At 44.5% G+C, this 72089-nt stretch overlaps 1 protein-coding gene across 2 annotated transcripts; it reads left to right on the top strand.

The window, feature by feature from the left end:
- Positions 1-26249: 26249 nt before the first annotated feature.
- Positions 26250-59280, top strand: LOC148518914 (glutathione S-transferase omega-1-like). 2 transcript variants are annotated; one of them, XM_088477010.1, is made up of 7 exons: positions 26250-26333; positions 26562-26626; positions 37276-37384; positions 38114-38336; positions 53304-53408; positions 55400-55506; positions 59058-59280. In XM_088477010.1, exons 2-7 carry the CDS (start codon positions 26596-26598, stop codon positions 59212-59214), a joined length of 732 nt encoding a protein of 243 aa, XP_088333136.1. In that variant the 5' UTR covers positions 26250-26333; positions 26562-26595; the 3' UTR covers positions 59215-59280. The 2 variants fall into 2 exon arrangements, with proteins under 2 accessions (XP_088333136.1, XP_088333137.1); XM_088477011.1 differs by lacking the exon at positions 26250-26333 and adding an exon at positions 34624-34927.
- Positions 59281-72089: the final 12809 nt, after the last annotated feature.

Here is a 72089-nt window from a genome sequence, read left to right as displayed (position 1 = left end):
CGTCCAGATAAAATGCCTGTCAGACCGACAGACATTTTATCTGGCAGCCTGCCAGCCGCAGATGTCACCGGCATACACTGTGAGATTTCTCTCACAGTGTATCAGCCCGACATCTGCGCTCCACTCCTGGGGAAGGAGACATTTCCCTGTTCCTTCCGTAGGAAGGAACACAGGAAATGTCTGTCGGCCACGTCTGGGCATACACTGCCCGATGCGGCCGACAGTTTACCGGAAAATATTGCATCGGATGGGCATGCTGGACAATCCTGCATGCCCGACCGAGCAATATTTAACCCTCGGTCGCCCCCCCGCCCCCACACGCTACAATTATCGAGGCGACCTAAGGGGTCTATAATAAATATGAAATCTAATTAAAGATTGTCAGCATCTGTTGAAACTTTGAATTCATAAAGGGCCAAGTTTTACTCTTTGCCAGTCTGTACATAGATAAAAATGACAAATTAATGGGTCTATAGCTATATTAAAAAGAAGGGTGGGAGAGGGAAGAACCTTGTCGTGTGACACAATACAACCGAAAACCCACTGACAGTGAGAAATGCAGTCAGAGACTTAAGCTGGGTGCACACTGGAGAAATATTGTTCCAATGTGGCCAAATTAGAACAACATATTGTGCAGTATGTATGCATGATGTGCGCGCTTCCGCGGTTGCATGCGACATCATGTGCTGCGCATCAAACCTGACTATATCGCATGTGCCGCCATGCAGTGTAATGAATGAGTGATTATTCCGTCATTCATTACATTCTTCTGATGTGTACCCAGGATCCGATATGTTGGCCCGTCGGGCACATATATTGCCTGGGTATTCATCTCTGAGTGTGTACCCAGCTTTATACAATGCACTAAAGAAATGGACAACGTTGGATCCAAAATGCTGCTGGTGTAATACTCTGAGCAAATGAGCCCAGGAAACCCCATCAAATACCTTATCAGCGTCTTAACTCACCAGCAGAAGTGCGCCCATCGCTTGTTTGTAGAGATTTGGTCAGAACAACAACTAATTGACGCATATTGTGTATGGAGGACCTGCCTTTAACAAAGCCAGTCTAGGAGGGGTGTAATCATTTAGGAAGTAGAACCTGTAATCTCTGTACAACATTCTGAGAGAGCATTTTAAGAACTTAGGAATTGTTGTTCCAAATATAATTTAAAATCTGGAGAATTTAACAAATACGCTGGGAATCTCCAATTGCATTAAGAAAACTTAAGGGTAGAAAGGGACAGGGTAAACCAAGTAGGAGCATGTTCTGAAATAACAATATTTTCCACACAGGATTCTTAGATCCTGGGGAACAAGCTGGCCGATAGCAGACATAAATGTATTATAGTGGAAGTGTGGTGAGTGGGAATATACTCCCTTGCAGCTCCAGGGATCAGGTTACTGTAAAGAGTTCATAAGTATTGTTAATGCCGACAGACTGTCGGCATGTGGCATAGCTGGCTTAAGGGGGGGCACAGGGGGTGAGTACTCCTGGGCTCCCCTCTCTCAAGGACCCCCCAGCCAGAGCTGCTCTGCCCCAGCTCTGGTGCTGCTGTCTCCAGCCTCCACAGTCAGCAGCATCGGCGGAGGATGGAGATGAGAAGAATCAGTCCCTGTGCTGCCAGATAGGCAAGGACAGATCCAAATGGAAAAGTGGACGTGCGCACAGCCGCACATGTGATGTCATACAGGGGCTGGAAGAGGGGTACCGCTCCTCTTACCGGCACTCTAGAAGGCAGACCCTACATTGATCTGCCCTGCTCCCTGCATGGACTCTGGGATGTCACATCTAGTGAGGAGGGGTGAGAGGGTGCCCTGCATTCACCTGGTTGCCCGCAGACAGTGCTTGGGATTCTACACTGTGCTATGGTGTCCACAGTCCGCTCCACCCTAATGTTGAGACCCGCCAGCCCCAGCACAGCAGTTAGGGGAGTGAGGAGCAGGAATGGGAGCAGCGACAGTGGGAGGAGAGAGAGAGCCTGCTCGGAAGGTGCATGCATTGTTCAGTAAACAGCCTAACCCAGAGGCAGTAAAAGGTAAGGAGTCAACTTTATGATACAAGAAAAAAAATTAAGTTAACCACCGCAGAAATATGTGTCTGTGATGTATTGGAGGGAATGGAGGAGCATTAGCTTGTGGACAAGAACAAAGCCACCATCATGGATGTTGCAGCTTCTGCAGCCATTTTATAGTTATGAATTAAAGTGTTCCTTATGTGGCAGCAGTACAGCTGTAAGTCCAGTGCTGCCACTATAAGAGGTACCAAGAGGAAGCACTGGGGAAGGGAGTTGCAGATGGTCCTAATCAGGTCAGTGTGTGATGTATTCATCCACCCATTGCACTACAGATACAGAGGACAGCGGGGCCACTGGCACTACAGGCATTTCCCTTACATGCATGGGCATCCTGGTGCATTACCCTCTACAGAAGATCCATAAGGCAGACCTGGTGTAATACATAGAGTTATGGTATGGCGCACAGACATCTAACCACTAAGGTGCAACAGCCACTGTTAGAATATACACAGAACACACTGTTTTCCCGGACAGTCAGATTATATTGATGTGTGCCCATCTCCTAGCGCTGACCAGTGCATAACTTACAGCCAGTCTCCCTGCACACCATGCATAACCAGGTCTGTGCTACAGTTCTTCTCACACGTTACTTACCAGACGTGCTGCAGACACCTGATATAGTGCCAGTAACTGCAGCTGCGGTGACGGCAATACCCGGACGCACAGTGTAACGTATAGCACACAGACCTGAATCCCACTCAGTAGATGCGCACAGCCTGTGTCCGAATGTGGCCTAGAGAGGTGCAAGGCCCAAAAGAGTTGGGATTGAAAGTGGGAGTAGGCAGGTTTAATTCTCAAACCACTCTTCCCTCTAAAAGAAATGTCTAGCCCCCAGAGTCTGCCCCCGTTGTAGGAGTACAGGTAGGACATAAGCTGCTGAGTCATGGAGGTGCTGGGAGACAGACACAGCGAGCACAGCCAGGGGGGGAAGCGCTGACAAGAGGGAGAGGGCCCCCCTGTCTTTAGTACCCCGGGCCCCCCAAAGGTTTAATCCGGCCCTGCCGACAGTTTAGCCCCCCACCAGAGGATCCAGCTCTATCTAAAGCGGACTTCAACGTAGCACTAAAGTCCTCACCTAAGATTATAGCACCTCCCGCTCAATCTTGCAGGCAAGCATGTATATCAGAAATATATTCCCCAAATGCAATTTGATAAAAAGAAATCTCCCAGCATCATCACTTGTATACCCAATATGTCAGAACGGAGGGATTTATGAAAAATAATGACAACCCCCCCTCTGCTTTGAGGTAAAATAAACTATTTTATATTCACCTATTCCAACTGTCCCCAGGGTGCGCCGAGAGGGGGAGGAGCGGGTACTAATTACCTGGGCCTGGGCTTGTTGGAGGTGCCCTGGTCTGACGCTGTCCCCCCTCTCTCTTACAGTCTCACGTTGAGCAGCATCAGTCTCCTCTACTCTGCTTGTTGGGGGGAGCGATCACACCGATCGCGCCCCCCCCCCCTGGATTTGCAACGAGACTGAAAGGCTCACAGTGCCCTGGTGCTGCAAATAAAAAAGGAAACAACCTAAGGGGGAGTTTCCACGCATCCCACGGTTAGGCCACCCCCCTTCCCCTGGGCCGACTCTCTACGGCCCCGACTGACCCTCAGCACATGAGGGTCTCTTCCTTCCACTGAGTTTCCTGAAGTATTCCCACATCAGGCTTAAGCCACTTTAGATGTTGCAAAAGTTTTCTCAGTTTAATTGATGGATTCAAGCCTTCCACATTCCACATTAGGCACTTAATATTTAATGTGACCTTTAGCAATGTACAGATTCATTGCATACAACAATTGTAGTTTGAGATCACCCTTCATTCATGGTTATTATTTCTTATTGAAAAATCTCTCATTACAGCTTATATTATTTTCCTCTTATGCTTGTTTTATAAATGTTCAAGAGAGACACAGATTGCAACAATGTTGCCGCATTCAGATTGTATGGTGCGAATTGCAGGTTTGTTTCTTAAAACTCGCACACTTCGCCGCGAAAGCGCGCTCCATAGAATTCTCCAATCCAATTAAAAATACCTTTTTGCACTACTCGCAGCGGAGGGGTGCGAATTGACTGCCAAATGAGATTTGCGAGAAATGCATGAAAATGTGGGGAGACCACCCTGGACCCCTCAAAATTGATAATTTCGTTAGCAAGGCTGTATAGAATGCTGTTTGTGCCCATTGGGAAGTTACTGTAGGTTTTGAAATGGTGTCATATGGCTGGTTTCTGTGTTTTCTTTTTAAATGCAAGAAAATTATAAAAAACAAACTTTTTTCCTTTAATCTCAAACTAATTAACCGACAAATCAAAAAACAGTAGGAAAAAGGGTGATTTGGGGGTACTTTGAGGGCACATTGAAAATTGTTTAAAAAATTTATATAAACTATTATTTTTCAACGTAAAAAATTTTGTTATTAACCTTGGGGTGTCTAAACTAACGAAAAAGTTGATGTTGGGGTAATTTAAAGACTTTTTTTTTCTATCCAGAAAAATGACATGTAATTTTTGGAGTAATTAAGGTAATTGAAAATTTCCAAATACCTAACTAGCTATTAGAGGAGGTGTCCAAGGGGTTCAGCACAGTGTCCCGACATTTTAACCTTAAAATAAAGATTTTCCTTTTCATCTCTCAGGGAGGTGCGAGTGGAAAGTTGCGAATTCAGTCTGACTGATCAGTGCGAGTTGCTAATTGGATTGCAAAATGAATTCGCTATGCAAATTTGAAGTGAAAATCGCAACTCACACCTCGCACCTCGTAATTCACACCTAATAGGATTGACCCCTATAACTCAGAAGTTTATGTATTTTTCTCCATCCTTGTAACTAGGACATTTACCACATAACCATTTCACAATATTATATTTCTTATTGGAATTACAACATATCAGGTTATATTAGGATAGAGGCACACAGAGCAGGGCATGCCTGTGCTGTGTGCCTCTATCCTAATATAACCTTATTGCTTGTAATTCCAATAAGAAATATAATATTGTGAAATGGTTATGTGGTAAATATCCTAGTTACAAGGATGGAGAAAAATACATAAACTTCTGAGTCATACAATCTGAATGCGGCAACATTGGTGCAATCTGTGTCTCTCTTGAGCATTTATATAACAAACATAAGAGGAAAATAATATAAGCTGTAATGAGAGATAAGTCACCTATAGTTTTATTATTTCGAACACCACTCTTAAGCTTAACTTAACTAATAAATAAGACACAGACAACTGTATAGAAGTGGAAAAAAGAGGTTGCAGCCAAATTTATTTAGGTAGGATTAGAATTTAATTAATTAGTCCTGGTGGCAAAAAAGCAGCGGTACCTCGGTCTACAGCTCATAATAATTGTTCGCTTTACTAAAATGGGGTGGAGTTTTCCACCCCGTGCGCAAGTCATCCTGGGTAGTACCACCTCCCCTTAATTAGCATAGTGCCGGCCCCTCCCTAGGATGAAGACCTGGTTCTCCCCTAAAGTAGTAACCGACTAGCTACTCTTGAAGGGGGAATGCTAGCCAAGCTCTGCTGCGCTAAATTGAGCCGCCGAGGAGCACTGCTTTCCGCCTGCTGTGCCTCACCTGCTGGAAAAGAACATAGTATATTCCAATGAATAAATATTGGTACAAACCAATTTCTCACAACTAATAAGTATTTTTACAAACCAATTTCTCACAACCAATAAATATTGGTACAAACCAATTTCTGAATATGCCGGGTGAATGGGTGGGGTCACAAACTGGAAAGAGGAAGTTGACTCCTCCTCTTGAGGGCTGGCCTAACATACTGCTGCTAAACCCCGCCTCGACAGGGCAGCTAATAGGCTAACCGATAATGATTGGTAACTGACCTCTACCAATTATAAACTATCAACAAAAACCAGCTCTAACTAGTACTGTACCCAGGGCCGGTGCTAGGCTGTGCTGTGCCCAGCGCCGTCCTGTGTTGCCGCCCCTTCCCTCCTCCACTCCCTCCCCCTGAGCTTAAATATGTCCTATAGCGCTGGGAGGGAGGTGGGCGTTTTTCTGCGCCCTCCGGAAACAGTAGCACTCCGGGCGACTGTACCAAATAAAAAACAGTGTGCTTATATCTTCTCAAGCTTATTCAAGCATTCGAATATTTTTTTTGAATAAGAAATAACCATGAATGAAGGGTGTTCTCAAAATACAATTGTTGTATGTAACGAATCTGTACATTGCTAAATGTCACATTAATTAGATGATATATGGAGAATCTGGGATAATATATATATTTAATTTCTTTGTCACTTTTTGAGACTCAGAGTTAGATACCAATACTTGAATACATATGACGATGAATTAATCATACAGACACACAGCAGGGATAACCATTATTAGGTTTAATACTAATTTTAATACTCGTTTTCAGTACACAATTTCTTATCACTACTTTCTCAAATATTTCTTCTTTTAAACCTTTATTTAGCTGAATCAAGTCCCAGCACTAAGGGACATCTTTTTAAAGAATATCCAATAAACATTAAAACTTTTAAGGATTTATGATAACTATTAAAAATAATCTCTGTGCACCGCCTAAAAGACAAACTTTTCTTCTCTTGCTTCTATGATAATTGTTACTTTTTGTCATTTGGTAGCACCCTCAAGATCAATAATAATTTATTTATGATAAAAATACGAGGCTTTCACTTCCTAATAGAATAAAGAATGTGTGCAGATGTGCTTATCCTTTTGTATTTGCAAGGCAACAATAAGGTTAACTCGTACAGTCTGCAATTCGCCCAGGAGGCCGGGCCTAAACAGTGAAGGAAAAAATTCACAGTGACGTCACCAAAGAAACATCAAAAACAGGACCCACAACATAAATCCAATAAACTTGTGATAATTAGCATGATAGTCGCTATCAATTTGTCCACAGAACTAGCAGAAGATACAAATGGGCCTGGTAGAGAGTCCAGGAAGGTTTTCGCAGTAGCTAGAGATTCAAAGAGATATTGTTTCTCTTCATGTTTCACACTGAGCTTTCAGGGTAAAGGAGGACACAACGTAGTCCCGCATTGAAGAGCAGCTTGCATATCGGGGAAAACTTTCTCCGTTTATGATCACCTGTTAGGAGAAGTCCTGAAAGAGCAGCCACTTGTCACCTTGACAGTAGAGGCCTGCAGTATGCATCCAGCACACAAACTTTATCCATGTCATTTAGAAAAATGTTATTATCACCGGACAAAGTTGGCGTTGATCTGCCTGTCGCTCTGGGCCAAATCTGTGCACACGTTCAATCAGTAGTGACCCCGCCAAGTGGAAAACACAAGGATCTCATTCAGATCCACTTGCTAGATGTGTTCACTCGCTCCCTGTGTATGCAAATCCAGCACACGCCCAGCAAGAGATGCGTTTGCAATGCAAGGCATTAGCATGCCCACTATGTCTTGGCGTGCGATCACTTAGTGTATGCAGACGCCCACCAGCCATTCATAAGATGTCCACTTGCGCACGTCATCTCCTGGAAGTGCTTTAAACCATTGGTAGATGCGATCGCAGCGCTTGAGGTTGACTATACCCTGCCGCAAGCACTGCGAGTACTTCAGAGTGAAATCCCACCAAGTGACATGCACTATGATGCTGCCTTTTAATTATGCATGCCTCTGAAACAGCATTGAAGTACTCAAGCACGCCTACGTTCGCACCTCCACTCCCCCGTTTCTAGTGACCTGCCCTGTTGCCACCCACAAACGGCCTCTCCTGTCACTCACTCTGCTTGGCTGTCTATGCACAGCGAGTGAATGCATCCCGGTCTCTCGCACTGGTTTGGGCACGCACATTGCGGTTCCATAATCAATAATGGGGCCCAGGGCTGGCTTTATGAAGCACCAGGTGCATGAAAAGTATTTTCATAGATTATGGCTCCTGCTATGTGATCTACAGCTGTATACTATATCTGTTGAGCATGGCTATTTTTTAAATACAATATCATATTTCTTTTTGCATATTATGGTGATGTGCTGGTCTCCTTTTTGGCCCTGATTAGGACTGAAGTGTACCGCTGACTCGGATCCCCACTGCAAGGCCGAACATCAGCGTCCTGACGCCAGATCCTCGCTAGAGTGCCAAACTCTCATGAGGGGCGAGAGTTCACCTCTGCATAAGGCGCCAAGTCCTGAGACTCGGTGATATTTCTCCTGCATGCTCCGGACTGCGCACTGCTCTGCTACTGGCTGGCTGAGTGGCACAAGTGGCTGTATAGGGGGCACACTGCATGCTGATGTATGCTGCGCAATGCTCTGCTGATCACTGGCTGGCTGAGTGGGACAAGTGGTTGTGCTGGCAAAGTGGCTGTATAGGGGGCACACTGCACGTTGATGCTGCGCTATCCTCTGCTGATCAAGTGCTGTGTCCAGAGACTCACTAGTGGCTGTACTGGCAAAAGTGACTGTGTAAGGGGGCACACTGACTGCACGCTGATGTATGCTGCATTGCTCCGCTATACTGATTAAAGTGTCGAGACTCACAAGTGGCTATGTATAAAAAAAAATAAAACAAAGTTTTTAAAAAAATGAATAAATAAAACTTATTTTTTGGTGCTGTACCTCACTGTGTATACAAGCACCGTGACTCCGTGGGCCTTAGCCCTCTGTATAAAATAAATTAAAAGCACCGTGACTCTGTGGGTCTTAGCCCTCTGTGTATAGAAGCACCGTGACTTTGTGGACCTTAGCCCTCTGTGTATACAAGCACCGTGACTTTGTGGGCCTTAGCCCTCTATGTATACAAGCACCGTGACTCCGTGGTCTTAGCACTCTGTATAAAATAAATTAAAAGCACTGTGACTCCGTGGGCCTTAGCCCTCTGGGTATGCATGCACCGTGACTTTGTGGGCCTTAGCCCTCTGTGTATACAATCACCGTGACTCTGTGGGGCTTAGCCCTCTAGGTATACAAACACTGTGACTTTCTGGGCCTTAGTCCTCTGTGTATACAAGCACTGTGACTCTGTGGGCCTTAGCCCTCTGTGTATACAAGCACCGTGACTCTGTGGGCCTTAGCCATCTGTGTATACAAGCACTGTGACTCAGTGGGCCTTAGCCCTCTGTGTATACAAGTACTGTGACTTTGTGGGCCTTAGCACTCTTTGTATAAATTACAAGCACCATGACTCCATGGGCCTTAGCCCTCTGTGTATAAAATACAAGCACCGTGACTCAGTGGGCCTTAGCCCTCTGTGTATACAAGCACCGTGACTCTGTGGGCCTTAGCCCTCTGTGTATACAAGCACCGTGACTTTGTAGGCCTTAGCCCTCTGTATAAAATAAATTAAAAGCAACGTGACTTTGCGGGCCTTAGCCCTCTGTGTATACAAGCATTGTGACTTCTTGGGCATAAGCCCACTGTGTATAAAAGCACCGTGACTAATTGGGCAGTAGCCCTCTGTGTGTTTTCATAAATATGGATCCTGACAACCAACCGAGTGTAGAGAAGAAGCAGCAAGAAAATGCTATCAGTGCAGCTGCTAGAACCAGTCATGATGACGATTCTAGTAATTCACTATCATCTACAGCTGATGCTCAAGGGCGTAGAGGCTTTAAAAAATTAGATAAAAGAGCGGTATCTCCTGTTGTGCAAGCAGCCAATGCAGCCTAAACACCATAAAAAAATGGGTTACACCAAAAGCCCTGCAAAATAGTAGATAATCAAAGGTTGAATTTATGTTTATCTGGCGCTAAGACATATAGAATATACTATAAATATACTATACTATATACTATACTAATATAAAGTGGTACTCCCCTGTTTTCTCCAGTAGTTGTTAATCACCGGTTGACAGATCTTATACCAGGGTAACATAAAAAGAGAAAAAAACATGACAGATAATTGCGTAATCTAGTTTTACAGATTTTGTGCAATATACAACAAATGTGGAATAAGGGCCTGATTCAGAGCCGGAAGCTCTTTCAGAGCGCTCGCTCTGAGTCAGTGCTCTCCCTCTCTTTTTTTAGAGCAGCCTTCTGGCCGCTCACATAGCTGTGGGTGACCACCCACAGCTATAGCGAGCGGCCAAAAAGATGGTTGCGATGGTCAAGACCATCGCGACCATCGGGCTTGCGACGAGACCCTTGTGGTAGGGTCTCGTCTGCCACAAGCCCTGGAGTGCTTTTGGCTCTATCAGCTGAATCAGGCCCTCTATGATCTGCTCCTGTTCTGCCTTGAGTACTGTTCTGTTCTCTTCCCACTTTTACCACAGTCTGGTAAAGAGAACTGGGACTCACCATCTCTGACCGACAGTGGGGCAAAATCTTTTGTTTGTCGGGAGGCTTGCCACCTAGCTACAGCTGGTGGGTAGATAGGAAAGCCTCACGACTGATGCCGGAGAAAGTAAAGTGAAAAGAATTTTCACTTACCTTCTCCACAGCCGAGGGAGCGGGCTGGCGTGGCTCCTGTGATGTGTGCATGTGCGCGCTCGATGCACGCGTCATGTGTACAGTGGACATGAGCGCTGATAGGTGCTTCTGAGCCAGCAGGGATGTGCAAGCACACTGGTCACGTGTGCTCGCGATGACCTGCGCTGAACAACCAGCCCCCTGCATATTTTACGGATGACAATCCTGAGAACGATAGCTGGGAGGTGTGTAACCCAGAACTGTGCTATCATACCAATAGGGACTGGAGACTAATGCTGCCCATTCACTTAACGATGCGGGGGACGACGGCACGATTACTATGCCGTCGTCTCACGTTCAGACGTTCAGTTCACTCCATGCGGACTGGCCGTCCGCATGGAATCTGCAGAAAACAGCCCTCCCAAAATGGCCGCCGCCTAGGAGGAGACATATGCTAGAGGTCCTACTGGACCTCAAGCATCTGTTAGTCATCCAGGCAGGGCGGTAGTGTCATGACGTCTCTCCCATCATGCAGAGCGGGCCGGCCCGGGAGGACGCTGCACGGAGGAGCATGCCGGAGCGGGGATCAAGGTAAGCGGAGTTTTATTTTCTTTGTGTGTGTGTGTGTTTCTGGCCGGGCGGGGGGCACTGCTGGGGGTACTACCACTAAGGGCACTGCTGGGGGGGAGGATGGACTACTACTAAGGGCACTGGGCGTGAAACTGCAGTGGCAGACAGGATGGCAGTTTGAAAAACTAGGCCCCAAACTGTACATAATGCAAAGAAAAAAAAGAGGTGCAAGATGGAATTGTCCTTGGGCCCTCCCACCCACCCTTATGTTGTATAAACAGGACATGCACACTTTAACAAACCAATCATTTCAGCGCCAGGGTCTGCCACATGACTGTGGCTAAAATGATTGGTTCGTTTGGGCCCCCACAAAACAAGCTGGCAATTAATGTGTCCCTGCACAAACTGGCTCTATGGAGGCAAGATGTCATCCTCATCCTCCTCATCCACCGATTCCTCACCCTCTTCAGTGTGTACATCCTCATCCTCACAAAGTATTAACTCGTCCCCACTTGAATCCACCACCACAGGTCCCTCTGTACCTTCTGGAGGCTGGTCTCCCTGGAAGAGCTGATAATTCATTTTGATGAACATCATCTTCTCCACATTCTGTGGAAGCAACCTCCTACGCCTTTCGCTGACAAGGTTCCCGGCTGCACTAAACACTCTTTCGGAGTACACACTGGAGGGGGGGCAACTCAGGTAAAATAGAGCCAGTTTGTACAGGGGCCTCCAAATTGCCTCTTTTTCCTGCCACTACAGGTATGGACTGTCTGCCATGCCTACTTGGATGCTGTCACCGATGTAATCCTCCACCATTCTGTCAATGGTGACAGTATCATATGCAGTGACAGTAGACATGTCAGAAATTGTTGCCAGGTCCTTCAGTCCGGACCAGATGTCCAAACTTGGTCCTGCCTGCCCTGCATCACTGCCAGCGGGTTGCTTAGGATACCTAAGTTTTTTCCTGGCAGCCCCAGTTGCAGGAGAAAATGAAGAAGGAGCCGTTGACGTGTCACGTTCCGCTTCAGCTGACAGTGTGTTCACCAGCAGGTCTTTGCACCTCTGCAGGCTTGTGTCGGCCGGAAAGAGAGACACCACATAGGCTTTAAACCTAGGATCGAGCACGGTGGCCAAAACGTAGTGGTCTGATTTCAACAGATTGACCACCCTGGAATCCTGGCAAAGCGAATGAAGGGCTTCATCCACAAGTCCCACATGCCGAGCGGAATCGCTCCGTCTTAGCTCCTCCTTCACTTTCTCCAGCTGCTTCTGCAAAAGCCTGATGAGGGGAATGACCTGACTCAAGCTGGCAGTGTCTGAACTGACTTCACGTGTGGCAAGTTCGAAGGGCTGGAGAACCTTGCACAACAAGGAAATCATTCTCCACTGCGCTTGAGTCAGGTGCATACCCCCTCCTTTGCCTATGTCATAGGTGGATGTATAGGCTTGTATGGCCTTTTGCTGCTCCTCCATCCTCTGAAGCATATAGAGGGTTGAGTTCCACCGCGTCACAACCTCTTGCTTCAGGTGATGGCGGGGCAGGTTCAAGAGTGTTTGCTGGCGCTCCAGTCTTCGGCACGCAGTCGCTGAATGGCAAAAGTGGCCAGAAATTTTTCGGGCCACCCAAAGCGTCTCCTGCACGCCCCTGTCGCTTTTCAGAAAATTCTGCACCACCAAGTTTATTGTGTGAGCAAAACATGGGACGTGCTGGAATTTGCCCAGATGTAATGCCCGCACAATATTGGTGGCGTTGTCAGATATCACAAATCCCCAGGAGAGTCTAAGTGGGGTAAGCCACTGGGCGATGATTTCCCTCAGTTTCTCTAAGAGGTTGTCGGCGGTGTGCCTCTTACTGAAACCGGTGATACACAGCGTAGCCTGCCTTGTAACGAGCTGGCATTTCTGAGATGCTGCTACTGGTGACGCTGCTGCTGTTGCTGCGTAAGGTGATACATCTACCCAGTGGGCTGTCACAGTCATATAGTCCTTAGTCTGCCCTGTTCCACTTGTCCACATGTCCGTGGTTAAGTGGACATTGTGTACAACGGCATTTTTCAGGACACTGAGGACACTTTTTCTGACGTTTCTGTACAGTCTCGGTATCGCCTGCCTAGTGAAGTGGAATCTAGACGGGATTTGGAACCGGGGACACACTACCTCCATCAATTGTCTAAATCCCACTGCACTAATGGCGGATACCGGACGCACGTCTAACACCAACATAGCGGTCAAGGCCTCAGTTATACGTTTTGCTTCAGGATGACTGCTGTCGTACTTCATCCTCCTCGCTAAGGACTGTTGGAGGGTCAATTGTTTAGTAAAAGTAGTGGTGTTCCTACTTCCTCTCTGGGATGATGAACGACTCCCAGCAGCAGCAACAGCAGCAGCGGCAGCAGTAGGCGTAGCAATGCAGGATCCTCCAGAGGAATCCCAGATAGGAGAGTCAGTCATGCCAGTGACATGGCCTGCAGGACTACTTCCGATCCTGACTAAGGAGGAAATTGACGAGGAGGGAGTTGACGGTGTGGTTTGCAGGCGCTTGGATACAACAGGACAACGGGATTTAGGTGTCCCTGGACTGCTTACGGTCTTAGCCAAAGTTTCTGAACTTGACAGTAACTTTTTATGAACGCGCTGCAGGTGCCGTATAAGGGTGGATGTTCCTAGGTGGTTGACGTCCCTACCCCTACTTATTTCACCTTTACATATGGTACATATGGCAAGACAGTTGTTGTCCGGATTTGGATAGAAATATTGCCAGACCAAAGAGGTGGAATGTTTGGTCTTCTGCCCAGGCATGACCGTGATGGGCTTTTTCATCCCACGGACAACAACTGTCTCCCCCGGAGCCTGATTTAAACAAACCACATCACCATCAGAATCCTCCTCGCCAACTTCCTCCTCAGCGCCAGCTACACCAGTATCCTCATCCTGTTGTACTTCAACAGTGACATCTTCAATTTGCATATCAGCAAGTGGACTGTGGGTGCTCCTTTCAGCACTTGCAGGGGGCGTGCAAATGGTGGAAAGAGCCACCTCTTCCCGTCCAGTGCTGGGAAGGTCAGGCATCGCAACCACCACCACACTTGGACTCTCCTTGGGGATTTGTGATATCTTCTTAGAAAGCACAGTTCTTCGCTGTGCTTTTGCCAGCTTAACTCTTTTGATTTTTTTAGTGGGAGGAGGGCTTCCATCGTCATGTGAAGCTGAACCACTAGTCATGAACATACTAGGGATCGACCTTAGCCGTTCCTTGCCACTCCGTGTCGTAAATGGCATATTGGCAAGTTTACGTTTCTCTTCAGCTGATTTAAATGTCTTTTTCAAGGTCATTTTCCTGAACTTTGCCATTTGGGATTGTATGTGCCCTCTACTATGACATTGGGCATCGGCCTTGGCAGACGACGTTGATGGCATGTTATCGTCTATGTCATGACTAGTGGCAGCAGCTTCAGCACTAGGAGGAAGTGGTTCTTGATCTTTCTCTATTTTATTTTTATCGGAGAAAGTTTGGTCCTCCATTTATGTTATATCGATTTGATATATACGTGCGGCTAAACACAGAAAATAATTTTTTTTTTGGTTTGGACTGGAGTGTACTTTGTGGGTTACAGCACCCTTTAACGGTCAAGCCAGCCGGCCCTTTACTTATGACACAGGCGCACGCTTGGCACTACTTTGTTGATGCACGTGCGGCTACTGCGCACACAATTCACAAACACAGAAAATAATTTTTTTTTTGGTTTGGACTGGAGTGTACTTTCGGGGGTTACAGCACCCTTAACGGTCAAGCCAGCCGGCCCTTTACTTATGACACAGGTGCACGCTTGGCACTACTTTGTTGATGCACGTGCGGCTACTGCGCACACAATTCACAAACACAGAAAATAATTTTTTTTTGGTTTGGACTGGAGTGTACTTTCGGGGGTTACAGCACCCTTTAATGGTCAAGCCAGCCGGCCCTTTACTTATGATACAGGCGCACGCTTGGCACTACTTTGTTGATGCACGTGCGGCTACTGCGCACACAATTCACAAACACAGAAAATAATTTTTTTTTGGTTTGGACTGGAGTGTACTTTCGGGGTTACAGCACCCTTTAACGGTCAAGCCAGCCGGCCCTTTACTTATGACACAGGCGCACGCTTGGCACTACTTTGTTGATGCACGTGCGACTACTGCGCACACAATTCACAAACACAGAAAATAATTTTTTTTTTGGTTTGGACTGGAGTGTACTTTCGGGGGTTACAGCACCCTTAACGGTCAAGCCAGCCGGCCCTTTACTTATGACACAGGTGCACGCTTGGCACTACTTTGTTGATGCACGTGCGGCTACTGCGCACACAATTCACAAACACAGAAAATAATTTTTTTTTGGTTTGGACTGGAGTGTACTTTCGGGGGTTACAGCACCCTTTAACGGTCAAGCCAGCCGGCCCTTTACTTATGACACAGGCGCACGCTTGGCACTACTTTGTTGATGCACGTGCGGCTACTGCGCACACAATTCACAAACACAGAAAATAAATTTTTTTTTGGTTTGGACTGGAGTGTACTTTCGGAGGTTACAGCACCCTTAACGGTCAAGCCAGCCGGCCCTTTACTTATGACACAGGTGCACGCTTGGCACTACTTTGTTGATGCACGTGCGGCTACTGCGCACACAATTCACAAACACAGAAAATAATTTTTTTTTGGTTTGGACTGGAGTGTACTTTCGGGGGTTACAGCACCCTTTAACGGTCAAGCCAGCCGGCCCTTTACTTATGACACAGGCGCACGCTTGGCACTACTTTGTTGATGCACGTGCGGCTACTGCGCACACAATTCACAAACACAGAAAATAATTTTTTTTTTGGTTTGGACTGGAGTGTACTTTGGGGGTTACAGCACCCTTTAACGGTCAAGCCAGCCGGCCCTTTACTTATGACACAGGCGCACGCTTGGCACTACTTTGTTGATGCACGTGCGGCTACTGCGCACACAATTCACAAACACAGAAAATAATTTTTTTTTTGGTTTGGACTGGAGTGTACTTTCGGGGGTTACAGCACCCTTAACGGTCAAGCCAGCCGGCCCTTTACTTATGACACAGGTGCACGCTTGGCACTACTTTGTTGATGCACGTGCGGCTACTGCGCACACAATTCACAAACACAGAAAATAATTTTTTTTTGGTTTGGACTGGAGTGTACTTTCGGGGGTTACAGCACCCTTTAACGGTCAAGCCAGCCGGCCCTTTACTTATGACACAGGCGCACACTTGGCACTACTTTGTTGATGCACGTGCGGCTACTGCGCACACAATTCACAAACACAGAAAATAATTTTTTTTTGGGTTTGGACTGGAGTGTACTTTCGGGGGTTACAGCACCCTTAACGGTCAAGCCAGCCGGCCCTTTACTTATGACACAGGCGCACGCTTGGCACTACTTTGTTGATGCACGTGCGGCTACTGCGCACACAATTCACAAACACAGAAAATATTTTTTTTTTGGTTTGGACTGGAGTGTACTTTCGGGGGTTACAGCACCCTTTAACGGTCAAGCCAGCCGGCCCTTTACTTATGACACAGGCGCACGCTTGGCACTACTTTGTTGATGCACGTGCGGCTACTGCGCACACAATTCACAAACACAGAAAATAATATTTTTTTTGGTTTGGACTGGAGTGTACTTTCGGGGGTTACAGCACCCTTAACGGTCAAGCCAGCCGGCCCTTTACTTATGACACAGGTGCACGCTTGGCACTACTTTGTTGATGCACGTGCGGCTACTGCGCACACAATTCACAAACACAGAAAATAATTTTTTTTTGGTTTGGACTGGAGTGTACTTTCGGGGGTTACAGCACCCTTTAACGGTCAAGCCAGCCGGCCCTTTACTTATGACACAGGCGCACGCTTGGCACTACTTTGTTGATGCACGTGCGGCTACTGCGCACACAATTCACAAACACAGAAAATAATTTTTTTTTTGGTTTGGACTGGAGTGTACTTTGGGGGTTACAGCACCCTTTAACGGTCAAGCCAGCCGGCCCTTTACTTATGACACAGGTGCACGCTTGGCACTACTTTGTTGATGCACGTGCGGCTACTGCGCACACAATTCACAAACACAGAAAATAATTTTTTTTTTTGTTTGGACTGGAGTGTACTTTCGGGGGTTACAGCACCCTTTAACGGTCAAGCCAGCCGGCCCTTTACTTATGACACAGGCGCACGCTTGGCACTACTTTGTTGATGCACGTGCGGCTACTGCGCACACAATTCACAAACACAGAAAATAATTTTTTTTTGGTTTGGACTGGAGTGTACTTTCGGGGGTTACAGCACCCTTTAACGGTCAAGCCAGCCGGCCCTTTACTTATGACACAGGCGCACGCTTGGCACTACTTTGTTGATGCACGTGCGGCTACTGCGCACACAATTCACAAACACAGAAAATATATTATTTTTTTAGCACTTGGGGGGAGCACCCCTGATGGACAGAGCACCCCCTGGACAACACTACAGCACTCCTTTAGGACTGGGACACTGCACAGGACTTTGGAGTGGACACAGCCCCTATGGAGAACTGACTGCACAACACAGTCCAGCCAGCCCCTATGGACTTTGAAGTAGTGGACACAGCCCCTATTAACAACAGCAGCACAGCACAACACAGCCAGCCCCTATGGACTTTGAAGTAGTGGACAACAGCAGCACTACACTACACTACACTACACTACACTACACAGCCCTAACTCCCACCCTCCCTCTTCACTGTCCACAGCCGAGTGAGAAAATGGCGCCGACGCGGGTACCTTATATAGGATCCAAAACCCGCGAGACTCGGAAGGCGGGATGATGACGTTTTGCCTCGATTTCAGATCCGAGTCAGGCGGGAAAAGTCGAGCCTGACTCGGATCGGACTCGGATCGGGGGGGCTCGGGGGGGTTCGGATTTCAGAAATCCGAACCCGCTCACCCCTACTAAGGGCACTGCTGGGAATACTACTAGGAGCACTGCACACTGGTGGGATCACTACCGGGGGACACTGCATAGAGGGGGATTACTACTAGGGGCACTGCTGCGGGGACTACTACTGGGGGCACTTCTGGGTGGGACTACTACTGGGGGCACTGCTGGGGGGGCTATAACTGGGGGTGTTACTGTGGGGGGACTACTACTGGAGGCATTTCTGGGGGGGACTACTACTGAAGGCATTGCTGGGGGAGGGCTACTACTGGGGGCACTGCACTGGTGGGACCACTACTGGGGGCATTGCACTGGTGGGACCACAACTGAGGGCACTGCATAGGTGGGGATTACTGCTGGGGGCACTGCATAGGTGAGGATTACTGGTGGGGGCATTGCTGGGGGAGGACTACTACTGGAGGCTCTGGGACTGGGGGAACTATATAAGTGGGTCTACTACTGGGGTCATTATGTAAGAGAAGAATACACATGGAGCACTTTGTTTAAAGATGTTTATGGATTTATGGTTTCATGGTTGATTCCTGAAAGCATCTGAGTGGAGACAAAAATCTTTTTATTGAAACATTGCATCTATGGGAGAAAGGTGAAAACTTCCTTATCTTTTGAATCTACCTTATGTTTCCTGGTTCTAAGATATTTAAACAGTTCCTTCCATTTATCAGTTGTTCTTCAACTCCTGGTTTACTGAGCAGTGGCGTAACTATAAATTTTGCTCCCCCCTGCCAAAAAAATTTCATAACAAATATTCATAGAACCTGCTGACTGGCTAGAGCTGGTCTAACTGATTTTGCTCTCACGCCAATGGAAGTCCCTAACCTTTTCAGCCCAGAATTCATTGATGAAGTAAAAATTAATTACAAAGCCCACAAATCCTTTGCAGACCTAAAAGGCCACCAGTCTTCCAAACGGTCCTTTCATCAGGAGGGTTGTTTTGCAGGATCCAGTGGTTTGACCCGAGACCAGCGACGTGCCCCACGAGCACAAAGAGGTGGCTACTACAGGATTCAAGGTGCCAGAGTTGCAGCACCCGCTATCCTCAACCCCTCTAGAAGAGACAGAGGGCTTGGTAAGTTGTTCACAAATACCCTCCCACCTTGGCCTCTCTCATGCAATAGTTTGGTGGAGGGAGATTACCACAGACAAGTGGCTGCTAAATATCAACCAAAAAGGCCTGTCCCAACCTCCTTTGAGATTCCCTCACCAAACATTTCCCTGCACTACAAATGCTAGTCCTCAGCTGGACGACATTTTGACCCTAGCATTATCTCTGGGCAAAATAGAATTGGCAGACACTTCCAAGAAAGGTTGGACCAGTCTCCTCTTCCCCATAAGGAAGAAAGATGGTTCTTACAGACCCGTATTGAACGTCAAATCCCTAAATTGGTACATAAGGCATCATACATTCAGAATGGAAGGTCTGGCAGAGGTTCCTTTCCTCCTTACACAAAATGACTATTGCATAAAGATAGACATCAATGAGGCCTTCCATGCAATTCAGGTTCATCCAAACCACAGAAGGTGTCTGAGATTTCTTTGGAAAGGCATGCTCACCAATAGACAGGATGGTCTTCGGGTTGTCCAATGCCCCTTACCCTTCACCTGGCTTATGAAATCGGTAGTGACTCATCTCCGGAAAAAACAGATTCACTGCATAATTTATTTGGACGACCTTCTGGTAGTCCATTTAGAATGTGTGAAGCTGCTCTCTCAGCGAGACGTAATCATTTCCCTCCTTCTCAACCTGGGCTTCTCGATAAATTATGCCAAATCAATACTGCCAGTGTATAACCTTTCTGGGTTTCCTAATAGATTCCCCTTCTTTCTCTATAGCAGTCCCATCAGACAAATGGAAAGACATTCAGACCTTTATTTCTTGTATTCTCCACTGCCAGCTCACCATGAGAGATCTTGCCAAAATTATTGGTAAAATGAGAGCATTAGATCCAGGGTTTCTACATGCACCCCTCTCAGAACCTTCTGGGATCTCTTCTCAAGAGAGGCTTCACCTGGTCAGACAAAATCCTACTCACGGCTATAGCACACCAGGAGATAGAGAATTGGCTAGTACTTCCCCTGCCTCTTCCCAGGCCTCTCCTAGAACCCCTACCAAAGGTCATAATCACCTCAGATGCTTCCCTCTCAGGCTGGGGAGCATTCACATGAGACAAAGTAGTAAGAGGCAAGTGGTCCAGTCAGGAATCAGATTACCACATCAACCTTTTAGAATTAAGAGCGGCTCAGTTAACCTTGGATACTCTGGTTTCACCAGCTTCGAGACATCCCGGTTCAGATTCGCCTAGACAACAAAACAGCCATGTCTTATATAAACAAAATGGGCAGCACACGATCACTACTACTTTGCCAAGAGGCAATAGACATCTGGCAATGGTCGTTGCAAAGATCTATTCAGCTGTCCGCTGTGTATGTGCCGGGCAAACTAAACAAGCTTGCAGACTCCTTTCCAGGACTCTCCTCACTCTAGATAGAGTATCTCTGAAGCCGGAGAATTTTCACAACATTGTGACAGCCTTCGGCCAACCGCAGTTGGATCTATTTGTAACCCCATCCAATGCACAAGTTCTGACCTTTGTATCCAGTATCTGTGTCCAAACTGCCTTCTGCACAGATGTAATATAATTTCTATTGAAAAATCTCATGCTCCCATATGCCTTTCCTCCCCAGGCCATGTTGTTGACAGTACTTCACAAGATCAGAACAGACAGGGTACCCCGAATCATTCTAGTGTAACCAGTCTGGCCATCCAGAATTTGGTTCCCCCTAATCAGTCTCCTGCGCAAAGGACCCAAACTTCCCCTAGGACTATCCAAAGACTGCTTCCAGGGGACAAGATCTGCTTCGGTAGCTACCTCAATGCATGTGGATGGTGATATTTTTCAGTTGTTAACAGGCTCACACCTCTTAGCCACTTCTACAGCACTTATTAATGCATCTCTCAGGCCAAGAACGAGATCTAGAAATATACAATCATCAAGAAATTTCTTTCCTGGCAAACCACACGTCCTACTTCTCACCTATCTTCCACTGTAAACTCTGCTATAGACTTCCTAGCTTGCAGATGGGATGCAGATTTGGCTTTGGCCACCATACGCTCATACGGCTCTGCTTTCACACTCCTAATTCCTGGACTTTCCAAGAATAAATTATATCTCCACTTGCTCAAAGGCATTTTCTTATCTAGGCCATCATGTCCACATTACTCTTCGACTTGGGACATTGAACCCTTTCTGGACTTCTTGGCCAGTATGTCTTCAACCTCAGATATTTCCTGTTTGTCAAACTGGCATCCCTCCTACTGTAGCTATGGCTTTCACAGCAAAGAGAGCTGAACTCTCCTTGATAGACATTTCAGACCCCTGGATGACACCAACTCCAGCAGGTTTCCACATTATACTCAGAGGACGCACAGGAGTTTGACCTCGTTAGAGTCAGCTACCTCTCTTTGCTTAGTGGAGTGTTTGTCTTCTTATCTCGCTATCACGGCTTCACACACAGGAAACATTTCCCAACTCTTTATTACTTGTGGTAAACCCTTTTGTACTGCCATCATTCCACAATATGAGGATGGATAGTATCTGTTATGTGTGATTCTGGTATAGACACTTCACTGTTTAAGGGTCAGTGCGGCAGTCACTTCAGCAGCTGCAAAAGGGTTGCATTTGCAATCTATAATGCAGGCTGCTCATTCCACTTGTACCTTTGTTAGGCACTATTGGAGACCTTCTAAATCTCCAGAGGATAGATTTTCTCAGAGCAACCACCAGGTATGTGGTAGTCTGCCCACCAGCAGTTGCTATGTGGCAAGCCTTCCGATGAACAAACAGTAGTTTGCAGGAAACTATGACCTGCAAATTTTCTTTGTTCTAGGGAATAGGATTGCCACCAAGCAACATATATCATCCTTCCCACACTATACCTTGCTAGGTCTGTGGGTTTCTCCTTTTATCTCTAGTACTGCTAATGGCTCTTCTCCCCTTTGGTTTCAGGCGCTCCAAAGGGTCCGAAAAAATTAATACTTAAAAAACAGGGCTGTGAAATGAAAAAATGGACCCACAGTTTTATAAAAATATATTTAATAAAACATATATCAACACTCTAAAGATGAATGTTCAATGAATAAAAGACATCACAATGAATTAGAATTACGGTATGTCAATACAATACAAATATGTGGCACTAATTTAAAATACTTATACTGTAACCACAGTACCAATATATGTATCTAAATCCCCACAGCTCTAATATAAACCGCAGACAAATATATCAATCAAATCCTCGCAGCTGCGTCTAGGAATGTCTCTATGTGGAAACGGTTCCTGGATTCACACACAAACCTGGGGCCAAATGTAATAGGGTGAGAGTTTAGAAAAGTGAGAGTTTCTGACACTTTTTAAACTTTGCCAATGTAACAGAGTCCAAAAACAAAGTAACAGAGTGAACTTGCATGTTTTTTTAGACTTAAAAAACTCTCGCAATTTAAAATCTCATTCAGATGTTTTCCCATTTTGAAGATAAAACTCAACCAATGTGAGAGGTTACTGCTAAACTCTCACATTTTCTAAACTCTCACCCTATTACATTTGGCCCTATGTATTTGTTAAAGAATATGTACTGTATATATTATATCAGAAAGTATTCATGACAAATCTCTACTGTGATAATATCTGTTATATCTATTATTGAAATATCTGATCAGCAGAATGTAAGTTTAGTCACTTTTCACTTGTATAGCTCTCACCATAGGGAACAGTCGGTGGATGGTAAATAAAAAGGCATCTGCCACAAGATGGTCACAATATAGCGACTTAGCGGGTCCCCCGTTCTCTATACCTCAATCCAGACAGCTGGCGGGTGGTGAATAAAGCGGTTTCTGCCGCAAGATGGTCACAAAGTAGCGACTTGACGCATCCCCTGTTCCGTATACCTTGATCCAAACAAAACTCCTATGCAGTTACTGCGATGAGTTTAGATGGCAGGTCTCTAATAGAGTGGTGTCTGCCGCTGGTTGTACCTGGTGTAGTGGTTTGACGATTCCCCGCTCTGTGCCACTCAATCCTGGCAGTTACACGATGCCTCGTTAGCGTATCCACTCGTGGCGGTATTTAATCTGCAACCTGTCCTGAGTAAACTCCGTAGATTGGAGCAAACTGCGTCCTCCATCTTCAGCCACTGAAGCTGCAAATTTTCTTTGTTCTAGGGAATAGGATTGCCACCTAGCAACAGCATCCACCCTTCCCACCTTATACCTTGCTAGGTCTGTTGGTTTCTCCTTGTAACTCTAATAGTTCTAATGGCTCTTCTCCCCTTTGGTTTAAGGTGCTCCAAAGGGTCCAAAGAAACAGCAAGTGCAACCACCTCAACAGCTAAACTGACTCCACTCTGTTGTTCTTCGATTGCCGAAAGTCTGCTTGAAATCTACCTTGTGTTTCCTGGTTCCAAGATGTTTCTGAGGTTTAAACAGTTCCTTCCATTTATCAGTTCTTCTTCATCTCCTGGTTGTCTGAGTTTACCAAGACTACTATTAAATACTGTTTACTCTGCATCCCTTAGTCTCCAGTCCTAATTGGTATGCTAGCACAGTTCTGGGTTACACATCTCCCACCTGTTGTTCTCCTCAGGATTGCCATCCGTAAGCTTCCATAAATTCTGCAGGGGGTGGGCTGTCCTGCTGGCTCAGAATGCCTATTGGCACTCAAGTCCAAGCGTGCACTCGTGTGCGCGGTTATACACATAACGTGTGTGCGCGCATGCACACGTCACAGGAGCCGCGCCAGCCCGCTCCCCTGGCTGTGGAGAAGGTAAGTGAAAATTCTTTTCACTTTTCCTTCTCCAGCGGCAGTTGTGAGGCTTACCTACCAACCCACCCGCTGTTGCTAAGTGGCAATCCTATTCCCTAGAACAAAGAAAGTTTGCAGGTCATAGATTCCTGCAAACTACTGTTTTATATACCCAAGTCTCTCCACACAGCATCTCAGTTGATGCTATAGGTGCCCAAATGTTCTTTGTAAAATGTTCCCTAGGCCTCCCTAACTCGTGCTGGCATTGCGGGGGTACACTGGTGTCGTCCCTCCCCCCAAATATGGTGGGATTGCCCTAAAATTCATGAGTTTGGATTACACTTATCCAGATGACAAACAAGGCTGTAGTTGGGGAGGGGACGCCAATCCTGGCGTGCCTAACCGTTTATATACCTACCCATTTCTATATATAAGAAATCTCTGCTCAAACATTGCATCAAGGCAGCAAAAACTGTAATCCCAGTTCATTAGATGGACCCCCACCCTCCTCCGATATCTGTATGGTTTCAAAGAACAGATATGCACATGGACATATTGATTTTCAGCCGGCATAGATGCCAGGAGTTCAACACTACATGGATTGCCTGGTTGGAATACAAAGAATCTGCTGAGTATTGGACTTGTCTGTAGAGGTGGGGTGGGCTAGTGAATAAATATTGCAGTATTCTTATACCCAATTGCTGACCCCTGAACTGTATTATACCACCTACTGTACATACACCTATTTTAATCCGACCACCTATTCCCCAAAACCCCCTTCCTTTTCTGTCCTTTCCTCTTTCCTTCCTCCCCCACTTTGTCTGTGTGTCTTTGTTCTTCCTTTTCTACTTTTTACATTGTGGGTGGTAATCAATTAGTTTTGCACCCGCGGAAAAGTTTTGCATGCCAGACTTTTCGCCTACATCTCGTATTTTAGCAGCGTAAACTTATTGTGCGCGTCCCCGCTATTCGCCCTATTCAATTCCAAAAGATGCAAAAACGGAGACAAGCAAAGTCAAAACAGGCGGTAAGTGGTGTCAGAATCGGGGAAATCAGCCTGAACCCCCCCAAAAGTGCAGAAACATTAGGGATCAATGTAGTAGTGCCCGATTAGCCCTAATAAAACTGTTTGGGGTATTTAAGTTGGTACAATAGACTCTAATTAGCGTCTTTGCACAAGTGGTGAAGAATGGCATAAAGCAGGTTTTTTGGGGGTAAAATAAGCAGTCCTGTCAAATTTGGGGTACCTGAAAATGGGTGCAAGCATCTTTTAATGTTTGAAAACTGAAGTTTTAAAAAAAGTGAAATTGCACCCCCAAAAAAGCACCTGCAATCCCAAAAACACTTGATCCCTTCTTAGTGCACCCCCAGAACCTTATTTCGCTAGTTTGCGAACTCATCCCCCACTTTGTGCTTTTTCACCCCCAATTCAAAGTACTTTTTTGGGGTGTTCTTAAGTTTTTTCCAGGATTTGTTTTACACAGTTGTCCTTTGGGGGGGCTGTCCCAAGGGTTCTGAGTGGTTCCCCCACCTTTACACCCCAAAACAAAAATTTTGCACTCCTTTTCTCCTGCTAATCAGAGCAAATCTTTTTCGCCTATTACATTGCATTGACTTTCCGCTTACGTGAAAAGCGGATGGAATTGAATACGGAGATACGTTTCCGACAGGCAAAAAGTCGCAATTGGCGATACTTTTTCGCGGATCTCGGCTTTTCGCTTCTAAATGAAAACGGGCCTATGTTGAAAAATGCACTAACATTATGATTTCATTTATTGATTCTTTTATTAATGTCACTGGTACATTTGTGACTGCAAGAGGGGGGGGGTACTAGGCCACTCCATCTGGGATGGATGGAGTGGCCTGGGTATGCCGTCCGTACCCTCTCTTCCTTACCTGTCAGTGGCCGTCAGTGTCACTACTCAGCCCAGCACACGCTGCTGTGTGCTGGGCTGCAGTGGGACCAGGGGTCTGCTGCCGCTGATCAGCAACACCAGTCTCCTCTGGCTGTGGGGAAAGGGGAGGGGAGCGATCACACTAACCGCACCCCCCTGGACTTGTCCCTGGCTGAGGGGCACAAGGCGCCCCCCTGTGGTGCGTGCAGCGCCGCTTCACAGAGCAGCAAAAAATATTTTTAAAAAACGTTTTTACTCACTATGGCCCTGTGTATAATATATATACAGTATATGAATGTAGTGATCTGCGCCACTCACAGGACTTACAGGCAATGTAGTTGAAGGCCGTGTGCTCTATATGTCACAGTTTCAGTTAAACTTTCGTCAGCACTAACAATATGCATTTACATATATGATCTGTTGTGTAAAATTCTGCAATACTTGTCTTTACATTCCCCTTATTATCAAATTTTATGAGAGGGCTTATATAGTCCTTTATCATGGATTGAACTAGGTCTAGCAGAATATTAAATTATCCTCAGTAAGGGCGGGGAATGGGCGAGGGGGGAGGGGGAGGGAGAGAAGACGGAAGGGGCATGGGCAGTGTATCCTGCAGTCTCTCACACTGTCACTAACTTATTTGCACACTGAAAGAACATAGCTTAGGTTTGTTAGCTTAGATGTTAAATATATCATTCTATGCATAAACCACAGTTTTTTAAGGGACAGAGAGATTTGTAGGGAAATTTCAGACTTTGACCAGGAAAAACCTGGCTGAGACCAGGAAATCAGAAATGTGAAAGTATAAACACTGGTTACAAAACCAGCTCTTGTATGTCAGGCTGTGTACAAGTAACATGTGCAATTAATCTCTGTGCTTCTATTGTATCACAGGATCATTGGCTGGCTGCAGTGACACAATCTGGAAATGTCCCGCTCACAGAGGAGTTTTGGGAAGGGTAAGTGTGTCACACTGTGTGTGTTATATGGGTGCAGTGCTGAGCTTGTGTGTATGTGGACGGACAGTTGGCATCTGGAGAACAGAGATCCTGGGACTGTGTTTGGAGTCCATAAAGTCACCGTCCTTATGCGCAGGTCTTTCTGGTGACATGTATGTTGTTATATGGGTCATGGAGACTATAACTTTCAGGCAGCAGGCCATCTCTTGACAGTATGTTCACTGTAATAATAGGCCAGTAACAACGTATGCAGCTAGACAGATCCAAAAGCTTGCAGAGCTATATGTATTATCTGGCAGTGCACAGCTTTATATTCATTTGCGTTTTGCAGTAATGCAATTTTAGATATTTAAAAATAAATCTATATAATAAGCAAGAAAGCGTGTCTGTCTGTCTCTTTTCCTTTATGCACGGCCAGAGTTTTGGACCTAGCTCCACCAAATTCGTCAGGGTGGTACAGTTTGACCATGATTAGGTTTTTAATTACTCCTAAAAATCTCAGCGCCTAATGACCAACTGCTGATAAATCCTCTATGCACACCTGCAGCAGAATACTATGAGGTGTTGCCAACCTCACAATTTAGACATGAAAGGAAAGGGACTCTGCGCTGGAGTGCAAGTTCAATCAATTATATTTATTCAAACCATATGTTATCACAATAAAACAGCATAAATATCACAGCTTGTATATATATATACTTATATATATATGTGTCTATCTCTTTTTGACTCTTACATGCAGTGTCTAGAGTAGGACAGATTAAACACTACCTCAATATTTAGTCAAGTTAGAGCATAATCAATAATACATAACATGAAAACATAACAGCTTAAAAATAGATATTAGCAGTGTTCTTGTACATAAACAATATAAAACCTGTGTATAGGGTATTATCGGCTTGAACAAGTATAGTGTTCCTTTTGCCTAGGTGGTTAATCCTAAAAATACCACTTATTGATAATTCAATTAGATTGTGGATTTCCAGGCTTTCCTCCTAGCACATATGGAAAATAGAAAAGTCAATATATTACCCCCAGGTAAGGGCTATAGCATACACTCGTATCCAGAGTATCCAGATAAATATATTGTCCCAAACCTCTGGCGGCAAGCAAGGGTGTCCCCCTAAAGCAGGTCAGGGTAACATAGCATCAGGTCCAGCCTGACTCACCATCCGCTGATTGTGGCTGAAATGCGGGAGAAGCTGTAGTCGCGCCGCCGCATTCAATCCAGTCTTTAGAGCCGGAGCGCTGGATGCTGTCGCTTTGTCAGGTGTAGTCCGCTGTGTGCCATATTAGGTGGGTAATCAAGAATAGCAATATGAAGATAGTAAAGCCCCAAGAGCCACAGGAACAACTACGCGTTTCAGTCACTGTTTAGCCCTGCCGGGCTAAATACCACAGTCTCTCATTTAATTGGTGCTCACAGATTGGGGATTATATATATAATATATTATAAGAACATATATTGTATATCCAACTAAGAATAGTTTATGATTATACATTTTAAAAAGATTTTTTCTCTCTCTTAACTTTGTTTGTATCTCATTTCATACCAGAATTCAAAGCAGCTTGCAAATATTAACCAATTAAATACTGGTATAGAATACCCTAATGTAACAAGCAGCCAAAATAATCATTTAGACAATTTTAATCTCTAAAATATTTATACATGCAGATAAATTATAATCATCCAAATAACCAAATAGTCAAATAACCAATAATCATAATATATTTAAAATAAATAAATCAAAGAAAAGAATATAAGAAAAAAATAAGTAAATATATTTATTATTTTTTTAAAAAAGAAGAAAACGTGTATTTTTTCTTATTATTATTATTATTCATAATTATTATTTTTTTCTTATATTCTTTTCTTTTTATTTATTTATGTATTATGAATTGCAGAGAAGAGAGGATGAATTAAACAACAAAGTTGCCTCATAAGAAAAATTATTAATTCTTAATAAAAAAAAATAATAATGAGGAATGAAATGGGAGGCCCTCTTAGAAGGAACTCCTATTACCAAAAAAGGAATACATCTAGGATTAGAATAAGACCAGATGAACATCTAGAATCCTTTGATAATGGAGAATCCAATTTTCGCATTAATTTTAATCTAAATAAGAGGAATAAATATCATAGTGATATCAGGCAAAATAAGTCCCCCAGATCCCCCTATATTGGTTTAACATCAAGAAGACACAATTCCCCCACAACTAATATGGGTGCTATGCCCAAAACCTCTTCTATACAACAACATCAGGATTTTTGGGTAAGAGGAAAAGATTGGAGGATTCCAGCACATTAGAACAAATACAATGTGCTGCGAGATGTAACACCAAAAAGACAAAGAGAACAAGGGGAAAGAGAGGGATGGGAGGAGCGGGAGCAAAGAAGACCGAGGCTGAAATAACAAGTAATGCTATATTCAATTCATCTAAAAAAATACTTACCAATGCAGAATTAAAATTATTAGCTAAAAGTTTAAACTTTGCCCCTAGTAGTAATCCCAATTGATTTCAATTTATTACTAAATTGAATAGATATGTCCATTCTTTATGCAGACAAAGTTACGTTTTTAATAAGAGAAAGGATATAACAAGAGATCTAGGCCCTGATTCAGAGCCGGACGCTCTAACCAGAGCGCTCGCTCTGAATCAGGGCCCACCTCCATAAATATGGAGCGTCCTCCTGGACGCTCGTATAGCTGTGGGTCACCACCCACAGTATATACGAGCGTGCAGGATGATGGTCGCGATGGTCTTGACCATCGCGACCATCGCCACTGCGAGCCGAAGCCTGCAGTTGAGTTTCTCAACCGCAAGACCAGGAGTGATTTTGGCTCTATCAGAGCCAAAATCACTCTCACTGACATCACTAGTGATGTCAGTGGCGCCGGCTTCTGACGGTAGGCGTTCCCTTGGGAACGCCTCCGTCTGGCAGGCACGCCCCGGCACGCCCACCAAAGGGGGCGTGCTGTCAATCAACATCGACAGCACGCCCCCTTTGATCAGACACTACGAGCGAAGGAAAGTCCTTCGCTCGTCGCGTCTCGCGCATGCGCACGACGGAGCTCCCGCCATCGTGCGCATGCGCAGTGCAGACCATCGACCCACTTGTGAGCGGACAGCCGCTCGCGAGTGGGTCTGAATCAGGGCCCTAGACAGTCCTATAATATTGGATACAGGCAACCTTGATGGGATTTTAATGTTAGATTCCCTACTAAAAGAAAATGAAGATCCCGATGTAGACGTGAAGATCTTTGATATCTGGATCTTACATGAACAGGTAAACAGAAACAAATTTAAGAAGAAGTCAATCTTTTTTCCTCTCTCTCAAAAAAGCCCTTCTATACAGTTATTTTACAAAAATACACTTAGAGATTTTCAGAATCTCTGCAAAAATCAACAAGGTATGGACTTAGGGAGAATCAATTTAACAAGGGAGGAGAGAAGGGCCCTCAGATGCCTCCAGGATGACGACTCCATAATTATCAAACCCACTGATAAAGGAGGTGGAGTCATCATCCTGTACAAGGTAGATTATATTGATATATATGATATATATTGGTGAAGCCCTTAGACAATTACAGGATCCTCTCTTCTATTGTACTCTGGCCAGAGATCCAACTGTGGATTTTCAGAAAAAGTTGGGAGTTATGCTAGATTTGGCCTCCACAGATGGGGTGATCACTAGAGATGAATTTTATTTTTTATCTGCACCTCACCCTATAACACCAGTTTTTTATTATTTGCCCAAGATTCACAAAACACTATTCACGCCACAAGGCAGACCTATCATTTCGGACATTGGTTCACTTACATCTAATCTATCATTTTATGTTGATCATTTTTTACAAAGTCACGTTGTCCATCAGAGATCACATATACAAGATATCAGCCATCTATTACAAAAACTAGAGGAAGTTACCTGGCGTCTGGGTTGTGTTTTTTTTTACCCTGGATATCCAGGCCCTCTACACCAATATTCCCCATGAAATGGGCATATTGGCAATCCAAAAGATATTGTTGCTTGATGGAATCTCTCTGACGGACAACCAGACTTTTTGGTGGAGGGTATTAGATTTATATTGACACATAATTATTTTTTGTTTGACTCCACTTTTTATTTACAGACACATGGCATGGCCATGGGCACCAGGTTTGCCCCAAGCTACGTAAATCTCTACATGGGGTCCTTTGAGGAGGAGCACATTTGGAGTGGGTGTGCCGGGGCGAGCCTGGTGTACTATGCCGTTATATAGATTACTTATTTTTTATTTGGGATGGGGATCACGAGTCTGTGATCCAGTTCACTAATTATTTAAGTCAGAATGATATGAATTTGCATTTCACCTTGCACTTTAGTCACATATATATTGATTTTTTTGGATGTTACCCTAAAAGTAGAGGACAATAAAAGTATATCAACCTTGTACACCAAACCAGTAGATTGTTGCGCATACCTACACTATAATAGTGGACATCACTGCCCCTGGATAAATAATATACCAAAGAGGCAGATGGGGCAGATTAGACGCAACTGCACAAAGAACCAGGATTTTGAAACCCATGCTAGAAATCTGTGAAAAATTTTTTTAGAAAGAAGATACCTTGAGAAACTAATTGATGAAGCACGGATCATATAGATAAGGCCTATAAATTACATGGAAAGATCAATACTAATAGGTGTGAAGGTTGTATTAATATGACTAATTTTGATACTATTGAGGTTGCTAGAGAAGGTAACGAAAACAATATGAGACAAGATATACAGAATACAGATACAAGATAAAGATAAAGGGACTTCCTCCCTTATCTTTGTTTCCCAATTTAATAATAATTCTAATAAAATTAGGTCTATAGTAAATAGAAATGATAAAATCTTACAACATGACCCAATACTAGCTAAAGTAATAGAAGAGAAACCTAGAATATTCTTTAAAAAGAATAGGAACCTTAAGAGTATTTTAGCCCCCAGTATGTTTACAAATAGCCAAAAAAAATTATAAGCTACTGTAGATACCTGGCTTTCCAACAAACCTTGTGGTAATTTTCGGTGTAATCACTCTAGGTGCTTAACTTGTGATTATATGGGAGTATCTTTAGTATTAAACAATTTAGAAATTATGAAACTCGGTTTGTGGTATATGCTCTACGCTGTAGTTGTTCTAAATTATATATAGGGTATATTATATATAGGATATACCATTAGGACCCTTAAAGAAAGATTTAGGGAGCATTGTATGAATATATTGAATTGTCTCAAGACACATAGTGTCTCTAGACACTATAGAGAAGAACATAATTGTGACCCTGAGGGCCTTCAAGTCATGGGTGTTGAAACGATCGCCAAAACCTTGAGAGGGGGTGATAGGTTTCGTCATTTGTGCAAGGCAGAGTCAGAATGGATATTTAGACTTCAGACCCTACAGCCAGATGGTCTGAACGTGGCCTTAGAGTTGTTTATTGATGGGCGCGGGACATGTTTCCCCGACCATACGTACTGTCAGGTCGATGGAGGGGACACCTGTCCCACGCTTGCACCCATTTTTTAAGAAGTTGGTTTTGAATTTGCCCTGAATATCTGTGTATGAATATTGGGACTAATTGTTTAGAACAAGTGGCTAAGTGGTGTGGTAAATGTGATATGCCAAGATATCCCCAATATTCACAATTAGAACTAATTTTCTTTTCCCACCTCCCTCAATACCTTCCTCAGTTTTCCTTTTTCCTTTCCCAATTTTTTTTGGTTTGCTTTGAAAAGTGGGATTAATTGTCCCAATATATTAATTATATCAATTAATTATATTATATTACATCATAGTACCATTAATATATATATATATTTATTTTTCAAAGAAGAAAAATTGATATTTTATTATTCATATTATTTAATTTTTTCTTATATTCTTTTCTTTCTTTTTATTTATTTATTTATTTAAATATATAATGATTATTGGTTGTTTGACTATTTGGTTATTTGGATGATTATATCTTATCTGCATGTATACATATTTTAGAGATTAATATTGCCATAATGATTATTTGGCTGCTAGCTACATTAGAGTATTCTATACCAGTATTTAATTGATTAATATTTGCAAGCTGCTTTGAATTCTGGTATGAAATGAGATACAAATGAAGTTAAGAGAGAGAAAAAAATATTTTTAATATGATTATCCTTGGCATAAACTATTCTTGGATATACAATATATGTTCATATTATATTTTATATATATATATATATATATACATTTTATTTCAAATGACTACATGGTGTATAGAGGTAAACGTATTACTGCAAATATGCCCAATATGGCAAGCTTGGAACGAGAATTCCAGAGAAGTGATCCAGGTGGATATTAATCCCCAATCTGTAAGCACCAATTAAATGAGAGACTGTGGTATTTCACCCGGCAGGGTAAAAAAGGAAAATCCAACTTGAAAAAGGTCACAGCAGTGACTGAAAGGCGTAGTTGTTCCTGTGGATCTTGGTGCTTTACTATCTTCATATTGCTATCTTTGATTACCCACCTGATACGGCACACAGCCATCAGCGGCTCAATACCACTACACCTGACAAAGCGATGGCATCCAGTGCTCCGGATCTAAAGATTGGATTGAATGCGGCGCCATGACTACAGCTTCTCCCGCTTGTCAGCCCCAATCAGGGGATGGTGAGTCAGGCTGGACCTGATGCTATGTTACCCTGACCTGCTTTAGGGGGACGCCCCTGCATGCCATCAGAGATTTGGGACAATATATTTATCTGGATACGAGTATATGCTATTGTCCTTACCTGGAGGTAATATACTGACTTTTCTATTTTCCATATGTGCTAGGAGGAAAGCCTGGAAATCCACAATTTAATTGAATTATCAATAAGTGGTATTTTTAGGATTAACCACCTAGGCAAAAGGAACACTATACTTGTTCAAGCCGATAATACCCTATACACAGGTTTTATATTGTTTATGTACAAGAATGCTGCTAATATCTATTTTTAAGCTGTTATGTTTTCATGTTATGTATCGATCATGCTCTAACTTGACTACATATAGAGGTAGTGTTAATCTGTCCTACTCTAGACATTGCATGTAAGAGTTAAATAGAGATAGACACATATATATACATGTTGTGATATTTATGCTGTTTTATTGTGATAACGTGGTTTGAATAAATATAATTGATTGAACTTGCACTCCAGCACAGAATCCCTTTCCTTTCCAGGATTAGGTTTTTGCCTAGGTTTGAACTTCGTCAGGGCCACATACTGTCACACAATCTGGCTCAAGTGGAAATTGTCAGTCTGACAAAAACCTGTGAAAGCTAAAAAAGTAGCTTTTTAACCTCACAGTCTGAGCAAGTGTCAAACTTTATGACTCATGCAAGCTCATATTAAATCCAGAGCTAGACCTTTTTTAAAGTGACCGTATATATTAGTCAGCCCTCTGTGTTTGCATTCAAAGGGTGTAATTAGAACTTTGTTGGCCACATAGTAAGATCTTGTTGCTTATCTACATAGGAACACTGCTACTAAAGCTAAAAAGGATAATCCTTCTATTCCCTCACTAAAGGGTAATTGTTTGCAAACAATATATACATTGTATAAGTGTGTTTATGCTACAATTGAGAGAATACATTGTTGCAATATAACGAACTCAGTGCAATGTTTATCTGAATTTATTCAATATTCAGAGACTTTTTACATATAAGTTTTTTCTCTGTTATATTATACAAAGTATTATATTATACATGTTTTCTGCACTATATGTGATTTTATGCAATTGATATTATGGAGACCTTAAATAAATGTTTTAATTAAACCATTGTTTTAACTGATTCATCAACTAAATCCAGGACAAGCACTTCACATTTTCCTTTTTTTGTATATGTTTTTTGTGGGGAGCAGTCCCCATTGTTAGCAGCTACCTGACTTAGTGGTCTGTGAAGTCTATACAGAACGCACCATCATTTCTTTTGTTCTTGTTTAGGTTCCTGAGAGTCCCACTCTCAGCAATGGAAGCAGGGGTGAGAGGTTGCTTGCTTGGGAAGGTAGATGCTACTCTGTGTAGCAAAAGCCTTGTTTCACATTGAGCAGTGTATGCAGCGTTGGCATGCGGATGATGTCAGTTCCTGGCCACAGCCGGGGGAATAGAGCGAAGAGCTGGTTACAGTGGGGAAATTGTGGAACTGCTGCTGCTGCTGCCATTCCATGCATTGCTTCCGGGGTACCATGGAGGGCTCTCAGCATATTCTGATATCTTGGACCTAAAAGCTAGCGAACACCCATTCTAGGTAAGACTCTAGTTACTGGTGCTTTTTACTGTGTTTGTTTTGCATACTTTAATTGGGAATGGGTATGAAGTCCCGGTGGCTGAATAGCCACTGGTTCATATCCCGACGCTGGCAGCCCAATGGGAGAAGATCCCAACAGGGCAGGTAAGTACTCTATCGCTACTCCTCCCTCCCCCCCATCCCTAACCCTAACCTCCACCGCCTAGTGCCTAACCCTAACCCCCCCCCAAAGCCTAACCCTGGGGCAACTAAGTTGTGGGGCCCCCACTAAGCCAAAAGGAGCCTTGGCAGGCTCACAACCATGCTATGTGGGCGGGGGCAAATGCAGGATTTTCTGGGGGGTTCTAATATGGGATGCTTTCGGCATCCCAGCAGTCGGCCAGAATCCCAGCGCCTGCATGCCGATCGCCGGGATGCCGAAAGTAGTAGCAAGGTTGGGGAGAGGGCTAGGGTTAGGTTTAGGGGTTAGGTTTAGGGTGCGGGGAGGTTAGGTTCAGACACTTGGGGGCGAGGTTAGTGTCTCGTGTTAAACATGCACACACATATATATATAGCAATATATTATATATCATACATACTAACACACATATACAGTGTACACACAAACACATACATATACCGTATACACACACACTAACATATATACAAATGAACAAGAGGTTGGGCTAATTCCCTGATTACATGCAGACAAAGAGATCATACAAAAAACACTTACATTTCTTTGTTAGTTATCACTGGAGGCAATTGTATTCACCTTAAGGAGTATGGCTCCGCTATGATCACCAGAAGAGCTCTCTGGGTGCGTCTATGGCCAGCAGATCTGAAACAAAGAAAACATTTTCCAAGCTTCATTTTGAAGGCACTTCTTCTCATTTCAGTGATGAGCTCCATTCTTTGAGTAAGAAAAAACATAGTTGGCCACAAGGATATGTTCTTTCTTTCTTCTCAGAAGCACTTCAGAGAAGCAGGAGCAATCGACCTGAGACAGTATGGAGCCAGCACTTCTAATGAGGCCATCAATGAATATCTACTGGATCATCAATATGGCAAAATGTGATCAGCAGCTAGACATTGGATGAGACAGCGTGTCTTTAATAGAGAAAAGTCTTGTCAACAATCAGTATTTGCATCTTTGAACGCAGCTGCTGTACAAAACTATGCGAATGCCTGCAGTAGGTGTCTGAATGGAGAAGACACCCCCTGCCAGGATCTCAGACCCGATGCCTGCATCTAAAGATGCAGGATCAAATCAAAACACTGGATTCAGCACTCTCAGGAAATGGGGCCAACTCCCTTGTTTTCTGGAAACACAGGGAGCGCCATCCTACCCCTTCCCCCAAGTGGCCGCGGCATGTCAACCATCGGGTTTGCGTACATTTCTGAATCAGGTCCTTAGTCACTTTGGGGAATTGGAGTTTATCTCTACTTGATCATGTGACCAAGGCGTTTTTGGAAGAATCCATGGTTGAGAGACTGCTGTCTGTCGATTTGAGAACCAGAATGGATATTCCTCACAACATATTTTTATGTTGGAGTTCTCATTTCCTTTTAAAAGTTGTGCAAGTCACGCTATGCTAAAGCATCATGTATGAAGCTGTAGAGCCAATAGTATTAAAATGCTTGATGTCCCTTTCTGTGCAGGCAAAGACAACACAATAGCCTATTGTCTTAGTCAGTAAAATCCAGGAGAATTGACCATACACAAAGAGGCTCTTTGGTTACTGTTCCTAATTTTTGGACTTCCCCCAGACTGATCTGGTTGCAACTCCCTGGAATACCAAGGTAGCTTGGTTCTACTCCTCACAGTGACACCTGGGCAACTCTTCATGCATGGAACTTCCAGCTGGGGTATACGTTCCCTCGTTTCCCTCTTATTGCCTGCACAACATGTCAAATCGGAAAATAAGAAGTGGAGGTCATAGCAATCCTTGTGTTTTGGCCTTGTTGTGGTTTGTTTTGGAATGGGGAATGCTTCTGTAACTGCCACCTAGGTCAGATCTTGTTGACCAGGGAGAGGTTCTTCATCCAAATCAAAATGTCCTCTCTTTGATGGTGTAAAAAATGAGCAGCTATCAATCTCCAAAATGTAAGTGAGCCTCTGACAAAGTGATTGATGTGCTTCTTCAAGCTGGGGGATGTGCTTCTTCAAGGACAGTAGGGGAGTCCCAATATATACCTTTGGGTAGGGAGTTCTTGTACTCAAAGGGATTAAATTAATGGCAAATATAGTTCTCTCTTTGCCTAATAGTGATTATGATTTTAGGGGTGCATAGAGTATACTAGAAGGCTTTATACTGCAGGTTGCCTTCTTCTATGTGTCTGTAATGTACATAAGCTCTTTATTACAGGCAGTGATGCCCCAGGGCCAGTACCGGAAGGAGTAATCCGACTTTACAGCATGAGATTCTGCCCCTATGCCCATAGAGCAAGATTTGTCCTCCTTACCAAGGGAATAAGGTAAGACATAAGTTACATATCCCATTGATTTAATGTTTAGCTCTCAATAAGTACTAATTAAATGTTTTCATATTTCTATAAAGCAATTACAATCTTACTGTTAAATGTATTGTGCTGCAGGTTTTCAAAATAACAGATTTTCAGGACCTCTGTCGTCCGTTTTTAAAACCTTAGGCTAAGATTCCCTTTAATGTCAATGCCCATACTCTTTTGCCATAGCAAAATATAATGAGTTGTACTGTGCGGACTTAGGAAGGAGTTTACTATAGTAGATTTTAAATCAGAGCACCTACTGTATGAATCTTTATAGCTTTACTTGACAAAACCTCACAGGTCCTTTATGTATAAGCCGTATGAATTCTTTATCAGTCCTTTGTCCTATGTACAGCAAAAAACTCCACCAAACTTCCGCTAATATATCTAGGAGCCGGCTGTAGGATGGCGCTCTGTGTACTATCCTGAGCGATGCTTCCAGTGAGCTTAATTGGGGTCCTCTAGCACCAAGAGCTGACTCTCAAAATCTGATAAAGGGGGGTGCCTCTGGGCTAGCATTCTGTATACAGTATGATTCTGAGTCGGACAGATGAGTTTGTAGCGGCATTGTCGCAGACACGACTGCGGCATGCGATGCAGGCTCTTTGCTTTATAATTTAAAAGAAAAAACATGTCCTCTCAATCTTTTATACAATTTTGATTTGGCAAAAACTTCTTATTTCTGTGTTTGTTTAGGCATGAAGTTGTGAACATTAATTTAAAGAACAAGCCTGACTGGTATTTTGTGAAAAATCCTCTGGGTCTGGTGCCTACTATCGAGACTTCTGATGGTAAAATAATATATGAATCGCCCATCGTGTGTGACTATCTGGATGAAGCCTTTCCTGGGACTAAGCTGACTCCAGCAGACCCTTATATAAAGGCCCAAGAGAAGATACTATTGGAGTATTTCTCCACGGTAGGAGTTACTGGGGGCTTTGTTTATATTTGTAGAGTGGAGATAGGGGGTCGTGATGCTTCCTACCTACCAGGGTGCTGTAAGGAGAGAAGTGTCTGTTTTTTAGTATTCCTACCTAATTCACATGCTTGAGCTACATAAAGGGCCAAAATGTTTACATACAAAATCTATACAGTATGTTCTGGATCTGTTAAACCCATTGTTCAAAAGTAAATAATAGCTGTACTTCAGTGATGTGTCATATGTACATTATCACAAGTGTTTCTTCCTGTTCTTGAGCTCTGCTAAAAAATGTTGAAGGGCATTATGGGTAATAAATGTTTAGTAGATTTTAAGCAATTTGTTAAATCCCAAGCATGCATCTGTGACACCAAATGGCCGAATGTGTGGGCAACATCAGGGTTTTTGTTGTGGGTATGTTTTTCCCATGTTGTACAGCAGTTCAGGATCTGTAACAGTTCATGTTTTCCAGGTCTACTAGCGCGTGCACAGATGTTTCATTACTAACGTTTGCATTTTAAAAGTGGTCTGGAAAACATGAACTGTTAGCAGTCCTGGAATTAGTTAAATCCTTTTATTTGAGGCTAAAAGAGGCAAATAAATGGGATGTACTCAGCATCCTGGATTGCGGGATGCCGACAGGCTAAATACCGGGGCTGTTAACCCAACAGTGTCAGGATCCCGGCTCCAGAATGCTGACTGCCGGTATCCCGTACGCAAGTAATCGGGGTTAGGTTTAGGGGCTAGGGTTAGGCACTAGGGGGAGGGTTAGCCAATAAGGGGGAGGGTTAGGTTTAGAATGTGGGTAGGGGGAGGTTAGGTTTAGGAAGGAGGTTAGGTTCAGGCATCGGGGAGGAAGGGTTAAAAGAGGGGTAGAGGTTAGCGTTAGTAGTACTTACCTGTGGGTGTCAAGATTCTGACTGTGTGGGTGCCACTGTTGATATTTTGACCGGTGGCATCCCAACCGCCGGGATTCCATACCCAACCCAATTAAACATACCAGATCTGTACAAAGTAGAACTTAATCTTTACAACATTATTGCTTTCATACCCTCCAGGTTAGAAAAAAAGCTATAAATTACAAAATTATTAACAAGAGGGTGTTTACATGTATATTACAATTGAGATATTTGATAGGTTGATGCATAGGAAAGGGTGATGACAATATACAATAATGCATGTAACGGGGTTCAAATTCTTAGTGAATAAGTAATTAATGTCAGATGATGCTACTGTGATCTTTGACATCGTATGCCCTGGTCATCATGACATCTTAGATGAAGTCTTCTCAAAAGGTTGGGGTTATCTCTTTAAGCAAACATGAAAATAGACTCAAATGTATCACGTCACAGTCTGACAGGCATCTAACTTCACATATCACGTAGTCCAGAGTAAAACGTCTGTTTTATGACTTATTTTTCGATTATAAAAGACTTTTAACCCATATCAATCAGAATCACTGTAAAAGCTACATATACATATTTTAGAATCAAACCTTAATAATTCCTTTATTTCAGTCAATACTGACTTTTATTTAACATAAACAATTCCACTGCTTGTTAATGCCAATTAACACCTAAAATACTTAAATCAAAATGGTGCTAATTACACAGTTCTAAATATCTTCCTAAGTGAGATAGGAAAAGGAAATGAGGATATAGGGACATAGTACATGCTCTGGTTTCGTCATGCAGGACTATTGGTAATGGTGTGGAGCGCACCACCCGCGCCAGAGTCAGTGAAAACCTGGAGATTTGCGACAGTAAATACTGTAGATTCTTCAGTCCTTCATTGGATTGAGGCACAAGCCTTGTTACCATATATATTTCAGCGGCTGGTTTGTCTGCATGCAAGTATATAAGCAGAAAATATTGGGGGGAAAAGTAATATGTATAAGCTGAGTTTATATTGCGGGTACATACAGAACAAGCTTTGTGGTCATAAGATAGATAGTTGAGGATCCTGGTTTTGGGGTACAAACATTCTTGAGTCCATGTATCATTGTGGGAAAACACTTTATACATATGTATACTATAGCAATTGTTAACAAACCCATCATGACGAAATGTGAAATTTGCATAAACCAATTATTTATACTGTACCTTTCCCTATCCATCCAAAAGCATCCCAGCCTTGATACTGGTGCATGCTTTCTTGTATGTCTTGTAACTGTTTTATTTTCTTCTCAATGGGATTATAATTATCCAAAATACTAAAACAGCACATGCCTTTGAAATGCTCACATCCGCTACCTGCTTTTAGGAACTAGTAATCTATGACTACTCTGTTTCCTAACATTCCTTCTCTAACGTCTCTTAATTCATGATTAATCAGAGAATACTATTTATGACCCTGGTATTATACACACTGAGACCTGGGATCCCCAATAAAGAGAAACCCAAAGCTTTATACTGTGCATCAGATAGCACAGGCAAATCTGACCTACAATCTGAAAGTAATGACCTTTTCCCTCGTGTTGAAGACATTAAGGAGGTTATGTTGATGTGAGCTGCAAGAAAAGTCAGTCCTTAGATAACAAACCCCAGAAGAATTAGATGGAAAGTAAGAATAAGCACTATTCCCACATACCAAAAATATACCCTTTGGTAAATATCTATCAATATATATAAAATTAACTTGGACCTCCTCCTCTATACAATTATCAGTATTTCCCAATGGCTGATGTAGAGGTTGCCCTGTAATATTTCAGCAGTGTTTTTTGTATGCACTTGGCTGTGTTTCTATTTTATATTTTGTTACATGAAAACCTTCAAATTTATCTGTATAGGTTTAATTTTACCAGCTCTAAATATCATAATGGTTTCTTCTATTTATGTAAGAACCTATTGGAGGGATTCAATATTTACATATATAATAGGGAACTTCAGATAACAACTGGTATAATGATTATGCAATGTATTATTATTTTTTTATTTCATGATAGTGAGGTAATGGAGTGTCAACAATCACGTAGGAACCATAGGTGGGAGTTGCTACCTGCTTACCACAGCACTTGACTCCAGATCTCCAGCCAATTGGAAAGTTAAAATTCCTACTATTCATTTTTCTAAAATCAACTTTATTAGAAAAATTCTAAGTTCTAAAGATTTATTACCCTCTTTCTTCCTTGTGGGTTTGGGTTGAGCAGGACAGCCTCACCTGCCCCACTCTCCTCTATTACCCCCTTACCATACCAAGCTATTTCCTTATTCACTGTTTGAACAGTGCATCCAAAGCTGGGGTCAGATCAGCCTCCTCATTGGTGCCTCTTGGTCGAGAGCTGGAAGATGCCGGGTCAGCTACTCTCTTACACTATGAAGCATGGATCCAGGTAGGCTTCTTAGCAACCTTTACTGCAGTGGAGGTGGTAGGAGCCCCTGGTATAATCTATACATGATCCTGAACATAGAAAATGTACTTACTATACACACACTCACCAGGCATTACGTCATGGCAGGTTGTGACCTGGGAGGAGACAATGCTCTGCAGTATTAATAAAACCTGCTTGTTTAACAGTAGTAGTAGTAGTGTATCATGGTTGTCTTCTGGACCTAAAATTAAATGTGGGCATTTCCTGAAAAATATCTAATATGGAGACTAATTTTATAGAGACCTGGGAATAACCCGGATGCTATGCAAGACTTGGGTAGGACATTCACCCAATTCATTCCTATATCCTATGTGAGTTTTGACAATTTATTTTACGTTTCTAGTGGCTTGTAGGTGCAGTGCCCTGAAATATTTGCCCTGTGAAATGTTCACCCTGATCATAGTATACTAAAATTACAATAACTTGAAAAGTTTTTTCTGTATAATTAATACTTTACACCACAATATCTAATAAATATTTTACATCTCTACTGGGTGGAAACTGTAAGAAGTCAGTCTTGGCTCTCTCCCCCAGGCCAGGTAGTAGTGATTTTGGTGTTACTGGTCATCCCCTCTCATTTTCCCAGATACCTTCCACAAGGAGATTTCTTACTTAAAATAAGACTAATATATTTTTCACAAGTTACAGATGTAAAACCTTGCAGTGACGCACACATTTTATTTTCAGGAGTATAAAATTCTTCTTATTGCAGCCTGCTTTGCTGTTTCATTTGTAGGAATAATCTATTTTTTCTGATTTAATCTCTTACCACCCCTTGTGACAATCCTGTCACACACAACCAAAATAAACAAACACAGCATCCCTTTCCAATCCACATAATATATTATATCTCAAAATATATATATTAAACTACTAGATGCAGAATTAAACATAGAATATATTTCTGATCAACTAAGATATTAAAGACTGTCAACACCAGTGGTCTCCAACCTGTAGCTCACGAGCTACCGGTAGCTTGCGGTCTTAATTTTGGTAGCTCACCTAGCTGCAGTACTTCTGAGTCAACTAGGAGGAAGTGACCTCTGACATGTGCTCCCCCATGGCATTGATGCCAAGGGTGGAACCACAGGGATTCACATCAGGTGATTGCCGCAGCCTCTACAGCAATCACCTGACGTGCTTCCTCGTGGTTCCACCCACAATGTCTACGCTACTGCGGAGCGAATGACTCCCACCCAGCCCTGCCGGAAAATCACACAGCAGCCCTGCCTATATCTTTTGCTCCTCTAATGCACGTACCTGCTTGGAGCCGGTAATTAACAGTGAAATGTGCCTGTGCTTAAATTTTATTTACAGACTACAACATATCACTGTAATAATTAAATGCATTAATCAGTTATTACCATTTTTTGTTTTTCTGCAATTTTAGTAGCTCTTCAGAGGGTTTCATTTATTTTAAAGTAGCTCACACCTCAATTAAGGTTTGAGAGCACTGGTCTACCCAATATACTATATATTTTTAAGATCAGGTATTACATTTGACACATACAGTACATGTGCATTTCATTACACAGACAGACTACAATTCCCAGCAGCCTCTGCAGCTGCTGAAGAGGTCAGGAGTCAGGTGGTCAGACATGTGGCAGTTGGTCAGGGAGAGTGAGTCTGAGGTAACGGTCTGAGAGCCGGATGTTGGTGCTGGTTAAAGACCCCTGACAGGAACCAGCAATGTTAGTGAGCCTGGACATGGAGGTGGAGAGTGGAGCCGCAGACCAGCCCTTGAAGGGGGGCCCTGAGGTGTCCATTTAGCATACAGACCTGCACTGCTGAAGTGACTTATGCTATTTGTAGTACTCATGAAAAGGGAATATTCATAAATCTATGTGTACTGACAAGAGGACTGGGTTACAGAGGATACACTCACTTTAAATAGGACATTGTATACTTCTTACCTAATACTTTGAATCTCTAGGGGCCTATTCATTATCACTTAATTGTCACAAAAGGAGGTGAAAAAGCACATTTTCACCTGCAATTGTGACAATTAAGTATTTGGGCCATTCATTAAGAAGGTGAAGCAGGAGCTATCTCCTACTTACCTTCTGTTTGCGGAATGGTCCGCTGTCCCCATACACTAGTATCACAGATATCTCCTACTTACCTTCTGTTTGCGGAATGGTCCGCTGTCCCCATACACTAGTATCACAGATATCTCCTACTTACCTTCTGTTTGCGGAATGGTCCGCTGTCCCCATACACTAGTATCACAGATATCTCCTACTTACCTTCTGTTTGCGGATTGGCCGCTGTCCCCATACACTAGTATCACAGATATCTCCTACTTACCTTCTGTTTGCGGATTGGCCGCTGTCCCCATACACTAGTATCACAGATATCTCCTACTTACCTTCTGTTTGCGGATTGGCCGCTGTCCCCATACACTAGTATCAAAGATATCTCCTTCTTACCTTCTGTTTGCGGAATGGCCCTCTGTCCCCAAACACTAGTATGGGGACAGAATTCATTAACCTCCGAAAATATTATATTTTTGGAGCTTGGCTGCGGGGGCATTCGCCATCTTCAGATGGCAAATACCCCCACTTGGGGTTCGCAACCCGCTCTTCCCTATGGGAAGTAGGTCCAGGTTTCGAGAAGGGATCCTTTTGGATCCACCCGCCCCTGTCCGGCTCCTTCCACCGGACGTTGGGGCTCTTTTGCGCATGCATGACCTGTAGGTCACGCATTCGCACTGCCATCACTGCTCTGACAGGAGCAGTGAAAAGATTCACTGCCGCTCGCGGGACAGCTGATTTCATATCAGCTGCCACCGCGCCGGAGCAATGCTTAATTGATCTGGTGGCTGCGGCGAATTAGAATGTTAATTATCGGGGTCCATTGGGACCCCGATAATTAACATCATGAATAGGCCCCCTAGTGTTGTAGTGTGCTAGGATTTGTTTATTATAGAGTTATAACAGGGTGATAAAGTAATTCCTTTAGGAGCAAAGAACCAGTTAGCTTATACAGTAGGTCTTTGTTGGAGACAAATATATATATATATATATATTTTTTTTTTTCATGTTGGAACCATGTGAAACATTAACTATATTTAAACAGTACAAACAAAGCAAACATTCTTATTCAAACATAGCATTTGCTCAAAGTCTGTTTTAGCAGGGAAGTGTTACACAAGAGGTAGATGTACTTCTTTGTTCATATCTAATATATTAGTAAGGACTAGGGCTTTTCTGTACTTCAAAAACAAGAAATAAAAAGAGTTTGATCATCCTGGGGAAAAAAAAATTGTGATAGTTACTTCAGTTCTGGGGAAAAAAACACTCATGTTATCATCATTTTCAGAAAACAGATAATTAAAAAATATATATTTTTATAGATATATTTAGAAAAACTGATCATGATCATTTAAAATGAAAAAAAAAGGAGAGAAAAAAAATGAAACGCTTTGGTTTATAATACTCCATGGAGTCTTTTAAATAGTTTTCAACTATAGGTACCTGTAAAATGCAAAATACAGTTATTTAACATGAGGACATATGATAATAATATGAACCAAGATTTAAGGACCATATCATGTACTAATGTCTTAAGGGTAGGTGAGCATGAGGTGTATACTCGTCTTATCTCACTGGCTACTTTCTGACAAACGCTAATATTAATTTCTGAGGAATATGTTTAATATTTGTATACCAATTAGTCCCATACCAAAATACACTATTAAAAGTTTGTTGTGCTATTGGTTCAAAAGTCTCTGAAGGTGTCTCATAATTATCTTTTATTTTTTTGTCAATTAAATCAAGTAACTTCTAAACCTTGAAGATTTCAAATTCTCCCAGGAGAGTCCATGTGCCTAAATCATTTCAATAAATGCATAACATGGAGGTAAACTTGACAGTGGAAAATCATGTAAGAATGTGCGCAAATCTGCCATAACCAAATTTTCAGGTACATAATTTTGGGGTTCACTCTGTAATAGCAGAACTTAGTTGCTCATGGGGTCCTTTATATTGAAATCTTGTGTCTGTACCTGCAAATTACATATTGCATGTTTTTTTTCCATAATGTCTGCAACTGAGCTGAATTTTAACTGGAAAGTGGTGTGTATTGTGGATCTGCAAGGTCATTAGTGTCTGTTTGGACAGCATCTGAATAAGTATCACATGAGTTCAGTGCCAAGACACCAGTTTGGGAAGCTTTTTAAAGCTGGTATAGATGTCACCTGGGTCACCCAGGTATTATCAATCACCGCTTGGTCATCCAAAACTGCTTCTTGAGTCCGACCCAGGGTGTCACTGTTAGGTGTGATACTGTACTTGTATTATGTAGCTGTGGGACTTCCCCAGATCCAAAATGGGGGAGCATATCCATGGGGTAAATAACTTTTGTGATATACTTGGCTCCAGTGTATGTGGTGAGGCTGATGTATCACTAGGGGAATATAGAGTATGAGCTGTGTCAGTAGGAGTTTGTATGTGCCTCATAGCAACATCATGAGGTGTGTTTGAGTAATGTTTAGAGGTAGGTTGCGAATGAGCAGAATTCAAGCCACCACTCTGTACATTACTTTCAGGAGGTATGGTGAACATCGATGCCATATGGTAAAACCAGACATCATCTTCAATGTCATCAATTAGCTTCTGATTCCCTAGACTTGGCTCTGAGTTCCTTACCTCAAACTCCCCTTTTGATATCACAGGATATAAGGAGGTATGAGGTACAGGAGATGGAAAAAGTGTATCACTTATAATGCTTATATTGTACGGGGGAGGAACAAAGCTAGAAGCACTCTCAGGTCTTAAGTACTTAACACAGTTATCTCCATATCTCTCTACCATGTAATAAGCAACTGAATTTTTAGGATATTTGGAATTATCTCTACCCATATTGTTCAATCACTAACAACAACAATTACAATAACTCAACTCACGTATACTGCCTCTCTTCCGGCAAATCTGTATACAACTCAAACCCTAATTACAAGGTTCCTTCGGCTAGTTGCCTCATTCAGCAATATGCTAGCCCACTGTCTCTCACAGCACTATATCAACTCTCGCTGCTTCGCTGAGCAGCCCGCCTGTGCGTCCACAGGAAAGTACTTCACTCACTTTTAAAATCTTTAAAATCCCCTTACTAAAGTACTTAAAACACAATATACGCAAAATATCCTCCACTTCTACCACCAGATTGCAATGGCAGAAGAGATCCAGAAACCTAGCTACTTTCAGGCAATGCAATTCACAATCAATGATTACCTACAGGACAAACACTATGGGCCTGATTCAGAGCCGCTCCTAAGTGGCCGCTCGTTCGCTCCAAGCGATGTTTGCCCAACTGCGCATGCGTATGGATCGTTATACGCATGCACGAACCAGTCAGTGCGGCCGAAATTCATGTGCTCGCAAAATAGCGAATGCCTGATAATTTGAGTGACAGAAAGAGGCGTATGTGGGTGGTAACAGGGGAAGGTGCTTGAAAACGGGGAGTGGAGATCCGATCGCAGGCGTGCTTAAAGGTCAAAACGGGTGTTTTATGGGTGTGCATAATTAAAACAGCAGCGTCATTGAGCACGTCACTGGGTTATTTTATAGCCAGAACTGCTCGCAAAATTGTGGTAGCAAAAACCAACCACAAGAATAGCGAGCAGTTCATACCCTGGTCGATGTACTCGATTAATCAAATAAATAGCGGACATGACGTAGGATGCGAGCGGCCAGGGGGCATAGTTTCCCAAAAAATGACCGCAAGTTTTGTTCGCTCATTCAGACCTAGAGGCGTGAACAGACCGCAAAGAGCGAACGGTTCATTTGAATAGCCACCCCTTTTTTTTGAACGAAAGACCGCAAATAGCGACCGGCTCTGAATCAGGCCCTATGTTGGCAGAGATATATATCAGAGACACTGAAAAAAACTTCCTCTCTATATTATAGTTCCGTAAATGCTATATTATTTTTGCTCATCTGAGTCTGGCAGTGCGTGTGAATCGGTGCCAAATTCTTGATAAACACTATCCCAGGGTCTCCCAATATGGTGCTCAGAAACCCAAAAATGACAACAAACACAAGTAAGTGTATCAATACCCTGTACTTAAAGCTTCAGCGTCTAATCCTAATACAAATTTGCTCAGTGATGTGACTTCTCTTACATACCACACATTACCCCCTTCCTCTGAACTTAAATCCAATGGTAATATTAAAGTGACTATGCAAACACATTTAGAACAAGTTAGCATCATGATTTTGACAAAACAAACAATGAACAAGACATGCCTTCTGACCCACCGCGCCTCTTTCACACCTGAACCACATCGGTGCATCACTCAGCACAAGGAACCCAAGGACAGAGGGGTCTATTTACTGAACAGTGTTAGGAGACAGAGTGAAAAGTGATAAGAAAGTGATAAGGTGCCAGCCAAGATGACAGTTGGGAGCTGATTGGCTGGCACCTTATCACTTTCTTATCACTTTTCACTCTGTCTCCTAACACTGCTTAGTAAACAGACCCCTCAGTCTAGTATACACCATGCTACTAATGCTGGCCATACACGCTACAATTATCGGGACGATCCGCCCGATATCGGCGGATCGCCGCGATAATTGTAGTATGTGGGGGGGCGACCGAGGGTTAAATATTGGTCGGGCATGCTGGATTGTCCAGCATGCCCGTCCGATGCGATATTTCCTGGTAAACTGTCGGCCGCATCGGGCACTGTATGCCCAGCGCAGCCGACAGACATACTTTTCTTGTGTTCCTTCCTACGGAAGGAACAGGGAAATGTCTCCTCCCCCGGGGGCGGAGCGCAGATGTCTGCCGAATACACTGTGAGAGAAATCTCACAGTGTATGCCGGCGACATCTGCGGCTGGCAGCCGGCCAGATAAAATGTCTGTCGGTCTGACAGACATTTTATCTGGTAGTGTATGCCTAGCATAAGTCAAAGTTAGTCCCCATTTGTTCCCAATAGCAAAAAGACAACACTCTTTTGAGACACAGTTCTGACAGATAAATTCACACAGACAAAATGTCTCTCATACTTCAGCCATATCTAACATATAACAACATATAAAACAGGTGATTGATGATTGGTTAGTACAAAAACTTTAACTTACCAATACCATTAACTTAACAACCCTTTAACCCTTATCATATAACTTAAAATAAAATATGCTGATTATCACAAATTTAACTCACGTCAAACTGAGGCCCTGATTCAGAGCCGGACGCTCTGACCAGAGCGCTCGCTCTGAATCAGGGCCCACCTCCATAATTATGGAGCGTCCTCCTGGACGCTCGTATAGCTGTGGGTCACCACCCACAGCCTATACGAGCGTGCAGGTTGATGGCCGCGATGGTCTTGACCATCGCAACCATCGCCACTGCGAGCCGGAGCCTGCGGTTGAGTTTCTCAACCGCAAGGCCCGGAGTGATTTTGGCTCTATCAGAGCCAAAATCACTCCCACTGACATCACTAGTGATGTCAGTGGGCCGGCTTCTGACGGTAGGCGTTCCCTTGGGAACGCCCCCGTCTGGGAGGCACGCCCCCGGCACGCCCACCAAAGGGGGCGTGCTGTCAATCAACATCGACAGCCCCCTTTGAACAGACACAAAGAGCGAAGGAAAGTCCTTCGCTCGTCGCGTCTCGCGCATGCGCACGACGGAGCTCCCTCCGTCGTGCGTTTGCGCAGTGCATACCATCGACCCACTTGCGAGCGGACAGCCGCTTGCGAGTGGGTCTGAATGAGGCCCTGAGTTCTTTTTCCAAGCCTCTAAGAGACACAGAAGAAAGGGATCACAGCACTGGGCACGAGCGATGAGAAAAAAATATACATAAAAAGAAAGGTATATTACCTTAAGCCACGAGAATGTACTCTACCGTTGTGACCAGTGCAGGGATGCCTTCATCTCCAGCTTCCGTGGCTTCAGATTGTTGGACACGGATACGAGCCCCCATCTGAGCAGAGATTGATGAATTCTGCATTTGTGCAGAACTTTCATCATTCATTATTGCAGTAAAGAACACTTGTGTCTTATGGAATGCATTAGATAACAGAATACTGCTACAAACCTGATCATAAAGATTGCCACACTGCTCAAGCTATTATCAACATAGACAGCGTGAGAGATCTGTGCAGAGCAAGGAACAACATTCAACTAAAGGGGCCCATGCATTTACAATGGATTACCCCAATTCCCCCTTCTGCCGGGGCATTGGGAAAATCCAATATGTTGTAAATCCTCTATTCGCTGATCTCATCCACAAAAGGATCAGGATCGGTAAGTTGGGGATTATGAACATAGTGCCTGATTCTGCTTGGATCGCTGATGCGGTCGCGGCTGCAATCGCGTACGCAGTTCTGCTGCAAAAGTATACTAATATGTGCAATCGCAAAGTACTTACACACACAACATGCAGACACCCACTCACTTCACCTCTCGCACATCCATAAAACCTTGCAATCCAGCCAAAACATCGGCACCATCGAAGTACATCGGAGCCACTTGCATATTTAAAGCAGGTCTGACCCTACTACTAAATTGCTAACAACCATGCAATCTATGAGACCTCAGACTGCGGAGGTCATCGCAATGGCTAATTTATGCATGCCCCTGCAATGGCATTGAAACGCACTGGCACGCTTGCACTTGCCCGACTACCCCGCGTCACCACCCCCAAACGGTACTTCCTATCAATCACTCTGCAATGGGTCTGCGTACTGACTGATCGCAGTCACGATCGCTGTGAGGCATTCGCGCATGCGATGGGCAATGCATACGCATGCACAGTACACAACAATCGCCCATCTGCGTACGCTTTAGCAGTTGCAATCCTTGCTGAATGAGGCCCATGGTTTTCCCCCGTTATCCCAAAGGAGCGCCGATCATCGATGTCCGTGGAACTGTGTTTTTGGTCATAGATCGGCATTGGGGAATCGCAGCACTGATGTATGGCCCGTATAACTCCGTGCTTTCAGGAACACCATCTACATACAGAAATAACACACAGGAAAATCTATATCTATAGATCTGAATTCATATAATAAAAAAATCTGTTAACTCTTCATTTGTTGACTGATAAAAACAAAAATAAATGGACAAGCTGCACAGTACTGTATTATGCGGGGTACACAGTACTAGATATATTGTTTGATCGAACGATCTATCGGTAAAGGATTGGTGGGTGTGTACACCTGACCCGATATATTTGTGAACAACGTCATTCAGACATTTCAGATTGCACAGCCAATGCCGACATACTGTATCATGCAGATATATCGGTGCTTCTGCTAAATTCGCCAGGATGCGCAATGCAATATTTGAATACATTACAACAATCTATCAAATATTGCATGCTGGGACAGCGCTCTCGAGAAAGCTCTGTCCCTGCGAATCCTCTTTGCACACTTTTCAGGGTATTATTTGCAGTAAATATGCTGACAGTGTGACCATGCATGCGCCACCGCTGTCCCCGCGTGATCCCCCCAGATCCGCAGCTGCTAAACTTAAGCTGGGTACACACTTAACAATGTTTGTACCCAGTGATGCGATGCCGGATGGGCTGACATATCAGGCAGCTGGTAAACATTACACAATCCGGTGCAGGACCGCCCATTATGTCTAGCACCGTTTCCATGCACCTGCCTGGAGTAGGTAGCTTGTTTGTTCCTCATGCAGGTCAACAGAACGACCCAGATGGATGACCTGTGGGAGCAGGCATGGTCGTCTATAGTGGGTACACATTTGCCGATGTGGACGTTATGTTAGCCCGATCCGCAGACTAGGCAACCTGCAGCATCCCAGCTGTTGTGTGCATCTCAGTATGACTTGCCACAGTTTTAGCATGCCCAAATAGCAAAACTGTGGCAGGGCATGCTGGGATGTGTAGTTCCTCTTTTCTAGAGGGTTATGTGTAATAATTTTGTGGAAGGCCCTTTTCTGTTTTCAACATGACAATACCCCCATGCACAAAGCAAGGTCTATATTAACATGGTTGTCAAGTTCGTCTGAATGAACGTGACTGTCTCCACAGAGTCCTGACCTCAACTCCCATCAAACACCATTGTGATGAAATGGACTGCCATCTAGAAGCCAGGCCTTATTATCTAAACATTATTGCCCAAGCTCACTAATACTCTTGTGGCTAAATCAGTGCAAATTCCCACAGCCAAGTTCTAAAAACTAGTAGAAAGACTTTCCAGAAGAGTGGAGGCTGTCATAGAAGCAAAGGTTCAACCAGGTGCATATTAATGAGCATGGCTTTGGAATGAGATGTTCAACAAGCACATATGGGTATGATGTACAGTTGTCCGCTTACTTTTGGCCATGTAGTATGTAATCTAACATATACACAATACGTACTGTATATGTTAATCATCTAAATGGCTCCACCTCTTGCATTATAATGGCATCACCTCATGGTTGGAGGAGCCATGAAGTTGTAATTTGCATCAAACCCTTGCCCCACACACTTCACTATTAAGTGGACAGGATCATGGAGGGTTCCTCTCTGTCCTAGGAGTGCAGGAGAAATTTGGGAGCATCTTGGAAATTCCAGGAGAGTAACAATTTACAGTATGTTTCTGGCTAATTTGAGGATTCTGTCACCACCCCTTACCTCAAGCTGAACATATTCAGGGCATTAAATCTAAAGGTGCTGATCCACTTGCCGATAATACTGAGTGATTGCACAATTAAGACATCGTAATCGTGCAACCGTTCAGTTATCGGCTGCAAATCGGGCATTTAAATGTCTAAAACGACCAGCGAGGCGTGCGCCCGCTGGTCGTTTCTGACATCTATCATTGCCCGAGCATGATGGTCAACCTGACGACCGTCGTCAGGTTACCCATGTTCGGGGATGATTGTTGTGCAAACACTGAACGTCTGAACGTTCAGTGTATGCACTTCACCCCTAGGGAGACGACGGCACAATTATGATGTTGTAATCGTGCCGTCGTCCCCGCATCTGCAAGTGGATGGGCACCTTTAGACTTTTTGGATTATACTTATGGCATTCTGGAGAGTGTTTCTGGACACATTATTATTATTATTATTATTATTATTATTATTATTATTATTATTAGTATTATTAGTATTATTATTATTATGTTCCAAAATATGGATCTTAAATTGCCTATATTTCATGTATTTATTTTTGTACAGTATATATACATTTTTAATACTGTTATGCATCTTTACAGTTATAATACCGATCCCACCAACACTAGTTCTGTCTGGAACTCTGACAATTAATGAAGTGATTTTCTAAGGTTATATGTGTTCCATAGAAAAAAAAACTCTGTTTTCTTCCTTTCTTTGATTTTATTGCAGTCTATATAAACAAATCATACCAATCGCCTATTTATGGTTGTGCCAGATCAATAGTCACCATGTCGATCCCAGGAGTCAGGCACTGGTATGCCAGCAAGGTTAGTATGCTACTTACATCATGTTAGCGGGGTCAGCAAATACTGTAAAGATGCCGGTAAAGCAGTTGCTGATCCCAATAACATAATGTAAGTATCATGCTAACCGTCATACTGTACCAGTGCCTGCATTCTGGCAAGGGCAAGAAGGTTTTATGCAACATCCTAAAATACTAATACTGTATATTGTTTTGTACAGATTATATCTGTGTTGTACAAGATTTTGTTTGTTGCCAAGAAGCATAATGAAGATACAACTGATCTGAAGGCACAGTTTTTGGAGAAATTCACAAAACTTGAAGAGGTAACTATCTATCTATCTATCTATCTATCTATCTATCTATCTATCTATCTATCTATCTATCTATCTATCTATCATCATCTCCCACTAACATGATTGGACACACTGAGTCACATGACGGTGCATTATTTCTCAATGACCACACACCTCCCAGCATAACCTCATGCCTGAACAAAGCCACAGTGGTATCACTCCACAAGTGGCATTTATAACAATGGGGCTGTAGTGTAGTCCAAAACTAGCAAAGTAGAACAAGATAACTTAAGCCCTTAAACTGTGAAACACTTCTTCATGTTACTGTGAGTCTGCGGGAATGGTGACATCACCGGCTTGGCGCGTATCACAGCCACGGGTAAAGCAATCAGTGGCCTCCCTGGTGTATCTACCCAGACTCCTGTGTCAACTAGCCAAAGGAAGTCTGGGGGGCCTTGTCTGGATGTTACCCTCTGTATCTGAGAGTTTAGAGCATTTACCTGCAATGTAATGGTGTGTTGGGCATATATGCTAGTGTAGACTTGCAGAGACTTATGCAGGGCATACACAATACAATTATCTGTCAGATATCTGTCCAATCTGACTGGTTGGAATGAAAATCTGGTAGTGTATGGGAGCAAATGACAATTGAACATTTGTTCACAAACACTGGAAAACAGACAAAAATAAACGCTCAGCCAAATTGGTTAAATAAAACAAATTTAACCAAATTGAACAATCGTTTTCCAGTGTTTAAAACCATATAATGGATTGTCATTTGCTCCCATACATTACCAGATTTTCATTCCAACCAGCCAGATTGGACAGATATCTGACAGATAATTGTATAGTGTATGCCCACACTTACTGTAGGGTCACTTAACGATTTGCTGAAAGCTTAAATGTTTTGATCAAAAGTTGAACAAAACCCCCATGCTAAATACACCCAGATTTGCAGTGTATTATTGTTAGCGCCGATAACAAAAGTCTATCTGTTTTGCATACTTATATGGTATCGATATTACCATGCAGCTAGTACCATGTACAATATGGGTAATACCCTTAATTTGGAAGTTTTTGCATAAACGTTTCTGTAATCCAGGTTGTCTTGTCTGTAAATGATCAAAACCAATGTTGTTCTAAAGCTGGCTGCACACCAGACGATGTATTGACGATTTGTCATTTTGTGGCGAATCAGAACAACAAATCGTCCAGTGTGTATGCACTATTTGCGCGCTCCCATGCGTCATTCATCTCATCTTCAGATCTGCCTGCAGTGCATATTAATTAAGGACGGAATGACACATTGGCCCTGATTCAGAGCCGGACGCTCTGACCAGAGCGTTCGCTCTGAATCAGGGCCCACCTCCATTAAAATGGAGCGTCCTCCTGGACGCTCGTATAGCTGTGGGTCACCACCCACAGCATATACAAGAGTCCAACAAGATGGTCGCGATGGTCTTGACCATCGCAACCATCGGACTTGCGAGTGAAACCCTGTGGTCGGGTTTCTCAACCGCAAGCCCTGGAGTGATTTTGGCTCTATCAGAGCCAAAATCACTCCCACTGACATCACTAGTGATGTCAGTGGGGCCGGCTTCGGACGGTAGGCGTTCCCATAGGAACGCTTCCGTCTGGCAGGCATGTCCCCGGCACGCCCACCAAAGTGGGCGTGCTGTCAATCAACATCGACAGCACGCCCCCTTTGGTGCGAGACTCCGAGCGAAGGAAAGTCCTTCGCTCGCCGGGTCTCGCGCATGCGCACGACGGAGCTCCCTCCGTCGTGTGCATGTGTAGTGGGGAACACCGACCCACTTGCGAGCGTACTGCCGCTCGCGAGTGGGTCTGAATGACCCCCATAGTTCCGTCGTTCATTAAATCTTCTAATGTGTACCGGCAATCTTACATGGTCCGGGGCAAAGGTAAATCGCCCCACCATCGGCAACATTGCCCGGGCGTCTAGTGTGTACCCAGCTTTTACATCGAAGTCCAACTTCTGTATATGATTTCTTTCTTTTCAGCTGTTGGCTAAAAGGAAGACCCCGTACTTCAGCGGAGAATCTGTGTCTATGATTGACTACATGATCTTGCCCTTTTTTGAGTGGCTCAGCATTTGTGATGTTAAAGCGTAAGAGGAAACTATTTTTACATCTATATCTTTAGAATTACCTCACATGGCCTGATTCTAAGCTGGACGCAAAGGGGCTGCAGGTGGGCAACTCAGCGGTAGCCATATTTACTAACTAATACCCCTTTTACACCAGAGCAAAAACCTGGGTTTTTGCTGGGTCTACCCGGGTCGCAGCTCAGTGTAAAAGGGTCCCTGAAAAATAACCTGGGTCAAGTGACCCTGCAATCCAACCCAGGTAGCTACCAGGGTTGGACCCAGGATGGACCCAGGTAATGGTGCAGTGTAAACGGTGCAACCCAGGTTATCTAATCTGGATCATGCCTAAAATTAGCTGATTGGTGGTTGTGGAGCAGTCACCTCCCACTTTTTATGACCTCACAGGTTTAGCAGGGCAGCCCTGAGTTCAGTGTGAACAGGGCTGACCTGGGAGTAACCCAGATCAAAGGTGCAGTGTAAATGGGTCTGACCTGGGTCTGACCAGGGTTGGAACCATGTCCAAAAACCCAGGTCGCACCTGGGTTTTTGGTGGAAAAGAGGTATTACAGTGCTCTAATGCGAGTATCCGTATGGCTCAAGCAGAAAGCCGCACCACACTGCACACTCCGCATCCACCATCAATAGTATTGGCACTTATACGTTCCCCATGCTGAGTGAGATCTGGCAAAAACAGGCTTCACTTCACTTTGCACCCACTTCAAAATAGCGCTGAATTCTAGCTACACGCCCACAATACTCTCATAACGCTCCCACAAGATGGATCTCATGCGTCCGTTCCCAGCGTTGCCACCCAGAAATGCCAGTTTCACACAATGAGAGATCCGGCCAACATCCTTTTGACTCAGAACAAATGCGTAAGTTTGCTTCTGTGCCTAAGCGGTATATTAAGACTCGTGGTTCGGACTTCCAATCAGGCCCCTGGTTTATAATTGAATATTCTCATTTCACTGCTCTGTGATCAGAGGGATAGGGACAAATGTGATAGAATGCAGGATACTGAAAACTCCAATATATCGGCAAGTTTAAAGCCTACTTGCCTACTCTCCCGGGAGTCGTGGGAGGCTCCCAAAGTTTTGCGTCTAACCCCCCGCACCCTCCAGAATAGTAGACAGATCTCCTGCATCCCACACACTTCCTAGTGAAGTGGGCAGGATGGGTAGATTTTCCGCAAAATTTGCGGGTCCGTAGGGAGTGGGCGGAGCTAAATGGTACAAATCTTGACATTAGCCCCACCCCCTCAGCACGGCCACATGGATCGCGCAGGGTGAGTGTGTTCCTGTAAAGGGGGCGGGGCTTAATGACGGCTATAGTCTGGCCCCCCCGAAGCTGAGAGCAGCTGGTCCTCTTCGGCTGCTCCCAGAAAGGAGTGAGGAAAAGTCAGTAAGTATGGTTTAAAGCATCAATGTTTAGTAAGCAAGAACCAACATGGGTTTGCCTTACTAAACATCACTTCTTTTATCTGCTAACTTGCTGAAATCTGAAATAGTGTGTAATGAGGCGACTTTCAGACAGTCAAGCAGAGAATTTGCCTGAACAGGATCCGTTGGCTTCTGCATCATGTGACTTCCTCTGCAAACTACAGAGAGATCAGTCACTCTGCACATGGAATCAGGGAAAGGTATATAGTATTTCCCCTTCAGTTTCTATACCTGGAAGTGACGTAGAGTGAGGGCGGAAGTGTGGTTCCCTGCTCAAATAGTCCACCTAGAGAAGAAACTTGTCCCCTCACAGGCTCGCTTTGCAAGCCACACATCAGGCACAGTGGCTCGCTACGCTCACCAAAAGCTTATATTCCCCCTCTATGCCCATGTGGATGGTAGGGAATGATGTTGGACAGCAGCTGATGATGTCAGGGTACAAAAACTGAAGGGGATCTATCCACTTCCATGGAATCAGGACTGAGTGCAGTGTGCTCTCTCTCCCCTGCATGCTCCAGCTGAGAAGGAAAGTATTTTAGACTGTCAGTAGGCACGTGGGTAGTAACAGTGAGTGGTGGTACGAGGGGAGATTTGAGTGGCAAGTGGGAAGTTCTGAGTGCATAGTTCATATCTTTAGTTTTATGGACATTGAAAAGAGTGGATCTTACACAGAAGTGGTTGGGACTTATTATGTTCTGATTTTGCATTTATAAGTTTTGAAAGGTGAGTGCCATGTGTGGCGGCCTGAGAGGCATGTGGGAAGTTCAGTTGCATGGGGGGGTTGTATCAGACAGTGTAATTCAAGGAGATCTGGTCAGCATGTGTGGATATATGAGATTTTAGTGGCATATGGAGAGACATTTGGTCGGGTCTATGGGGTATATACGGGGATCTGAATGGCATGTTGGCAGCTGCGTGGGGCATATAAGGGTCTGAGTGGCATGTGTGGGGCATGTGTGGAGATCTGAGTGGCATGTTAGGGGTTTTGAATGGTATAAGGGGGTATGTGAGGGGATCTGAGTGGCATGTGGGGCATGTGAGGGGGTCTGAGTGGCATGTGAGGGGTCTGAGTGGAATGTGGGGAGCTTTGTGGGGCATGTGTGGAGGTCTGAGTGGCAAGTGGAGTTCTAAGTGACATGTGTCAAGATCTGATTGACATCTGTAGTGCTCAGAGTGACATTCGGGGAGGTGTGTTGCATATGAGGAGGTCAAAGTGGCATGGGCGAATTGGTGTGGTCCGCATGTTCAGAGCTTTGAATGGCATGTAAGGGAGATTTGGAGTACAGCACTTGTGGTGTAAGCTTATGCCAAGTGGGCTCTTAGGGCATGTGGGGGTATTTTGTTGCAAGTGATGAAGTCAGAGTGGCATGTGGTGGAATTTTGGAGCATGTGATGTGCGTGTTGTATAAGTGATGTGGGAGTGCCATGGTTGGGTCATTTTCTCTTTATTGGTATTAAGGCGAATGTGCAGTCCTTTTTAGAGATAGAGGGTCCGCACATGCTTCCCTTAAATTATGTCAGGTTGTCCATCACTGGTTTAGACACAGTGGACAGGATGTACTAAGCATCGCATACGCGATGCCGTACAAACCTGCGTTAATTATGATGGTATGTACCTACAGTACATATGCGATACTAATCTTTCAATAAAATCTGTCCTTTGCAATAGAGAGACTTCCGGGTTTATGACCCAGAATTCCCTCTGGCATCCTTCTGCACGCTCCCCAAGGAATGCTGGGAGGGATCCGATTGGTACCCACTCAGTTGGTAATGCGGAAAGAAGCTCATAAGCTTCTATTGGGTAACGCCATATATATATATATATATATATATATCGTCCGAAGATTGGTCCCAGTGGGTATCACATTTCAGAGCTTGGTACATATGAGAAATGCAGTCAAACCTCCCAAAACTGCATTTTGTGGGGGTTGACCGCAATTTTGCCCATAATACATCCCGTGCTGTACCTTGAAATATTTGTTCTTAAACACAAATGCGAGCTCTCACATCTCTCGTCTAGATTATACTAATTTATTAATAAATGATTGCCTACAGTGTTTCCATATAGGTGGTAAAAAAGGGGGAGTAGAACTTTTTTGTGAAAAGGTTTACTATTTTTTTCCCCTTCTGTAGATATTTGGAGATGAACCCACACCTGAATGCCTGGTACAGTCTCATGTTTCAGGACCCAGCAGTGAAGGAGACTATTCCTAGACAAGATGATCTGATTAATTTTTTCACACTCTTCTTTCAAGACAACTTGGGAGCTGCTGATTATGGCCTTGATTAGATCGCCTGTCCCTTAAGTGTGATCCGTAAAATGTGTGCCTTTCGTATTAAACAATGGATCAGTAAAGTTTCTAGTATTTATTTCTGAAGGTTGAGATGCAATAAATATTTTTCAATATTGAAACATATACTGTTTCACTGAGGCAATGAGGTTCTCCCAAAGCACGTCCACCTTCATGTGAAATCACTTTGGATTCACAAATCTAATTCCAGACAAAAGATGTAGAGGGTGTATGGACTAACAGTCATTAAATCAGATTATATTGTGTGCTGTTAAATTAAACAGGTTGTTAATCAAATTTCTTTTCCCTTATTTAAGACCATCTGACCTCTGTCAAACTAATACTGTATATTTAAATTGCTACAGAACTGGGAGAGTAAAGGTGCCTACACACGGAACAATCTGTTCAGTGAACGATATCGCTGAACGATTTCCCTTGAACTTTCCTGGTGTACAGAATGAACGATATTGTCTGTAGACATGAACGATTTAATCAACAATCAACTATATCTTGAGGATGTATACTGGGCTGATGTTTCTGGTGAAATCGTCCAGGTTGGCCTGCATGTACGGACGAAAGATATCGTTATCGTCCATGCGGGAGCGCGCATTATTGGTAGTTCATTGCAAAGAAACGGAGCGATATAAATGATTTATCGTTCAACGATATCGTTATCGTCCATATCGTTGAAAGATCCCGTACCGTGTGTACGCACCTTAAGCAAGTGTGCACTAACAGGGGCAGCCATTTACTGTGATGAAATTATATTTGCCACCAACCAATGACATCCCTAAGGCACTTCTTAGTGAAATATTCTAAATAATTGATTGGCTGCATTCTCTTGATTATTATATGGACCACAAAATGGCTGCCTCCACAGCTTGTATAGGTGATAGGTGCATTCCAGCCATTATGTGCTTATGAATGTGGTAACTGTTGGTTTCTATTAAGATGAGCAAGTACAGCTGCAGTACTTTACATTAATGGTATAATGTACCCTCTTGTGCGAAATATAAATAAATACTGTAAGATGTTACAGAGATGCTGCAGGCCGAGCGCTTTATACAGGGCACCAGAAATCCCTCTCGCCATCTCTAATGTGGTTGTAAAATATGGTAAAAGCTGGGTAAGGCGCGCTCTCTATATGGTGGGGCAGTGTGTAAAGTGCTTGGGTATGAGTGAACTGTATGACAGAGAGACGTAGACGGTGGTGTTGGGTCAAGATATTTTATTTTATTAGTTTAAGTAGGCACAATGCTACTAGAGGGTGATTGACCCAGGGGCAGTGGGGGGAAGAGCAGGATGGGTGCACGGGGGAGAAGGTGGGTAGACCCTTTTAGGGGGCTCCTTTTCCGTGCAGTTCTGGACCAGCACGTTGTCCCTGCTGGACCTTTGGTCGACAGTCTTAACGCTCGGCACAGTGTAGGTGGAAGTCTGGTAAGGATGGATGATGAGGCGGCGTCCCGCAATTTGTACAACTTACCTACCGGTAGGTGCCTGTGTAGGCGTTGCGATTTGGGGGTGGTGGTCGGCAGTCTCTGATGGTATATAGCGGCAGGTTAGATGGCCGTTCTTGTTGTGCTGCAGCTGCTGGTGCGGCTGTGCCCCGTGGCGGTGGCACCGATGGTCTTGTTTGTGCTGGCAGGGTGGGTCAGCGTGGTGGATGGAGCCTGGCTGGATGAGCGGGCTGCGGCAGGCCGGCGTCTCCGTGTTGTGGGATGCGGGCCGCTACCCGTGCGTGTGTCACGTCGTGCAGCGGGACGGCCGGGTGAGGCTGTTCGGATGAGGGATGCCGTGTGTGTGCAGTGAACGCCGGCTCCTCGTGGTTCCAGCGGCTGTTGGCGCCCAATGTGGGGCGGGGGCGGGGAGGCTGTGAGCCGGGCGTGTCGCGGTCACAAGGCGGGGGTGCCGCTCGCTGGAGGTGCTGGCGGCTCCTTGTGATCAGTGGTCGCTGGGACGGCAGGGGGGGGTTCTTCGGCGGGAAAGAAGGTTTCCAGGACGTGATGGTAGGTGTGTGTCACCAACGCGTTTCGGCTGTGCCTTAATCATGGAGGTTACTGTTACATGGTGCAGCAGCGTTTTTGAGGTTGGTGTGGAGGTGGGTGTGTACGGAATTGGCCAATGGGGGGGGAGGTGTGTGTGCACTGGGCGTGGTCAGGAGTTGATGGCAATCTGGAGGTGTTCTGTTGTTGGAGGCCAATGGGATAATGTCGGATGGGAAAGGGTAATGACAGGTATGTGGGCGGGCTTAATAACGAGTGTGCAGGTCTGTGGGAGGTGGCGCTCTGGGGAGCGGAGTGTAGCGTGGTGGCAATGGTTAATAACAGAGGGTGATCGGACATGTTAGGGAAAGTTAGTGTGGCGATATGGGCGATGTCATGTGACCACTGGGTGTAGCCTGGGTGTGTAAGGGTTAAAGGCGATGGGGTTAAATGGTGTGGTGGTAAAGGTTAATAGCAGGGGGTGATCGGACATGGTCTGGGGAGTTGCTGTGATGATATGGGCAAAGTCATGTATCCACTGGGTGTTCTCTGGGTGTGTCAGGGTAAAGTGGTAACGTGGGGATGTAAGGGTAGTGAAGTGTGGTGTGGTAGATGTGTGGGATGGTGGCGCCAGGGGTTCAGCCGGTCGCACGGGGGGTGGCTGGTGGAGGGGAGTGCGGGTGGGTCGTGGTAGGTGGTGATGGGTGTGTGTGGTGTGCTGCGTTCCGGTGTGATTGTATGTTAGTGTATGGGTTCAACGGGTATTGTATATGTGTGTGTGTTGCACTTGGTGTGTTTGTGTGGTGTTGGAGGAGGATGACTGGACTGGGGGAATTAAGTGGGAAATGAGGTTGTGGACAGTCGTGCGGATAAGGGGTGGTAAAGTCACATGTGGGTAAGTTGCTGTAGATGCGGAGGTGGTGCTGGATGGTGCAAATGTCACTGTCGAGTGGATGGGCTGGGGGGGGGTTGGGGGGGTGTGGTGGATGTTGTGGGTCGGTGCGGTAGTGAAGGGGGGTTGGTGACTGGGTGGTTTGGTTGTAGGGACGTGTGTGTGTGATGTAGGTGTCGAGAGGGGGCTAAGTGTGGTTTAAGGGGTGTAAACGGCGTGTGAACGGGGAGGGGTGCTGGAAGTGGGTCAGAAACAAGAGGAGGTGTGTGATATAGCAAGAGGAGGGGGGGTTTAGGGGGGTATTATTTACTAATGACAGACTTGATCTCGTTGTCGATGTTCAGACCACTGGGTGCCAGGGTACGAAGTGTGATTATCCATTTGAGTTCTTCCTTGTTGAGTATTCTTGTGTGGTCCCCTCCTCTCCAGTTCCTTTGTATGTGTCTGATCCCTATGAATTGTAGACCAGTGATGTTGCTCTGGTGATGTTCGAGGAAGTGTACCGGTATGTTATGACTGTCTGCTTTGTTAATGATATTTCTGAGGTGTTCCTTGATTCTGGTATGTAATGGTCTGATGGTTCTCCCTACATACTGCTTGTGGCATGGGCACTGTATGAGATAGATCACATTTTTAGTGTGACATGTGATGTGTTCCCGTATCTTGTAGGTGTTGCCTGTCTGTGTGGAGGTAAAGGATGTGGTGGGTTTTGTACTCCTATAGTTTAGATTGGTTCAATTGGAGCATGTCCCGCAGTGGTAAAAGCCTCCCTTCAGTGTACCTTTGTCTATTGTGGTCTGTGTGTGTATTGATGGGGGAATGTGGTTCGTGACTAGCTTATTGTGTATGTTCGGTGCTTTCCTGTAGATTACTCTGGCTCTGGGTGGTAGTATATGTGTTAGTGTTTCGTCTTTTTGTAAAAGGTGAAAATGTTTGTTTATTATTTTCTTGATGTCGTGGGCATGGGTGTTATATTGTGTGATGAAAGCAGGGTGGTCATGTGTCGTTGAATTGTGGGGTTTGTATTCGAGAAGTGGTGCTCTTGCTTCTTCTGCTACTTTATCCATTGTATCTTGTAGTGTGGGTATGTGATAAGCTTTATCTGCAAATTGTTGTTTAAGAGTTTCTCCCTGTGATATGTAGTCTGTTAGTCTGGTGCAGTTTCTTCTGAGTCTTTTGAATTGTCCTATGGGGATGTTGTTGAGCCAGTTGGGGTGGTGACCGCTACTCGATAAGATGTAGCTATTGACGTTGACGGGTTTTTGGAAGGTCTTTGTGTGTATTTGTCCGTTGTGTATGAATATCTATAGGTCTAGAAAGTTTACAGAGGTTTTGCTATAGTCTGTGGTGAATTGGAGATTTTTGTCGTTATTGTTAATGTAGTTGATGAATTCTAGCAGTGTGGATTCTGGTCCTTTCCATATGCAAATGATGTCGTCTATGTATCTCCTCCAGAGGACCAAGTTTGCCTGCCAGTCATGACCCTTCCATATGTGGCAATCCTCCCACCGGCTCATGAACAGGTTAGCATAACTGGGGGCAAACTTGGTCCCCATTGCAGTCCCTGTTTGTTGAAGGTAGAAGTTATTGTTGAACCAAAAGTAATTATGTGTGAGGATGTAGTCTATGCCTTGCAGGATGAATGCTGTTTGTAGTGGGTCCATGGAGTCATCTTGTTGGAGGTAGTGTCGGGTGCTGTCCAGTCCGTGTTGGTGGTCTATGATGGTGTAAAGTGAGGTGACGTCACTGGTGACGAGCCAGTAGTCATCGCCCCAGGGTGTCTTTTCTAGTGTCTTGAGGATGTCCATTGTGTCTTTCAGATGTGATTGTTGTTGTTTGACATATGGTTGGAGGAAGTGATCGATGTATTCAGAAAGGTTAGAGGAAATGGAGTTAATGCCTGAGATGATGGGTCTGCCGGGTGGGTGAGTTGTATTCTTATGGATTTTGGGGAGATAGTAGAAAACGGGGATGACTGGGTGAGGGTTGTGTAGATAGTTGTGTTCCTGTTTGGAGAGGATGCCTGAAGTGCTACCGGTTGTCAGAATGCGTGAGAGTTCTTGGTTGAAGTTGTGTGTGGGGTCTTTGTGTAGAACTTTGAAGGTATTGGAGTCTCTGAGGATGCGGAGGGATTCTGTTATGTAGTCTGCTTTGTCCAGTAGTACTATTCCTCCTCCTTTGTCTGCGGGTTTAATGATGAGATCATGGTTGTTTCTTAGGTTGTTGAGTGAAGCTAGCTCTTTTTTGGTGAGGTTATTGTTGTGGTGTTTAGTGGGGGTGTTCAGTTTGTTGATGTCTTCCATCACTAGGTGTTCAAAGGTATGTATTAAGTGTCCCTTGAGGTGGCTAGGGAAAAATTTGGAAGGTGGTCTAAGTGTGGTGTGTTTGAAGCGGTCTGTTGTGGTGTCCTGTATGGGGGGGTTGTTTGCGAAAAAAATTTTTAGGGTCAACTTGCGGACAAACCTGTTTAGGTCTAGATAAGTTTCAAATTTATTGAGTTTGTTGTTGGGGGCAAATTTGAGGCCTTTGTTCAGTAGTATCTTGTCACTATCTGTAAGTGTCTGGCTGCTTAAATTGAAGATTCCTTTGGTGTCGGTAGTGGTGGTGTGTGAGACGAGGGGGGGTTTGGGTTTGGTTGTTTGACCTCCTCTGCAGCCTCGTCTCGTTGGTCTAGTTTTCTTTTCATTCGTGTTGCAGTGGTGCTTGTTGTCATTTGGCAGGTGCGGCTGCCTGCCTCCAGTTCTAAAAAATGGAGTGCCCATTCGTTTTCTTGGTTGTTTGGTTTGGTGCTGGTGTCCTGGGACGGGTGTAGGTGTTCTGTGTAAAGTATGGTGTTCTGTTGCTGGTCTGCTGTTGGTGGGATGATGTGTGTCGACCCTCTATGTGTGTTTACCCACCCTTGTTCTATTGAATGTCTTGCCAGGTTTTCGTAGTTCTCTGTGTCGGATGGGTCCTCTATGTCATGTATACTGAAGGAGATATCCGTGTCGGAGTCTGTGTCTGGATCTACGTGTTCTAGCTGTATTCGTGTTGTGTCGGTGATTTGGGATTTGTGGATTTTGGTCATGTACTGCTGGTATGTCAGGTTGAGTTTTTTGTAGATAGGTGAGTTCAGGGTGATCCTGTGGTTGAGCCTGGTGTGGTGGGTGTTGTGGCTCCTTTTATAATCTGGCTGTGTGTTGGTCTGGAAGGGAGGGTTTGGGTGTTTCTGTTTATTGTGGGATTTGGGGCTGTTGCATTTGTCTCTGATAATTTTTGCTTTCTTCTTTTCTATGATCAGTTCCTCACTTTTGTGGAGCTTCTGTCTCGTGAGGGTGACTAGGTTTTTGAATTCTTCCTCCCGCTTGTATGGTTCTAGTGCAATGTCGAGATCGGTTATTTGTGTTTCCATGGCTTGGAGTTCTTGTCCGTGTGTGTCTATGATGAGTTGTATGAGCTGTGCGAAGCAGTCATGGAGAATTTTGTTCCATTTGGACATGAAATCAAGGTTGTCTGTGTTATGGGTTGGTGCTTTGTGGATAGTGAGACCTTTTGGTGTAATGTTATGTTTGAGGTACCATTGAAGAATGTGTGAGTCCCACCAGATTTTGGATTCTCTTGTTGTGAGTTTCTCTAGTTGTAGGTATGTACTGCAGAATGATGAGCTGTTGGATTGTAGCTTAACTCTGTGTTCTAGTTCTGCAAGTAGGTGGTTGGCCCTATCTAGTCTAGTCTCTCTGAGGTCGAAAATGCCCATGTGTGTGTCAAGTATAAGTAGTCTCGGGTAATGTGGTGATGAAGCAGGGGCATGTGCTGCGGTTCATGGTACTGAAAAGGACGTGAATAAAAGGTGGTGAACCGCGCTCACTGATATGCCTGTGGGGGTGGATTGAGGCAGGAGGGAGAGGGAAAGAACAGTGGGGGGGGAGGGATTGTGGGGGGGGGGGAGGGAGGTGGGGGGAGGGGATGTGCGTGTATCTGGAGGTATGGGGGTAGGGGGTGTAAGAGTGCTGCGCCTGTGGTAGGAGTACCTGTTCCTACCTAGTTTAGAGACTGGTAAAAGCTTGGTAAGGCGCGCTCTCTATATGGTGGGGCAGTGTGTAAAGTGCTTGGGTATGAGTGAACTGTATGACAGAGAGACATAGACGGTGGTGTTGGGTCAAGGTATTTTATTTTATTACTTTATGGAGGCACAATGCTACTAGAGGGTGATTGACCCAGGGACAGTGGGGGGAAGAGCAGGATGGGTGCACGGGGGGGAAGGTGGGTAGACGCTTTTAGGGGGCTCCTTTTCCGTGCAGTTCTGGACCAGCACATTGTCCCTGCTGGACCTTTGGTCGACAGTCTTAACGCCCGGCACAGTGTAGGTGGAAGTCTGGTAAGGATGGATGATGAGGCGGCGTCCCGCAATTTGTACAACTTACCTACCAGTAGGTGCCTGTGTAGGCGTTGCGATTTGGGGGTGGTGGCCGGCAGTCTCTGATGGTATATAGCGGCAGGTTAGATGGCCGTTCTTGTTGTGCTGCAGCTGCTGGTGTGGCTATGCCCCGTGGCGGTGGCACCGATGGTCTTGTTTGTGCTGGCAGGGTGGGTCAGCGTGGTGGATGGAGCCTGGATGGATGAGCGGGCTGCGGCAGGCCGGCGTCTCCGTGTTGTGGGATGCGGGCCAGTACCTGCGCGTGTGTCACGTCGTGCAGCGGGATGGCCGGGTGAGGCTGTTTGGATGAGGGATGCCGTGTGTGTGCAGTGAACGCCGGCTCCTCGTGGTTCCAGTGGCTGTTGGCGCCCAATGTGGGGCGGGGGTGGGGAGGCTGTGAGCCGGGCGTGTCGCGGTCACAAGGCGGGGGTGCCGCTCGCTGGAGGTGCTGGCAGCTCCTTGTGATCAGCGGTCGCTGGGACGGCAGGGGGGGGTTCTTTGGCGGGAAAGAAGGTTTCCAGGACGTGATGGTAGGTGTGTGTCTCCAACGTGTTTCGGCTGTGCCTTAATCATGGAGGTTACTGTTACATGGTGCAGCAGCATTTTTGAGGTTGGTGTGGAGGTGGCTGTGTACGGAATTGGCCAATGGGGGGGAGGTGTGTGTGCACTGGGCGTGGTCAGGAGTTGATGTTAATCTGGAGGTGTTCTGTTGTTGGAGGCCAATGGGATAATGTCGGATGGGAAAGGGTAATGACAGGTGTGTGGGCGGGCTTAATAACGAGTGTGCAGGTCTGTAGGAGGTGGCGCTCTGGGGAGCAGAGTGTAGCGTGGTGGCAATGGTTAATAACAGAGGGTGATCGGACATGATAGGGAAAGTTAGTGTGGCGATATGGGCGATGTCATGTGACCACTGGGTGTAGCCTGGGTGTGTAAGGGTTAAAGGCGATGGGGTTAAATGGCGTGGTGGTAAAGGTTAATAGCAGGGGGTGATCGGACATGGTCTGGGGAGTTGCTGTGACGATATGGGCGAAGTCATGTATCCACCGGGTGTTCTCTGGGTGTGTCAGGGTAAAGTGGTAACGTGGGGATGTAAGGGTAGTGAAGTGTGGTAGATGTGTGGGATGGTGGCGCCGGGGGTTCAGCCGGTCGCATGGGGGTGGCTGGTGGAGGGGAGGGCGGGTGGGTCGTGGTAGGTGGTGATGGGTGCGTGTGGTGTGCTGCGTTCCGGTGTGATTGTATGTTAGTGTATGGGTTCAATGGGTATTGTATATGTGTGTGTTTTGCACTTGGTGTGTTTGTGTGGTGTTGGAGGAGGATGACTGGACTGGGGGAATTAAGTGGGAAATGAGGTTGTTGACAGTCGTGCGGATAAGGGGTGGTAAAGTCACATGTAGGTAAGTTGCTGTAGTGCGGAGGTGGTGCTGGATGGTGCAAGTGTCACTGTCGAGTGGATGGGCTGGGAGGGGGGTTGGGGGGGTGTGGTGGATGTTGTGGGTCAGTGCGGTAGTGAAAGGGGGTTGGTGACTGGGTGGTTTGGTTGTAGGGACGTGTGTGTGTGTGATGTAGGTGTCGAGAGGGGGCTAAGTGTGGTTTAAGGGGTGTAAACGGCGTGTGAAGGGGGAGGGGTGCTGGAAGTGGGTCAGAAACAAGAGGAGGTGTGTGATATAGCAAGAGGAGGGGGGGGGTTTAGGGGGGTATTATTTACTAATGACAGACTTGATCTCGTTGTCGATGTTCAGACCACTGGGTGCCAGGGTACGAAGTGTGATTATACATTTGAGTTCTTCCTTGTTGAGCATTCTTGTGTGGTCCCCTCCTCTCCAGTTCCTTTGTATGTGTCTGATCCCTATGAATTGTAGACCAGTGATGTTGCTCTGGTGATGTTCGAGGAAGTGTACCGGTATGTTATGACTGTCTGCTTTGTTAATGATATTTCTGAGGTGTTCCTTGATTCTGGTATGTAATGGTCTGATTGTTCTCCCTACATACTGCTTGTGGCATGGGCACTGTATGAGATAGATCACATTTTTAGTGTGACATGTGATGTGTTCCCGTATCTTGTAGGTGTTGCCCGTCTGTGTGGAGGTAAAGGATGTGGCGGGTTTTGTACTCCTATAGTTTAGATTGGTGCAATTGGTGCAAGTGGTAAAAGCCTCCCTTCAGTGTACCTTTGTCTATTGTGGTCTGTGTGTGTATTGAATGTGGTTCATGACTAGCTTTTTGTGTATGTTCGGTGCTTTCCTGTAGATTACTCTGGCTCTGGGTGGTAGTATATGTGTTAGTGTTTCGTCTTTTTGTAAAAGGTGCCAATGTTTGTTTATTTTTTTCTTGATGTCGTGGGCGTGGGTGTTATATTGTGTGATGAAAGCAGGGTGGTCATGTGTCGTTGAGTTGTGGGGTTTGTATTCGAGAAGTGGTGCTCTTGCTTCTTCTGCTACTTTATCCATTGTGTCTTGTAGTGTGGGTATGTGATAAGCTTTATCTGCAAATTGTTGTTTAAGAGTTTCTCCCTGTGATATGTAGTCTGTTAGTCTGGTGCAGTTTCTTCTGAGTCTTTTGAATTGTCCTATGGGGATGTTGTTGAGCCAGTTGGGGTGGTGACCGCTACTCGATAAGATGTAGCTATTGACGTTGACGGGTTTTTGGAAGATCTTTGTGTGTATTTGTCCATTGTGTATGAATATCTGTAGGTCTAAAAAGTTTACCGAGGTTTTGCTATAGTCTGTGGTGAATTGGAGATTTTTGTCGTTATTGTTAATGTAGTTGATGAATTCTAGCAGTGTGGATTCTGGTCCTTTCCATATGCAAATGATGTCGTCTATGTATCTCCTCCAGAGGACCAAGTTTGCCTGCCAGTCATGACCCGTCCATATGTGGGAATCCTCCCACCGGCTCATGAACAGGTTAGCATAACTGGCGTCAAACTTGGTCCCCATTGCGGTCCCTGTTTGTTGAAGGTAGAAGTTATTGTTGAACCAAAAGTAATTATGTGTGAGGATGTAGTCTATGCCTTGCAGGATGAATGCTGTTTGTAGTGGGTCCATGGAGTTATCTTGTTGGAGGTAGTGTCGGGTGCTGTCCAGTCCGTGTTGGTGGTCTATGATGGTGTAAAGTGAGATGACGTCACTGGTGACGAGCCAGTAGTCATCGCCCCAGGGTGTCTTTTCTAGTGTCTTGAGGATGTCCGTTGTGTCTTTCAGATGTGATTGTTGTTGTTTGACATATGGTTGGAGGAAGTGATCGATGTATTCAGAAAGGTTAGAGGAAATGGAGTTAATGTCTGAGATGATGGGTCTGCCGGGTGGGTGAGTTGTGTTCTTATGGATTTTGGGGAGATAGTAGAAAACGGGGATGACTGGGTGAGGGTTGTGTAGATAGTTGTGTTCCTGTTTGTAATTATACACTGTTGTGTGAGCTGTGCAGCTTACACAATTGCTTAAAATTCACTTTTAGTTGCTATTTCCAGTCAGGACTGATTTATGTGTGTGTTGGTGGAGGGTCCTACTCTAATTATTATTATTATTATCATTTATTTATATGACACCACAAGTGTTCCGCAGCGCCTTACAAAGTACAAAAACAAATTGTATACAAGTGACTTACAGAACAATACAATACAGGACATGGATAATATATATTGCTACATTAGCGACCATATCACCCAGATAAGCAACAGAGCATAAGCAACCAAGTGTTAGGTGCCTTAGTGGTGAGTAAGAAGTAAATGACACTATAGTAAGGAGAAGCACGAGGGTAGTGGGCCCTGCTCGTGAGAGCTTACATTCTAAAAAGGTGGGGCAAGACAAACTGGGTTGACACAGATGGGGTAGATGGGGACGAAGGAGCATGTAGCAAGGAGTTAGTATGATAGCTGGAAGGCTTTGATGAAATAGTGGGTCTTGAGAGCCCGTTTGAAGGATTGCAAACCGGTGGAGAGTCTGATGGGGAGTGGGAGAGAGTTCCAGAGGTGGGGAGCAGTGCCGGCAAAATCTTGGAGGTGGGAGTGGGAAGAAGTAATCAGCTGGCATGAAAGGCAGTGTGCATTAGTTGAGCGAAGAGGGCGGAGAGGAGCTTGAAGGGAGATGAGATCAGAGATGTATATGGGAGAGGATTGGGTGAGGGCTTTGTGAGCGAGCGTGAGAACCTTAAATTGGGTTCTAAAAGGGAAGGGGAGCCAGTGGAGGGCTTGTAGGAGAAGGGAGGCAGATGTAGAGCGCTTGGAGAGGAAGATAAGCCATGCAGCAGCATTAAGGATAGACTGGAGCAGAGAGAGATGGGTAATTCTGGAGACAAGATAGGAGGAAGTTACAATAGTCCAATCTGGAGATGACCAGTGAGTGTATGAGGGTTTTAGTAGCATCCTGGGTGAGATAGGGTCTGATCATAGAAATATTTTTGAGATGGAAACGACAGGACTGTGAAAGGTTCTGGATATGTGGTTTGAAGGAGAGGGATGAGTCCAGGATAACTCCAAGACAGCGCACCTTGGGACTAGATGAGTTAGTTATTCCATCAATTGATAAAGAAATAGTGGGAAGTGAGATGATGTGGGAGGGTGGGAAGATGATCAGCTCTGTCTTAGACATATTAAGTTTAAGAAATCGCTGGGACATCCAGGAAGAGACAGCAGAAAGACAGTTGGAGATACTCTAATGCCTGGGGTTAATTATAATCAGGATTCCCCTCCGACCCCACATTACAGTAAATGTTTCAAGTAATCATGTACCTCACAGTGAGTACCCCAGACTGAGAAACACTGTTCTACAGTATATATATATATATATATATATATATATATATATCTCACAAGTTGACCTTTAGAAGGTTGACCTTTTAGAATGTCAACAGTCAGCTGTTGACATTGACTTTAGGTCAACAACAGATATGTTGACATACAAAAATGTTGACACGTTTAAAAAAAGTCTACATGTTCATATTGTCAACACCAGAATATTGAAGTCTTTTGCTTATTTACCAATGCATCAGACGACAACTCGCTCAAATCGTCCAGTGTGTACGCACTATGCGCACTGCTGCACTCCTGTGGCGTCGTTCGTCGCATCTTCAGATCTTTTGTGTATGCAGGAAGATCTGTCAATCTCGTTAATGATTCCCCGCAGATCGTGCAGTGTGAATGCACTACTGGATGACCAGGCGATATGGTTACATTATATAGTTAACGATCAAATAATCAAACGATGCAAGATATATCATTTGGTCATTTTTTAGATTGCGTGGTGTGTATGCACTAGATCGTTTGTCCGGGAGGTCAAGGGAAATCGTTGACGATATCACATCGTTTGCAAGTCTTCTAGTGTGTAGGGGCCTTAACCCTAAAAATAAGCAAAAAACTGTGTCAACATGATAATGTGACAGTTGGGATAGGGGTCCCTCCCCTGGGGTAGATGGACTCCCTCTGTACACACACAGCAGCCATAGAAGGAGGACACAAGTCTGGGGTTCTCAAACAAACTGGTTGGCGCAGTTGGTGCCAAATGAATAGACCAAATCATAAACCAAAATCCTAGCCCGTCTGGGCAATAACTAAACAGTAAGTACCCTCACTACCAGGATGGTAGGGCCTACTGCCCACACCGTCAACAA

Source organism: Taudactylus pleione, unplaced genomic scaffold, assembly GCF_031769625.1.
Source record: "Taudactylus pleione unplaced genomic scaffold, aTauple2 ptg000198l, whole genome shotgun sequence".
Lineage (NCBI taxonomy): Eukaryota > Metazoa > Chordata > Amphibia > Anura > Myobatrachidae > Taudactylus > Taudactylus pleione.
Note: the sequence above shows the minus strand (reverse complement) of the source record. Positions and strands in the feature narration are given on the sequence as shown.

What these genes read in the sequence shown, in the direction of transcription:
- LOC148518914 (XM_088477010.1), top strand. Translation starts at nt 26,596, where the DNA reads ATGTCCCGCTCACAGAGGAGTTTTGGGAAGG. An exon ending in ACAGAGGAGTTTTGGGAAGG is followed by an intron (nt 26,627 to 37,275) that starts GTAAGTGTGTCA and finishes TCTTTATTACAG; the next exon opens with GCAGTGATGCCCCAGGGCCA. An exon ending in AATTCACAAAACTTGAAGAG is followed by an intron (nt 53,409 to 55,399) that starts GTAACTATCTAT and finishes CTTTCTTTTCAG; the next exon opens with CTGTTGGCTAAAAGGAAGAC.